At 34.9% G+C, this 67,057-nt stretch overlaps 1 protein-coding gene and 1 long non-coding RNA gene across 3 annotated transcripts; both read left to right on the top strand.

The window, feature by feature from the left end:
* Positions 1-13,226: 13,226 nt before the first annotated feature.
* On the top strand, positions 13,227-13,786 carry LOC149529543 (uncharacterized). Its single transcript, XR_016358495.1, has 2 exons — positions 13,227-13,398; positions 13,616-13,786. It is a non-coding gene; the product is annotated as an uncharacterized LOC149529543 (long non-coding RNA).
* Positions 13,509-51,921, top strand: LOC149529542 (uncharacterized protein At4g15545-like). 2 transcript variants are annotated; one of them, XM_089808901.1, is made up of 10 exons: positions 13,509-14,051; positions 27,012-27,080; positions 43,036-43,092; positions 43,301-43,370; positions 43,620-43,718; positions 43,837-44,085; positions 44,252-44,297; positions 44,446-44,524; positions 51,249-51,378; positions 51,534-51,921. In XM_089808901.1, exons 1-9 carry the CDS (start codon positions 13,785-13,787, stop codon positions 51,339-51,341), a joined length of 1,029 nt encoding a protein of 342 aa, XP_089665027.1. In that variant the 5' UTR covers positions 13,509-13,784; the 3' UTR covers positions 51,342-51,378; positions 51,534-51,921. The 2 variants fall into 2 exon arrangements, with proteins under 2 accessions (XP_089665027.1, XP_089665028.1); XM_089808902.1 differs by having other exon boundaries at positions 13,592-14,051; positions 43,304-43,370.
* Positions 51,922-67,057: the final 15,136 nt, after the last annotated feature.

Here is a 67,057-nt window from a genome sequence, read left to right as displayed (position 1 = left end):
GATAAACAGTGGATGGGAATGGGCAAGTTGTATTGCGCAGGTTGAAATAGAGGATGTACAAAGAAAAATAAAAGAGTCAAGCTTTATTGCATTGTCCTTAGACAAAGTTACGACAATAGATAATACGTCATGGGTATGCATGCATGTTTATATTGTACAGAATAATGTCCGCCAACCACATCTACTATCTATTGCTAAATTGAGAGACAATGCGACAACAGAAACTTTATTTCAGTTAGTAAAGAGCAATTTAATTGAATATGGAGCTATGGATGAATTGACAATAGCGAAGAAGTTGGTTTGTGTTGGAGCAGATGGAGCTTTAGTAATGCAAGGTCAAAGGAATGGTCTTTGCACAAAGATGCAAGCTTCTTGTTCACCATATGTTGTTGCCATTCACTGTATGGCCCATAGGATGAAACTTGCTTTTAGATTTGTGAAGAAGTTTCCTTCAGTAAACAAGGTTGAAGATTTAGTAAGAGAGTTGTATGCATATTTTTGTCGAAGTCCCAAGCATTTTAGGGAATTTCAACACTTTGCTGATGGAATTACCGATGGAAACAAGCTTCTAAAAGATGTTGATACCAGATGGATCTCTTTGGATGGACCAACGCATCGAGTATTTTTTGAATATCAATCTTTGATTGGACTGATTTACGAAAATCAGGACAATGCAGAAAATCAGAGATGCGGCGACCTGCTTCGGAGGTTAAGCAATATAGAGACACTTTTGACTTTGGCATCTCTTCTTCCCATGCTAGAAGAAATGAGGTTAATTATGAAAAAAGCCCAGCAAAGAGCCATGTATATTGCAGAATATGCTCAGTTGCGTAAAATATCATGCCGAGCCCTTGATAGTCTCAATTGTACTGACCTAAATTTATCCGATGATAGATTTAATCACTGGCAAAAACTAACAGATTTGGACGATCTTGATAATTATTTAAAGATCGTTGAAAATGGAGATTTATGTGTTTGTGTAAGGGGATTTCAGATACCAATGTACTACAATGCCCCAAAGAAGCGAGCTACAAGAGTTACAAGGGAAGAGTTTACCAAGATCGTCGAGTCTATAGCATCTACTACAAGGGACATAGCCTATAGAGTTTCCTCTGAAATAATATCACGATTCCCATATGATCAACTGCTTGAGGCCATGGCAATTGTGTTTCCTCAATAGTGGTCTTTCAATAATAAGGAAGATTATTGTAGAAGGTTGTTGATTTTGATAAAGAAATTTTGCAAATCTATAGAATTCAATGGAGTGACTATTAACGAAATATTAGATGAGGGTCTTCTTAGACAGCAATTAGGCACCTTTGCAAGGACCATGAAGCATCAATATCAATTAATGTGTCACCCACATGAAGAGGGCTCGGCAACAAAGCTTTGGACAGAACTAAAATAGAGCACATTGTTGCGTGAATAAATTTCAGAGTACTTCAAGCTTGCTGATCTATGTTAAACCATGATATTGGGTTCAGTGGAGGATGAGAGAGTTTTCAGTGCTTTGGGCTTCCTAAAATCAAAGCTAAGAAACAAACTAGACAAGAATTTGGAATCATGTTTGAGGGTATACACATCTAGGTATAATGTCAATACTTTTCCTTTCCAAAAAGCAATGGAAATCTGGAAGAAAAGATGCAAAAGAAGAAGGGTGGGATTGGGAAACACCATTAACCAATCTCCTACAGTGACTCCAAGTGGGACAAGTACAGTTGGCAGTGGCACTGGCCATGGGATTGGGAGTCCGAGTCATAGAAGCGGAGGTCGGAGTGAACTTGAAGTTGAAGAAGACACAAATGAAAATGAAGAGAACAATGAAGCAACTGGACTACCAGAATTGGATGATGATGATGACATAGAGATGAATTGGAAAATTTAGGAAATTTCTACTAAATTAGCAGTGGCAATCAATAGGTATTTTTTGAACTTATTAACTACTATATGATATCCTATCATTCAATGTTCATTTTAGAAAAGCAAGAAATTAGAATGTATTATGTTTCATCATTAAAATTTGAGAACAAAGAGTATTATTACTGTAGAGTGTAGTTTATATCATATCATCAATGATCATTCATATTTGAATTTGAAATTCCTAAATGAAATTTTGTTTTCTATTTTATTCATTTATTCAACATACATTGAATTGGAAAATATGAAAATTAGATAGAATCATAGATTCAATTCCACAATTAATAATTATCAATGGTTTTCATTTGCAATATTCAACTAATATGGTACAATTCTTGTAAGCCAATGACCCTGAATTCCCTTTTATAGAAAAAAGGGAGCAACAACAGCTTCAGGTCGATTTGCCTAATGTGAAGTCTCAAAATCTAAATCAGTAAGACATCTACAAGTCTAAAACATCTCTAAAACTTTAGTTGTACATTTCTGCATTTGACAGGCTGATTTAGTAAATTAGCAATTTTAGCATAGGCAATAGCATCTGCAAGACTGCAACATTGATCCTGTTCAAAAAACAAAGTTCAAACTTGTTACTTTGAGCTCAATTCTAGAGTCTAGACTGTAGTATGTAGGATAATATGAAAGATATTAATATATAGTAAAGATATAGAGATGATTGAAACTGAAAGTACTTTCACATACAAACTATAAGTTTATGTAGTATGCTCCATTCTTCTTCGGTTGGAAGGGCAAAAATTTTGATGTTATGGTAAATGACCTGCATTCTCGTCAGCATTCCATACTTGGAAGAGCGAGTTTCAAGCAATGTTCGTTCCACTAGTGCATGCAAATTTGTGAATGTTTTGATGCACTTTGCAATGCCTTCATGAGTTTTGTCCTGAGGAAGGTTGCCTAAATCAGAGGTTATTTGGTCCTCCAACTTTTGTTTGTAAACTTCTCTTCCAACGAAACTCGTTGTTGAGAAATCAGGTCCAAGACTCGGTAAACCAAGAGATATCAATTTTGTTGTTTTATTGTTCATCTTGGCGAGCTTTGGCCCAAATAAAGCAAGAACTTCTTCTGCTTTTGTTAGTTTTTGACATTTATGAAATATAGAGGTTGCCTTTATTATTGAACCAATGCAGTCCTGAATTCCCTTGCTTGCCAAATGCCTATCAGCAATGCTGTTGATTTCTTCCATAATCCACTTTGTAGTTTTCTGTCTCTGACCAAAACTTTTGTTCTCCTCAAGTTGCTCTTTCAGCTTCCCAAAAACATCTGTAAGAGCTTCGTAGAGTTCGAACCAATCACACAACCTATCAGCAGAAGTCTTTATTTGCCCCCAGAAGTAATTTTTTATTTGCTTTACTGTATTATTTACATGGTCATTCAAGTTGTTTTCATATTTTTTAATAGTATCATTTGCCTTCTTTAGGTCTTCTTTCATTTCTGAGTACTGGTGTTCACTATGTTTTCTTATTTGCTCTGCTTTATTTTCCCACCCTTTTGCTTTCTCTTCCCACTCTTTTGTTTTTACCCTCTCATTTTCCAATTCTTTATTTAACTTATTGTTTACATTTGCAGCATTCTCCAAGTTTCTGTATAACTTTGTTGAAGATTCTTTTTCATCCTAGAGTTTTTTCCCCATTTTTTCCAAATTTTCCCTCAGAGTTATCAGTTCTGCGTCCATTTGTTCTTGCTGTTCAGTTGCTTCTTTAGAGCCAGAGGATGATTTTTTTATCCTTTTCTCTAATTCTTTGTATCTTTTTATTGCTGCTTTCTCACTTGCCTTTACATTTGCAAGGTCTACCTTTAACTTATCTATTGTGCCCTGAAGCTTTCCTTTCTCTCTCTCCAACTTCATCACTGAACTGTAGACCACTTGGTTGGTCATTTTGGACACATTTATCTTGTCCACATTTTTAATTTTGGATAAATCCATTTGGAGGGTGCTAACTTGAAATTCAGATGGATCTAACTGACTCTCTGGTGGATTGTTATCTCTAGTTGGGGGCATAACAACCATGAATTCCATCATATCTTTATCTGGGTCATATGTGGGAAATAGCCTGTTGGTTGTAGGTTTTGCATCACGAGTTGTAACAATTGCTTCCATCTTCATTGTCTTACTATTTTGTCTATTCTTGTTTTTTGATTTTTCATAGTTAGTTACAAATTCATTGTAACAAAAATCAGGATTTTGTGAGATAATTGAATGTTTGAATGGTGAAATAGCAGTAACACTTGCTCTGATGTACGAGCTTCCACCAATACCATGAGGATAACCAACACCTAGACCCATTAGTGGGGTTTGTGGACTGTTCTGAGGGTTTTGTCTTGAAGGATGGGCAATTGTTGGACTCACAGTCACCATTGGCGTTGTTGTACTAGTAGTACTACTAATACTTGTCATAACCTTCTGCTTCTTTACACTTTCTTGATCTTTGAGACCAAATTTTTTTGCATCTATATACAATGTCCTTTTCGGACCACTAGTTGTAGTTGTACCCATGATATCTACAGTTGTGGGAGTGACAGTTGATTCAGATTGAATCTGAGTGCTTGTAAGTGGAACTGTAAACGAAGCAAGAACAAATTTAATTAACTAAGATGAATCTAATGTGGATGGAATTGATTGAGTTGATGATTAATCTCCATGCCCAAGGCCTAGTTTCTGACCATGTTTTGGTGCTACAGCTAGTGGTTGAGGTGGTAACCAAACCCCTTCTCCACTGGGACCCAGACCACCAAAACCTTGGTAGCCCATTTTTTCTACAATTTCTGCCCCTTTGCTATATAGAAGTTTGGTGGATGCATCAACTCCTCTCTGAATTTGTGTACTAGATGAGGGATTCAAAGAATCCTGGTCATCGTAATCATCATCAGTATCACTGTGATGTGCTTCAGTTGGATGCTCCTTATTCCATAATTCGTCAAATATTCTATCCTCTTCAGCCTCATCACGATCTAAAGAGGTCTTTGGCTCACCGAGATTCTTCCTCATTTCCCAAAATTGAGAAATTTTATTTCGACTCCATCCAACATCTATACAATCATTCATTAGCTCTTTTGGAATAGGTTTTGTAGATGGTTTATCAGCTTTCTTGTAGAAATTGGACGATGTCATGCCCTCCACTTTTCCTTTCTGTTTGTGCAATGCCATTATTTGTGATGACAATTCCTATATTGACATATTATTTTTAGCAGCATATTTCTCCATTTGTTTTTTGACCTCCTCCCACGAGTCCATGTTTTTAAAATTTTCAATCAAAGGCATACTTTCATGTTGATATTTGCTTGCAGAAGTCCCAATGCCCTTAAGCCTTGCTCCAATTATGTTCAGTGGATCATATTGCCAGTGACTGTCAACATCAAATCAAAAAATTGAAAAAAAGGCTTCTACCACTTTGAATCCTCTTCTCTCAAATGCGAACCCTCCAAAGGAGAATGGCAAGGAGGGAAATATCATTTTCTTTTGCTGACCATGAAAGAGTACATCTGTGCTCTCCATTTGTCGTACATATTCCAATGCAAATACCCTCTTTGTGTCAGTCAATTGTAGTTCACTTTCGAGTTGAATGCAATTTCTACAAGTAACAGGCAATCTAGGCATTGGAGTGCTTGTAATTTTATGGTACATTGGTGCCAAAAAGAAGTCTACAAAATTGTTGTAGTTCCTTCTGTTATCAATCATCCTTATCTGAGGTGTCCACTCATCTATTGGATTTTGGCCTTGAGTCTGACTGCAAAGCTTGTTTGCCTCAAATAATGCATGATGCTTTGCTAGGAGAAGATAGCACAAGTAGGTTGTGAATCTAAATGTCTTCTCTGAACCTCTTTGAATCATTAGTAATTGATCTTGCATGCAACGAACAATGTGCTCACTAAAACGATATCTTACTGGTTCTTTTTAAAAATGAATATGATAAAGCATTTCAAGAATGTTGGCATCCACTTGTTTGTTACCATTTGATCCCAAAAAAAATGCTAGCAAGAAAATACTGTCCTGTGCCTATGGCACAAAAAATTCAAAATCATAAGGAGGCATGTGATTTGGACTCAGCCTACAACCGCTTGTTATTCCTCTGATATAAGAATCTCTCTGTGTTGCATCTAATTTTTCATAATCATCTACCAGCTTTCCCAAGTCAATATGTATGCTTGACTATTGTTGTTGAAACCCTAGGTTCAACAGACTAGCAAATTCACTCTCAGTTATGGACAAAATTTCCTCCTGAGTAATTTTATTCACAATTGCTTTTCTATTTTCATCATAATTTTTGATGCAGAGCATAACAATTTCTGGGCAAGGGAATACTTGAGGTAACGCCATGTGTGTTGACCCAGCTAGCCACGGTGCAATTTTATTTGCAGTTGCATTTACACTAGGGTTAAATGAACAAAATTTTGAAGCCTTATTTGGATCGTTCCACTTGTTTTCAAGTACAAATCTTATCTCCATTATACCCTTATTTCCATGAATAACATGATCATGTATATCATGGAATAAATCACTAAAACCTGGTGTTTTAAGCATATTGTGGAATTCTGTTATTTTGCCCATGTTATTCTTGGTATTTGTTTTGCCCATCGTGGTAAATATTTAAACACAACTACAAGCCTACAAGGGTGATTCAAAATTAAAACCTTACAGACTAAATTTTTTTATATAATATAAACAGTAAAGTTGTAAAATTTAAAATGTGGGACGTAAATTTTCAAGATTTTAGTAGTTACACTTACTCGTTCACATTCACGTTGCCCTTAGTTTCAATTTTTGCAGAGAGCTGAGAGTCTAGAGACTATAGTTTGTTGCTTTCCTCGGACCACAATCCTCAACCCAAAAATTAAGAATCCATAACTTTGTTGTGCTGTAACTTTGTAAATTGTAATTTGTAACCCCTTTCTAATTTCTAAATTTGTAGACAATGTATAACTGCAAAATTAAAGAAATTTAATGTGCCAAAATTGTACAATTTGTACTCTATAGTCTATAGTCGTCACAATTGTCACACAGTACACTTTCAATATAAATGTGAGTGGAATCATGGACCACTATTGTTACCTAACCCATCATAATGTATTAATGTCATTCATAATGTCACTGTTAACTGCAAGTGGAATGTGATTATGTCAATGTGTTAACTGAGCAGTGACATGTGTCATGTTTTAGGGACGCATTTGAAATGACAGGGTTTCTTTTTCCTTTCATCCTGAAACTCAACTTCGGTCGTTGATCTATAAACATCCAACAGCACCGGTGAATGGTGTGGTGGCTCCGTGGGTCGTGGGTCGTGGGTCCCACTCCCATTAACTAAGGTACTCAGGTATCAGGATGACTCACATCACGAATCAGACGTGTCAGTGTCACGTCATCACCAAATTGAAACTACATTGTTATTTGTTGGTTGACCGAGGAGTTTAGTGACACGTGCCATGTTTTCGGGATGCATTTGAAATGACAGGGTTTCTTTTTCCTTTCATCTCGAAACTCAACTTCGGTCATTGATCTATAAACATCCAATGGCACCGATGAATGGTGTGGTGGCCCCGTGGGTCGTGGGTCCCACTCCCATTAACTAAGGTAGTCAGGTATCAGGATGACTCACATCACGAGTTAGACGTGTCAGTGTCATGTCATCACCAAATTGAAATTACATTGTTATTTGTTGGTCGACCGAGGAGTTTAGTGACACGTGTCATGTTTTCGGGACGCATTTGAAATGACAGGGTTTCTTTTTCCTTTCATCCCTAAACTCAACTTCGGTCGTTGATCTATAAACATCCAACGACACTGGTGAATGGTGTGGGTCCCACTCCCATTAAATTATGAGTATAGTTAGTATATTATTGTACTTGCCGATAGGCTAGTACTATTGCATTTAGTTTGCACAATAAGTGAATTAGTTTAGAATCAACCAACCAATGAAAATGAACTATTTTTCTTTTTATCAAATATTTCTAAAGTTTTTATATAAATTTATTATTCTCATATATTATCTATACTATTTATCTGAATGATAATTGGTTCTTTTTATTTAGTGTTATAAGACCCCTTTTCTCGGAGGCTACCTCCATGTTCATTTATTTTCGGCTAGATTCTCGTATACTTCTTGACATAAATTTTCTTTTACATAGATTTCAATATCACAATTTGTAAATTGAATAAGAAATAATTATATTATTAAAAAAAATTAATAATTCAAGAAAAAAGAGTTTATTGGGTTAATCCTAAGCTAGGTGATTTTGATAACATTTTGATATGCAATAATCTATAAATTATACAATTTTAAATCTAGAGAAGGATTGGTTAGAACCTTCTTCACTAACTTCATTTAAAAAAATTAAAATTAAATAATTTAGTAAACTATTTTAAATGTATATTTGTATAATTATATATATATTTTAAGAAAATATTTAAATTATTTTGTACCTAATTAGGATTTATTTTAATTGAAGTTAAAATTAGTAAATTCTTGTCTTTATTTTAACCAATATTAGAATTTTTGTATACCCTTCATAAATGTAATGCAAATTTAGAATTTTTTTCAATTTACTATAAAGACATAATATTTTAGTAAAAGTGTTAAATTTATTATTTAAATTATAATTTTTAATTAGTATAAAAACTATAACTTAACTCCATACTAATTCTATTTTTCTAATTTTTGTATAATAACTTTAAAAAAAAATTTAAATCCTAATTTCTAATTAGTCTAATAACTATTAGGCAAGTACATGCCATGACGTGGCACTTGTTAAATTATATAACTGCAATGATGTATATTAATTAAAATAGTAAAAGAATATATAAATAAACATTATATTATCATGCTAAATTAAAATTAGATGACATCCTAAAGAACATTTATCATACCAAAGATATTTATCAACTAATTATACTATACATGAGATATAGATAAAATTGTATAATTTTTTTTAAAAAGAGTTAAATTGATTAATTTCAATTATTAAATTGTTTGATATATCTTGTTCAAGTGATAAATTTATCCAATTGTAGAAGCTGGACAATATTCTTAAGGTTAAATATAATGCATTAAAAAAACATAAATTAATTTTAAAATAACATTTATGCTTTAAAAAAACCAAACACACTTATAATAAATAAAGTTGATAATATACCAAGCTAAATAATTTGAACTTTATTAAAATTGATACAAAATTAATATTATGTATTTTAAAGTATAAAATAAAAATATCAATATAGTAAAAATTATATATGTTAAATAAATGTATAATCTAATAAAATTATATATATAAATAAAAAATAAAAGAAAATTTATTAAAAGCATTGGTTTAGATATGTAAAATTAAAAATAATTAAATTCTAATTTAAACTAATCCACTTGTCACAAGAAAATATAAGGTTGCAATTAATGCTTGCATTAATAGAGGTGCTGAAAAAAATAGTTGCATTTTTTATGAAGAAAATTGAATTTTTTCATTGCCTTTTTCATCATGAACCAATAAAGTTTAAAAAAAAATGTATTTTTCAATTTCAAAAAAAATGCAAATTAATAAACCTTTTGCAAACATTGGTATATCAATGAAATTTTTAGATTATAGAACTAATATGGAACTAGGTGATTCCATTAGTTTCCTGCCAAAGGCAGGAACTAATAATATTTTATATTCACATAGGCTTTTATAAATAATTCAATAGAAAATTAAAAAATGCAAAATATTGCAATGTTGCATAAGTAAGCATAAGAAGTTAAAACAATGAAATACAATTTTATATAGAACTGAAACTCGAGAAATTTCATTGATATTTCTTGAAATTTACAAAATCGGGGAAAAACCCTAGACTCTAGAACTATTGTACTATTCGTTGTAGAAACCACTAGAATTGACCATGGTTGCGAATTCTTGTAGCCATTTGTTGCCATCTTCCACTTCATCCAGGAAAAACCATTTTCGAAGAAAATTCAACCCAATTCTTGCGCATTTCCTATGGTGCTGCAACTGCCCAGTAGTCAAGCCTAGTAAAAATGGTTGCAGGACCACATTCTGGCCAAGTTCTAGAAGCTTGTGGACTTCACCCGCCCAAGGGATCCCCACTCCTAAAACTGCATGAGCGACAATTTCAATGTCATCGCCCAAATATACTACTTTAAAAATCTTCCTCAGGAGCAGCAAAATTTCGGCCCTTGCTTCTCCGAGGCCAAGCAGGGAAGCTAAAAATTGTGACGTAATGTCACTATTGACACGATACCGATTCTCATTCTTCAAAAACTCATGCCCCAGAACCATTTTGACAGCATCAATAACAAACTTCACACCAGAGCATGGAACAACCTCATTGCAAATTGACAAGAGGTTTTCCTCAGGAACGCGACCTAGAAAGGCCTTCTGCTCCTCTTCCAAAATGCATCTTAGGCGAATAGGGTTGTCCATCTTTACTGCAAAGTTCAAACTAGCACCAAACAATTAACAAACAATTAACAAACTAGACCTATCGACTACCAAAAATGAGATGAGCAATGATGAAAGAAGTAGCTCAATCGCCTATAAATAAGCTTGGCGGGTAGGGTGCCAGGGATTATTTGTTTGTTTCTGTCCGACTGCCAATTCAATTACATTAGATTAGCAAATATTCTCAAATCTTGAACATAATTGCAAGTACGTGCCGAAAAGGCCAATTGTAACTAAACACTAATACCGTCCATTGTCCTATAATGCGTGTGAAGCCACTTAACCGATGGAAAAGGCCAATTGCAATTAAGACTAATAGTAATAGTACTACTGCTAGTGGACCGTGGCATGTCTTGTAATGTGTGTGAAGCCACTTCGTCGATGGAAAAGGCCAATTGTAAATTGTAATTAACAGTGACAAGACATCAATATACTATCTCCTGCAACTTAAGTGATACGCGTTGAACAGAAACGTGTCACCATTCCGGACACTTGAACAAGGTCGAGGCTTCATTCCAGACATGGCATGGCATTTAATTCTTTCCGGGTGCACTGTACTCCGCATACAACTTACCTTGATACGTGTCAACATTCCGGTGACTACCTCGACAATTCTTCTTCCTTCAAGAAATGTTGGCCGAAATTAAACCTCAGCCATTGATCTTCGATCATCAGACGGTCTGAGTTCTCAAATAATACATTTAACATAATTACAGTGGTAGTGGCCAATAATTAATGTAAGTTGGTATGTTAGGTTAGGCTACTTATTTCCCATCTTTTGAAAATAGCCATACCAACTATAACTTTCTGAAAACCATTTGGCATAACAAATAAATTAATTCAATTATTTGGAAAATAATTTCGCCACCTTTTTATAAAAAAGGTATCGGTTATTAAAATATTCGCCAACCAATATCCATATTTCAAAACATAATTCGCCATCAATATTAATAATTTTATTAAAAACAAAAATTATAATCGCCATTATTTTATAAAAATTGTCTAAACTACTAAAAAAATTGCCACCAAATATCCATCCATTGACGCATAATTCGCTAACACTATTAATTTTTTTTCCACCCAAATGACATGTGATTCACCACAATTTTATAAATTTTGGGAGGGGGGGGGGGGGGGGTTCCTTAAAGTTATCCTTGCTAATAGCCGGGTAGAAGACCCAAGTACCTAATTGTATCTATGACTTAGATGGATGAGTAAGTGTGATAGAATGTGAATTGCACTAGTAATATTAGGAGATCTCACAAATGATTGAATTAATAGGTTTTGTTAATATGCAAACATTAGAAGTATGTCAACTTCAATGTATAAATAAATTTGTCTATAGGTTAGTTACAATCTCTACCTCCTAAATTCAGTCCTAAAATTGAACTTCTTAGTTAACAATCCATTTGTGCATACAAAAAACCACATTGTCTCTCCATCTAGCTCTAGATCTAGCATTTCTCAATTTTAATTGCATATTTATCTTCCATAACAATGAATAATCATTACATCCATCTAGTGCTTGAGCCTTTATAATCCTAGTGGATTATCTTCCTTAGGTAATAGACTTAAGCTTCCTAGTTTACATATGCATTCGAGAGAACCATAGTTCCCACCCCACACTTAGCATAATCTCCATGGATTGAAGAAGATTACAATTTAAATTAATCTCTACACAAATACAAGTAGCTATCTTTTGTTGAGCATCTAGGGCAATAAGCCCAGAGGCTTACTAATGATCATCACTATGGAAAACGAATCCAAACAAGAATTTTGGATAATAGCTCATTCATTAGATCAAACCCCACATGATATGGTGTGATTAATAATTCTAGTTGTCTAGAATACATGAACCTCCTTCAAAAACCACATTTCAATCTACGATGTGAGAGAATACCACAAATAAGTAAATATTTGCTGCAAAGTTATATACATGCCATTTTTTGGATTCCAATTCTTTCCCAACCACATCTCCAAAATAAACAAGGAGACCTAAATACTTATGAACTTGCATATTAAAACATGCTCAACACATCTTTTGCAATGACTTTTGGATTTATCATTACAATTGGACGCTCATTATTTTTCTTTAAGCATCTTTAAATGTAAACATTGGGGGTCTAGTAGACCTCCACAAGCTTCCACAAAGGTAAGTAGCTCCTAACAACAAAAAACTAATGACAAAAAAATGCATCAAACAAAAAAGAAAGAAAAACAATTATCAAAACTTAAACCCTTCTACCCATACCACAAGAAAGCAAAAGGAAAACATATTTTGCAAGAAACAAATTGAGGCTCCCAACTCAATAGTATCAACAAAGACCACTTAGATACTTGCCTCTCAAAGCCCTTGCTCACCCTCCACCACTCCTCAACACTAGTTGTATTTTCAATACAATAAATGAACCTAAATTACTTATCAAAAAACTTTGTAGAATTTTATTAAGATACCTTTGAAAACCTTTTCTTGATATATAATTGTTATACATTGATTTACTAATTTTTTCATTTCCCATTATTATATTAAAGTCATGTTTCTAATTTTTTCACCACTTAAATCACTTAAAGTCTAGTTACTTATACACTAATCATCACATAGAAAATATTAAACGAAAATAAACCAAAAACAAAACTCAAAAACTTTAGTTTTATAAAACTATGTAAATTGTCCCTCTTACAAGCCTCATAACCAAGTCCTCTCTTGACCCACTTCCGCACCATAACACTTAGTCATTGGCTACTTAACAGATAACATCATATTCAGATCAATTCTCTACCAAAACACAGATACCTTTCAAGAGGGGAAAAATCCAAATGTCAATCTCCCGCTCCAGGTAACATATGTTTTATTCTTCATTAAAATGTGGAGGTGATGGTTCTTTTGCTACCGCCTAGTGCTTTCAAAAGTTGACGTGACAAACGCACACAAGTCTACCATTTTAGCTCCCCTATAGAGTAGGATCGTATGAATCTCAATTCCCGCTACGAAGATTTGAATGCAGGATTGTTTCAAAGTTTTTCTGTTACCAGTCTCCTCCATTAGAGGTATTCTTTCACATTCAATAATGACGGGGCTCCACTTGTTTAGTTTTTGTATCCTTTGGAGGGAAGATGGTTTTAAACGGATAATAGTATTAACTAAAATTAAGAATATTGGACTTGTTTACCTTTGGAAGAATATTTGTTTGTCGGGACGATGGGTAGGTAATCAAAAGCATTCACAAGCAACAGAGAATATAACATTTGATGCTTATGTTTGCAGGCTCATCAATTTCATCACCAGTGAAACTCTCCAGATATTCAGCTGGAGTGCTGGAAATCTATGCGATTCTCTTGAGCCCAATTGGCTATTCGTTTGATACCCAATTACACAGCTGAGTTGAAGCAAAAAGGAAAGTGTGGCAAACAAAGGGGGTTTGGGGTCAACCACCATGGGCAATGGTTCGGATTTTGAGCTGCCGGAAGAGATTCTCACAGTTCTGCCGACAGATCCATATGATCAACTGGATTTGGCCCGGAAGATTACCTCTATTGCCATTTCTTCCCGGGTGTCCAAGCTGGAGGCTGAGAATAGCAGGCTCAGGCTTAAACTCTCCGAGAAGGACCACATCATACGAGACCTCGAGGGTAAAATTAACCAACTTGATTACGCCCTCCAGGAATCCAATGACCGGTTATCCCAATCCATCGATCAACAGGTAAGCTGTCTGTTAGAGTACTTTGGTTGTTTAATTAATTCAGAAAATGAACAATCTCTTTTCCCAGTGTTCAACATATCCACATTCCAATGCTACACAACCTTCAGCATAACCCTAACGTACACTTTTTCATCTGTCCACATGTAAGTACTCTATAAAGTTCCTTACCGATTGCCCACGCACACCGTTATTAACAGCTTACAGATTTTTAAGCATATTGCGATTTATCCATATTTCACTGCTTGAAAATATTCACATACCCATGCCACAGTACCCCAAAACCCCTTTTACATGTGTTCTTATTGCAGTGTATGATTGGAATGAATGATACCCAGTTTACGAATGCGCCATTTTGTTATTGTACAAGTTCATCTTCCACTTTTAGATATTGCCCATATTTTAATATTCCATCACCTCTATATTAAACTACTCTACAATATCTATAACATGGTGATTTGTCTTGGCTTGGGAGATTGAATTTGGCCAGTCCCTTAAGATGCCCCTCATGTTGGCACCGCAATTCTTTTGACAAGAAAAGTAAATTACATCAAACACCTATGTTAGGGTTATAAGTAATTTGTTTACAATTTCTTTTAGTCTGTTTGTTTGGTTTGCCCTCAATTGTTTTTCTTCGGGACTTGGCAAGGTTGTTCTTTTTCGCCATATACCCGGCATTCAGTACACTTCCTTCACATTGTTAACAATAACAAACATACCCATGTTCTAACCGTAAAAATTCCTCATATGCCTATATTTTAACATTAATAATTACTTAACACCAACCCATATGCCCATAATATGATATTGCAGAATCTCTAATACTTGTTTTCTTTATTGTAGTCTGGAAACTTGAACGCAGCCATTCTTTTTACAAATACATTCCTTTATCCTTTGAAAAGAAAATGAGCAGTTGTTAATGATTGCTTTTGGTTGAAATGCATTGATTTGAATTACCTTACCAGTTCTTTTTTTCAAGTTCAATGCACTTGCTCATTATTGGGGTAAGGGAGTGGGCTTTGATATGTTCCCATAATTTTTAGACATGTCATGAATGTTTCATATCAAGCCAAATGTGCATTATCACTCGATTGTAATTCACTTGGATTATTCTCTTACAACTTCTGTACTCTTAATTGCTCTTTTGAAATTCATGTCTCACGGCTCTTGTAATGGGTAAAGGTAATTATCATTTTTAAAGGTCAGTGCTAAGTGAGATACCAAATTGGTGTATTATTTTTCCTTACGAAAGCCCTCAAAGGGACTGGTGACCATCTACCTTATATAGTAGTCCTTGGTTTTGATCTTTTGAATAAGGTGAGTTGTAAACTTAAACTTGCCAATCTACCTACACCAGTAGTTCATATGTTAGGAAAAACTAGCTACATTACTTATTGTATAGACTTGGTGTTAATATGCTACAGTCTCTGGACAAACCCAAAATTTATTTGCTAGAAAGGGTACTTTACTTTGAGTGTTTGATGTGGTACAAGTAATTCTTTATTACAACATTGTTTAGGCTTTGGACCTGGGCCATCATGGTCGTAAGCAAACCAAGTTCTTGGTAGATTACAGTTGAATGGGACATCACCTCAATAATAGACCTCTAGGAATACATTAGCCACGCTTGAAATGTATCATGTTGAAGGTGAAAGTTTCACGCCATTCCATGGTACTTTTCTGTGATTGTTTAATTTTTTTTACAAGCAACACTTAATCCCAGCATTGTACTGGGAATGAGCCTAGCTGGATTTGGAACCAGGCCATCACTTTGGTTTATGAACCAACTAATTGCTAGATCACAGCTTAATGCAATATCACCTCAACAAAACATGGTACCTATTGGAATATAATTAGCCAGGCTTGGAATGCACCATGTTGAAGGAGAAAGGTTCACACCATTCCATTGGGTGCTAAGGTGTCCTTGAACAGTTAATTCAGAAATTTATGTTCTAATTTGATCACATTGTACTTTGTCATCTTAAAATGCCTTCCTTTTCAATATTTATTAGGATTGCTTATATTTTTTATTGAAGTAGATTCTGACCTCAGTGCTGGCAGCTTTCACTTTATGCTGGTCTCATCTTTCGAGCTTCTTAGAATATTTTTTTAAATATCAAGCATGAGGTTTCTGACAATCTTGTATGACATCAAAACTGGTCATAATACAATTTCTGAGTTGCTAAGTATTTGCTACTTTAACCACAGACACTAAACCTTTGGCCAAATTTATTAAAATTGAAATAAATTTTAACAATAACATTTTTAATTTTCATGTTTGATTGCTTAGAGCTGACACTTTGTGACTGGTAAGTTATCAACTATTCATACTTTTAGTTGTGCCCTATTAATTAAAATTTAATGGGTAACCGTAACACAGTGTTATGTTTACATACAGTTTGGCTTAGAAGCCACTATTAAAGGGTATACATTAATGTGGGATTTGGATCCTGCTTCATCTGGAGTAGATGACATTATTATCATGCCTGTATTAACAATGAGAGCATACTGAACTGGGCTTGAAGATTCCTTGCCCAGATATTGATGAACATATGATAAAGACAGCTCAGAATTCCTTCTGGAAAGAAAGAACAAAAAACAGCTAACAATCAAGACCACAAAAGATATATGCCTTCAAAACTTCTAGCTTTATAATCTTAGTATGGATTAAATAGATGCACAATGATGAGGTTGTGTCTTGGCTGCAAGCACAACATGCAAAAGTGATCACAGAAATATTTGCAATAGTGAATCTTATCATTCACAATTTGCAGCAGATTCTAATGTGATTGTAAATCTTGCCCCAAAATCACAAGCTCATTTAAAAGAATTAGAATTATAATCACAAGCTCATTGATTAGAATTATATTGATACCAATAAAATGTCTTTGTCAAGGTTGATCTTGGTTTAGATCATGCAATCATGTTGGACAATATTTGAAATATAATTCTTATCATTAGGGGTAGAGATTTAAAAAACAAATTTAAATACACATATATATCAATTATTATCTTAACCTATTTCATGCAATAGCTTTTGAACTTTAGGAACCAAGGCATCAATACTCCCATTTTACATAATCAATTATAGTAGGGTTTGGAGAGGAAAAACGACAAAGAGTGTTTGGAGACTCTTCAGCTCAATTAAGCCAAAGAGCGTGAAGCGTTCAACTAAGACAGCTTGCCTCTTGGCCCACAAATGACAGGAATTTCCAACTAAAACAATATCATCACTTGGGTTGTCCTATTTAATTTGAGGGAACCCAAGTTATTGAGGAGGACCCTTGAACACAATTAAGCCCAAGAGTGTGGAACATCCAAATAAGAGCCTGCCCCTTGGCCCATAAATGGCAGGAATATCCAACTAAAACAATTCCATCACTTGGGGTGGCCTACTTAATTGGAGTGACCCAGGTTATTGAGGAAGGCTGTTCAGCCCAATTAAGCCCAAGACCGTGGAGCTTCCAACTAAGACAACTCACCCCCTTGGCCCACAAATGGCAAAAGCATCCAAGACAATTCAATCCAGTTGGGGTGGCCTACTTCATTCGAGGGAACTGATCTACTGCCTCTCCCTAACATATTTCCTCCCATTCTTGCAAGATTGTTTGTCGGAATAAAGAATATATAAACTTATTTATTAATTGAAGATTCATAATAAATTTACATATTTTATTAACATCTCGTTGTAAGTTATATTAAGATAGATGCATTATAACATTATCCCATACTTGTTAATGCACAGGTCTGTTGTCTTTTCCTATAACGATCTGATCTGCTGAATACACGTGTATGAGAATCTTCTCTTTTTCCATCTTCCTTGATTAATGCGACTTGAGGTATTGGTGAGTGATGATGAAGTGATTGTTGATTAGATCATTGATGAGTGACAATGTAATAAATTTTGGTTCGATACATTGGTGAATGATGATTGAATGAGTGCTGATTTGCTAGAGTGATGCTTGATTGCTGAATTGTTTGTTTTCTTGATCTCAAGATGAGGTGATAATTGATGATTGTTTTCTTGATCTTGGTGATTGATTGTTTGCTTGATTTCTTGAGTTTGGATGGATTCATGAGTGATGATTGATAAGCCCTCCTTCAATGCTTGGAATGAAGTCTCCTTTATTCTTTATTGGTGAAAGGTTCACCACCTTTCATAAGAATTGAGTCAGCACTTTTTGTTGTTGCCTTTGAGAGTAATTTATTATTCCCTAAATTGATCTCCCGATGCAGTGGAGAGTCACACCTCTTCATCATGTCTGTCCTTTGCGATGGTCACAACCTTTTGCAATCACCATGTTTTGGAAGAGTAACAACCTTTCCTCATTTCTGCCATTTGAAACAGTCACAACGTTTTATAATTGTTACTCTTTGAAAGAGTCATAACCCTTAAATCATTTATGTCCTTTGAGAGAGTCATTACCTTTCAAAATTACTACTTTTTCAAAGAGTCACAACCATTCGTACCTTTTGTTCTTTGAAGGAGTCACTTCTTTATTTTTCTTCTCATTCCTCGTTTGTCTTCCATTAATTCTTTCAATTCTTTCTTGGTTCATACCTTACCTTTTCTCTTGCTTCCTCCGCTTTGAAATGAAGTCTTTTTCCTTGTATATCTAATGTTGAGGGAGTCACAACTCTTCATTGCATGCCTCTTGACCTCTCTTTAAACTTAATTAATTTTTAATTCTATTGTATCATATTTTTTTTTTCTTTTTAATTTTACTAGTATCATTATTTCTTATGTAATTTTATTTCAGAAATAGGGCATGGCACAAATTTGTTGATGTTTGGTAGCTTCAGTCAGATAAACCTATTATATATGAGATATAATTTATATATGTGTTATTTATATTTGAGATATAAGGGTATTATTATATAAGGAAAAAAAAAAATAAAAATAAAATAAAAATAAAAATAAATAAATAAATAAATAAATATATATATATATATATATTATGATTAAAATTGTTATTATATTAATTATTTGATTAATTAATAGACATGCTCCATGAAGGCACATGTCTATTCATTGCTTATTCTCTATAAAAAAATCTAAAAGGATGTTGCATTTGGAAGACATATCAATTTGGCAGTGCTTAGTACATTTGCAGCAAATCCGAAAACCCAACATGGTATTAGAGCTAGAATGCAAATGTAAGAAAGGCTAGAAAACACTAGATTACTGATTTGAGAAAAACATAGGCATATCCAAGGGAAGCACATGTGGATCAGTCTGAAAGGATTAAAGGTATTGCAGAGCATACAGATTTCTCGAGTGTTTATAGAATGATTGTCTAAGCATGTGAAAAATCTTAGTGTGGTTGATTTATTCATATTGAGTTTATCATCTCTAGTTGAGTGGATTTAAATTTATATCTTTTACAAACTACTATTTGGGGGTTATCGTGGATCATTCATAACTTGAGAAATGATTATCCTTAGTGAAAGTTGAAACATAAAGCTTCATTGCTGTGTTTTTTCTCTCTTCATTGGGACATAGGAAGTGAAGAAGTTAATAAGGATAAGGGACGAAGTCAAACGCAATTTAATACTACCTGCAAAAGAGTGATAGTCAGAGACCAAGGATGACTCGTGTGTTCCTTGAAGATGGAACGGTCGTGAGCATTGACAATAAAGTTTTAGAAATTATGAATTTGTTAGAAAATTCATCGTATCAATTATTACCGCAATCTAAATGGACGGGTTAGGCAAGATGTACCTCATCCACCATGTCTACAATCGTGTTAAATTGATGGATTAAGATAGTATTATAAAGCATGTGCAAGGCTCGTCAACCATTTGTAGATGAATATAGAAGCATTGACAAAATACAAACTAGGCTATTTGAAAGAGTAAAATTTCATGCGGTGCCTCGTGTACAAATATGCACAAAATGAATTTGTAGAATATGAAAATGCGCTTGTGGGCAATAGAAAAATAGTGCATCTAGATCTTAATCAGACCCACACACAAATCAAGAGAAAAAAGATGATGCACTTGTTTCTACTAAATAAAAGTATCAATTGAATACTGCTAGTGAGGACGAATTGGTTAAAAATAAGGCATGACGACCATGATCGTCTCAAATGGTATGCCGCATAGGCAAGGGACCCACCACAAATCGAGCAAAAAACACCTTTAAAGAAAGGTGAATAGCTGCAGATAAGGATGTGGAAAAGAGGTATAGAGTTATGAGCAATAAAGTGGAAAATTTATGAGATAAGTATTTTTTGATTTCTTTAGTATTATTTTTATTTATTTTTGTGGTCACCTTAGATTACTATATGCGGCATTAATAGGGAAATAATATGTTCAAAATATAGATTAAAGTATATATATAGAAGATTGAATATATGCAAATATGTTCAAAGTATATATTTATCTATATTTTATTAAAATGATCTTATATTATTATGTAGAATTATTTGTAATCCTCGGGTATTATAGTAGTCTCTTTCTTATCTATATGAGCTATATACCTTGATCTTTACCTCCAAGAATGTTCTTGCAGGAAAAAGAGGAAGATTGAGATTCAGTGGGAGGTTGACATTTTAGGCAAGCTTGAAAGAGAGAGAGTAGATAGAGGATATGATTCAAGCAACCTTCAATGATCTTGATCATATTGATTTAGAGGGAGTAAACCATGTTGAGATGGATTCTTCAGTGATTAATAAATTGTAGTAGTCAAGAGGACTGTGATTCATGAATGTACCTCATGACTCTATGATTTTAATGGACCTACCCCTACATCATGAGGAAGTGACGACTTCCAAATGATGTCACTTGTATTTGCAGAAGTTATTGTAAGGTGATGATCATACAATAACTTGTATTATGAGATCAAACAAATTGAGTATATCGTGAATGTCTTGCATCTCAACATTCTGGAAGGCCATTACTCAAAGAGTATTTGGTGAATATCATTGATATTCTGGAGGCCAATACTCTTTATATTAGATGTGATATCAACCCTTAATTTGAGTACTTGATGAATATCATTGATATTCTGGGAGGCCAATATTCTTGATATCAGATGTGATATCAAACCTTATTTTGAGTACTTGGTGAATATCATTGATATTATGGGAGACCAATACTCTTGATATCATATATGATAATAAAACCTTTTGAGTAATTGGTGAATACCATTGATATTCTGGGAGACCAATACTCTTGATATCATATGTGATATTAAACCTTATTTGGGCACTTGGTGAATATAATGTGTAGATATTCAGTAAGACCAATACTCATGATATCAAATGCGATATCAAATGGTGGAAATCTTCTGAGATATTCTTAAAATTGTTATTTGTAATGTTACGTTGAAGTAATATTTATTCTTATGTTTTTATCCTTCTAAGCTAAGAGGGAGTGTTGATGTTTGGTAGCTTCAGGCAGATAAACCTATTATATATGAGATATAATTTATATATTGCTCTTTATATTTGAGATATAAGGTTATTTTAATATGAGAAATACACACACACACACACACATGCACTTTGTCACAAGGTTTGCCGAATTCTAGCCATGAGGGTCGAAATTCGGTGAACTCCAAAACAACATAAAACATTTGTTGAAATTCGTCTAAGATTCGTGCAAGAACAAAAGGGAAGCAATCGTTTGTTGTCCTCGTTTGACTCAGATGCCTCTTTGAGCATTGCGAATGATCTTGAGATGAAATTAAATGTTCCTATTGAAATGATTGATGTTGCACGGGATTTTGAGAAGGTTGTTGTGGTCAAATCCAAAGGCTTCTTTTGTCGTTGTCAACATCTCTGAGAAGATCATAAGGTGCAATAGTAGATTGTGTACACCAAACATAGAGTGCTTCTGCACATTCAGGAACACACAACCCTTTTGAGAAATTCACCAACTTGAGTAGGCTTGACCGACGGCCAAATTTTGAAGAGTATAGTGTCTATATGCCCCAATTAGTGCACTTCAAACTAGGGTTAATCCGTTCGTTGATTAATATTTTTAGTGCTAAATATTATTTATTTATACTGTATTTTTATATGTTTAGATAATATTAATTTATATGTTAATAATATTTGTTTAATTCATATGGTGATATTTGTTGTGTTGCTTTGTTTTTTCTAATTTTTAATGTTATCAACGTTATTATTATTAATATAGTGTTTTTATATTTAGATAATATTATGTTATAAGATAAATAGTAGTAGATATAATTTATCTATTTAAATTACAATATTGTTCTATATAATATTTATTTATTTTGTAATTTATTACTTATATTTTAAAAAAATAATAATTTATATAGGTGAATTTCTGATGGGGACCCAACCCAAGAACAGAATGGACACAACAGAAAAGGGAAATTGTATTAACTGAGAAAATAAGCTAGTACAAACAGTACAGAGAAAATAAACTTCAAAACATGCCCTAAGGGCTTACAATAGCATAAATCTGGAGATAATTTTTCCTTTCAGTACCTCCTCTCAAACTCCACTCCGAATTGCCTTTTACAATGCCAGAAATCTCCTTAAATAGACCTCGGAGGGTTAAGGACTAGGAGTACATTCTAGAAAGTGCTAGTAGGCTTCCACCGACCAAATAGAAGGTTCCGGAAGCTGTGGTAGAAGTTGGCGCAAATCTAGAAGAATCTGGAAACGGTAACCGAACTTCCGGGAAGCATAACTTTTGAACCGTAGCTCCGATTGACGAACCGTTTACATTTTCGGAAAGCTCTCGAAGCGCTCTATAGCCCTATGGACCAGCTTCGCTCGTCCCCCATTTTTCGGCCCTTTTCGAGGTCATTTAATGCCCCTAACCTGACTTTGAAGCATTCTTAAGAGGTCTCCAAAACCCGAAAAACTGCAATAACTTTCAAACCGTGGGGCCTTTTGACCTGATTCTTTTTCTGGAATGCTCTAAATCACAATTACATTCATCTGGCCAATTCACACCTTCTAGGTCACCAAAATGATGGCCAAATTGCATGCTCTTATTTTTTCGGGATTTTCTAGCACACTGATAGTTGAACTGTGAGAGTTGGAACCTTTACTTGACCCAAATGGGTATCCAAAAATGTAAAGACATGAAACAAAAACTAAGTCTAAGTACATTTTTTTGGGTTACACAGGATTGCCGTTATACCTCTGGATGCTCCTGCATCAATTTCATTTTGGAATTTTTCCGATTTTTTTGCATTGTCAAATTTTATCTGAATTTCATAGTTGCCAAACACGAACTCAAACTCGAACCTTGTGACTATATATATATGATTAAAATTGTTATTATATTAATTATTTGATTAATGAATAGACATGTCCCATGAAGGGACATGTCTATTCATGGCTTATTCTCTATATATAAATCTAAGAGAATGTTGCATTTGGAAGACATACCAATCTGGCAGTGCTTAGTACATTTACAGCAAATCTGAAAATCCAACAAGATTAAGAAGGAATATATACAAACAACCAAAAACGCAAGTTTCAAGAGAGATATACCACCTGAACTCAACGGTGTAGATAAATTAGACATATTGTGATAAGGGTATATGCAAGCTGTATATGGCTTTGCACATGCAAACTAGATGGCTAAAAGCTGAAATTTGAATATGTAAGATATTTCTAAACATGAAGCTTATAATTTTCTCCTGCAGTGCAATTTATCCCCATTTTCCACAGATGAATCATAATTACCTGATTGCTTACAAGATGACCTAGGAGAAAATTGAATCTGATAGAATTGGAGCCTGTACAGTAAATGAACAACAATTTTGAAATTCCACTATGGATAAAATTGAAATGTTGAATGAGAAAACTTGGAAGTCATGGGAATGAAATATCGTGTAGATTGACATGCATTGTGAAGATTTGTGCTGTCAAAATGGATGATCCGGCTGAATCAGCATGTAAGAAGACCTAAAATACTATAAAACTTTTAGTGGCATTAGATTTGGATCCAAGTCATAGAATTCTGTTGTGCATCGAGTTTCTGAAGGTGATTGATTTCCTAGCTTTTGACTAAAATTTGTGCTAGGCATTGGAGCAGGAAGAAAAGATGCCAATATTGGAAATTTGAAAAGCATAGTAGCACTCTGTTTACATGACATTGAGACGGTGTAAAAAATAAATAAATTGTAGATGGAATTGAATCACCTGGGTTTAATGGAAGAACTTGGCAAGCATAAAAAGATATATATATATATATTATATTCTGTGCCATGCTTCTGATTTGCAAGTTATTCTTGATTTTTTTGAAAAATTGCAGAATTTTCATTGTCAAAAATTGTATTCTACAAAAAACTGTTACAGTTCTTTGAATTGGTATCAGAAACTTGGGTGGACCTGATTCTTCAAGTTGTTAACAGCTTTTGGTACTTTGGTAAAAGTTCTATTATAGAGGTCCTGCCAAATTTCTGATACCAGTTCAAAGGGATTACGAACAAGATATGCATGGAGGAAAGAGATTACCGACGAGATATACATGGAGTTTGTTGTTGGTCTTCTTGATTTTGATTTTCATAGGAAGATGATTGCACAGAAGCTGGAGAGATTGGATCATTTTTGAGACATTGCACCGATGATCCTTTCCTGTGGATGTAATTAGTGGATCAGGGAGGACTGTAAGGCATATGTCAAAAAAATAAAGAAGTTGTGTGATGCCTTTGGCAAAACATGACCTGTAAAGAAGTTGCAGGATGGATTTTATGTGCATAAGAATTGTCATGTTCACTGATCTTAAGCTGGCTTGTTGATAAATCATTTTAGAGAGACCAACATAGATGTGTGTTGCTTGTTTTTTCAATTTTTGGAACATTTTTTTTTTAACAGAAGTTAATGTTGAAAATTAATTTTTTTTCCATTGTCATTCTTGTAGCTCTTGTGCAATGTGATGGACCAAGTTAATGTTTGATTTTGTATCACATGTGAGGAACTTCCAAAAAAATGGACTCTTTTTTTGTTTGTTGCTTTTCTTTTCCCGCTTGCCTTTTTTCTCCTTTGTTTTGATTCCTTGAGTAGTAAAATAATTATAGTGGATCTGTCACAGTCACAAATCCAAAGATTTGTGACATTGTCTGCTTGGTCAGGAAAATAAACTTGAATTCTGGTTTGAAAAACAGGTAAAAGCTTTTTGTGTCTTCTGGCTGCTGGTTTAGTGTCAGCTTGCAGCATTGTGTCAGTTTAGAATTTTGTCCTGCCTAGCAGTAATCTGGGCTGTTGCCATGATTTGTTAATTGCTATATATGTTTGTAATATGATGCAAAAGGGTTTGGACCCTTTCTTAAACCATACTTGCCTATTAATCAAACAGAAAAAGATAGGAAAAAGCAAGAAACTACCATCTTTTTCCATCACAAAAATGAGCACTTTGTGAAACTACAAAACCTTGGGGCTGTTGCTGTAAAAATATGATAATGAAATAGATAGCTGCAGATGATCAACAATTGTAAAATTTGTGTAGCAGGAAAATGCATAGCAGTAGGCAATTCTCATAAAATTTCTGTCTGAATCAGCAGATTCTGTAGGTAATATACATGTAATAAGTACAAGTAAGGATTGGTGAAGGAGGTAAAAAATATAGAAATCTTGAAACAGGAATCTACAATTTTAAAAACACAGTATAATTTTTCCTTGTTATTGTGCTCTTAAAAAATATATTGACTGTCAGGAAGATGGAGAGTAGAGTTTGAAGACACGAGAGTTTGGATAGAACCAACAATTTTTCAGTGGGAAACAAATCATACTTACAGAAACAGGAAGTCCCCATCGTTGGCAGCTAAAAATTCTGTAATCGAGAGAGGGGTCTAATTGTGGGAGCACTATTTGAGGAATGTGTGGAAAAAAAACCCAAAGATAAATTTCAGTCTTGTAGACCTCAAGAGAGGAACTCAAGAAATGTATGGCTGTGAGTTATTGATTGTGGGCCTCAACATGGATATTATACCATTTTAAATACCCAGTTAGACTTCACCACAGTTGTTACATGAACAGCCAAGAACATAAACAGAATATGTTATAAAAACTTATATGTTTATATAAATATTTTCAAGAGTGAATCTTGTCACTATAAGTTTGTGTTGATCATGGAGTTGAGGTCTGGTTGTCAACTTACCGTGTCATGTTCATGAGGACAAATTCTTTCCTTGTTTAACTTGGAACACGAGCAAGTGGTGGGATTTGCATGTAGATGCAATTTGAACTCTTGCTTTTCAACGTTATTAAAGTAGGTACACATTTTCACCCATTTATAGTAACTTTATATAGCTAGGTACAGGTCCTCACCCATTTGAAACTTTGAAGCACCTAGTATATTTTGCAGGATGTTACAGTACTCTAGACTGATTTTAGCTGCTATTAAAGTTCTTTTCGATAACTTTTTTTCTTCTGTTTGAGCAATACGTTTCTGGATTATTTTTTGGTCACAACAGCTATATAGGATTTTGATTTTTGCTATTAGTGCTTTTATGGGTCTTGTTTTGTCCTTTTTGTCTGGGTTTTCCAGATGTAGCTTATATCAAGCCAATGAAGGCCCATTGATAATCTATCATCATCTCTTCTAATTTCCTGCAGCAAAGGTATGAAATCCATAGTGAATAATCTTTGCAAAGTACCTGCAAATCACAAACCATAGAAACCAATTGTGCCTGAGGACTGCCCAGCAGATACAATTATAGACAGTTTTGACACTGGGAAATTCTTAGTAGGACAGAATCAGATGTTACAGGCCCAGACTTATTTTTAGAAACATTGTGAACAATATTCTATCTTGTTGGGTGTTATTGAACTTTGAAGTGTTGAATATTTTGTTAAGAACAGCTTCACTTTATTTTCAATACTATGTGTGTTTTGTTGTAGGTTTGAATAAATTTGTAATGATTTATGTTTTGCTATTTAAATTTATGGCCAAATTTTATTTAGGCTCAAAGTTATATGATTTGTTTTAATGTAGTACTGCACAGTCTAATGTTTTAATGGTTTGCAGAGCAAACTTGCAAATGAGAAAAATACATTGATGTACACTGTCAAAAAGCTTAATCGAGATGTGGCAAAGGTAAAATGGCTTCTTAGCGATGTCAGAGTGGGACAATTCATTTCTTATTACCTTAAAGTTTAAACCTTTTTGATGGAATAAATGTTTCTAATCTATGTAATTTCTCATCCAATGGATAATTTTTTTTGAGGGTAGCACATTTGCAGGCTTTTGTTAAAAGATTAAAAAACTACAATTATTTGTATCCCTAGATGATTAGTTGAGATTTACAGATAAGAAAAGAAAAAAAGGTTTCTAAAATATCTTTTGTGGCTCCAACATTTGCTTAAATGCAAAAAGTAAAAGCTTCTTGGGTATTTTGATACTACTGTAAACCTTGGTATCTTTTTCTCCCTGTAGCAGGAAGTTTTCCTATGTAATTTGCCTTTTCTTGTAGATGCATGTGTATGAACTTAGATTTTCACTTATTAAAAGCAAAGTTCATCTTTAACTTTCCATCATTGTGTTGTGGTATATTAGATATCTCATCTCTTATGTCAATCAAACATTAGAATTCTGTTTGTATTACCATACGCAACAAGTAATCAGTTTATTATGAGCTCGACTATGAAATCTGCTATAATTGTTATAAACTCTAGAATTGAAATCCTAGGTATGGAACGAGGTTGTCTATAACCAACAAATAGAATTCCAAATTCTGAATGCTTGTTGAATCTGTTAAATTTTATTTTTAATATTATGTGTTGTTAAACCACTAAAAGCAGAAATTAGTGAAAGATCTGACTATTTAGGATGGCATGGAAAACATTACTCACATTTTATTGTCACTGATATACCAATTTAGGCATGCGTAGGCAACGTGGAACTTTTCATTCAATAGTGTAGGTGGCACTTTCAGTTTGGGCCAAAATTTCTACAGAGTATCACCACTCCACTTGCCAAATGTCTTTTAAAACCTTTGCTTTAAACCACATCTTTTCCTCACTTTACTGTTAAAAGGCCTGTTTACAGCTAATATTATCACTTTAGCTCTGTTGTTTTTATATGGGGGTTAAAAAGAGTAGATGGAAGTTTTGACGACACCTACAAACATGTTTGCTGCAGCTAGTCTGTTTTGTAAATCAATACAATTTTTTTTTTGATAGGTAATGGGTCGAAGCTTAGATTATTTCTTATTATTTGTTGCAGTTAATTATTATTGTGTGTTAAGCTTGAGTAGACTCCACATGAGAGGCTCATAAGTTACCGTTGTGTTGTAGGCTCTTGCCTATCAATACTACTAGGTTTGCTTTGGAGTGAGTCTTCAATTTTAATCAAACTTCTTCAAACATTCTACCATTTTTGGTTCAATAAGAGCTTTTTTCTTTCCAAAAACAATCAAATGTTTAATCCACCATCCAACCAAATCCTTCCAAAATTCTAAGGCAGGGTTAGAAAGGAAGATGCTTTCTTTATATATCTAATTTTTTGAATGCCATTAGGACAAATATTTTCAGACAAAAGATTAAAATTTGACTCGTAGAAGTCCCCTTTATTACTACTACCGACATTGTTATCATTTTTGACATCCACTTAGATTTTAGTGGACGGGGATCAGATAAAGTGAAAGGGATGGCCAATATCAACAAACCTACAAGACTGAAATAAAATATTTTTGAAAGTAGAACCTATCCAGCTTTGAGTATAATCTTTTGACATCTTTGTTGGCAAAATGGTCAGCGCCCCCTCGGGATTTGTGACAAGGGACTAACTGCCTCCTATGGATTCTATAAGTCTAGTGGTTGTGTTAGACATTGATAGGTTGATCTTTTGGTGCAATGACAACCACATTTATAACAAGTGATATTAGAGCTTGGTCATAGGTTGAAACCCCCTCGAATAACGTCGAGGGGGAGATTGTTGGCAAAATGGTCAGCGCTCCCCTTGGGATTCGTGACAAGGGACTAACCATCTCTTGTGGATTCTATAAGTCCAGTGGTTGTATTGGTCATTGATACGTCAATCCTTTGGTGCAATGGCAACCACACTTATAACAATCTTTCTGATCGTGATGCTTACACCATGTGTACCATATCCTTTTACTTTCCTACTTGTCTTTTCTATATTAAGCCATATTGAAGTCTTCCTCAACAGTTAGGGAATCTTAGAAAGATTTATGGTCAACTAGTATTGTGATTCACTTTTCTCTCTATAATCATTAGAAGCATACACAAAACAAAAGTCATTTTTTTAATGAGTTTAATGACCATGCTAATTGCTCTGTTATGATTAGTGTAAGCGCACTCTAAATTAAGCTTTTAATAAACACAATCCTAAGTTTGATGCTAGTTGTGCATCTCCTATACTTAGCTATTTTATGGAATAAAAGGAGACGATTATGTGAGCCCTTTGTCACCCAAGTCCCTATTTGTAGTCATTGTTGGGGCCATTTGATGAGATCATCAATTTGATATTTTCCCTCTTCAAACTCAACTTTTCCATCCTGTTCGCAAAGAATCAATAGGGAGCACATTTTTGGAAGTTTTTAAGTTGTATTAACCAAGATAGCAACCTCTGAAAATTTTTCTTTTGGGAACGTTGGGCTTCAACCTTAAAGAGTTAGACTTCAGACTTATCATTTATTTTGAAGCTTTGTTTATTTTTATTATCTTTGATTTTGTCTCTAGGACGCAAACCTTGCAGATTTCTTTCTAGACGACAAACTGGAAGGTAGTTTGTAATGTAATTCAAGGTGAAGGATTTGGTCTGACAATGACATCATAATGTTGACTAAATTTTTTGTAAGTCACTAGCCACAACTTATAAAATTGTGACTTAAGGTAACATTTCATAAGATTTCTCTCTCCTCTCAACAATAGGGGAGGCTCCCTTCTTACAGTAGGTGGCTCCAATTGAAACTTAACTGAAAATTACATAAAGGGTGGTTCTGTTAATCAATTCCTCTATTTTTAGGAATGATTTGCAAGCATCTACGACTTTCAAACTTAACAAAAAGGTCCAATTGTTACGATAATATTGCTGATCTTGGAATTGACGTAAGAGCAATACCAGGAGCAACAATTTACTTCTTATATTTTGTGAAACAAAAACAAGAACCCAAAGTCTATTGCACTTGTCTCGAATGAGTATTCAAGCAGAATAATCACTAAGGCACAAAGCCTCTTATTGGAGACTTCCAAATTTAATAAAAATACTTACAAATGAAGCCCAAAGTAGTCAACTCTAAGTGATTACATTCACTACTATCTCATAGTTTGTCCTCCTACAACACAAAGTCTTCAAAAGTTCAAATTGGCTCTAAATACAATAGGCAACGCAAAATCTGCACAATTGAATTCCAATCCCTCTTGAGCAAAGTTCCAAAACTCACAATCAATATCCAGAAAATGTCATGACGAATCAACACATAGTTCGAAAGCAAGTTGCCTTTTTTATTGAAAGCAATTCAGATTTACATCTAAGCATAAAGTCTTGGAATGCATATTCAAATTGGTAGATTTTTCTTGCATTGCCAAAAGATGATTATTTACAACGAGCTCCGTCCTTTATATAGGAAAAGAGTGGAGAGAAAGGTGGAGAAAGAAGGGGAAAACCCTTGACCACCTTGACTTATTTTCTAACAAAATCCTAACTAAATTTGACTTATTCAAAGTTGCATGCCTAATGCATTTGCAACTTGATTACATGTTACAACTTTGTGCGTGATACTATCACATGCAATTACATGTTTTTCCATTACATGCAATATGTCAATTTACAAATTACAAACTCATGATGAAAATATTCAAAGTGCTTGACAAGGGACAACTTTCTATTACATCATCCTTTTTGGTCTTCATGTTGCCAAATGAATGCTTCATGAATGATGTACTTAGGTTTGATGAAAGCATCTTGAACCGGAATATGAATATGCACCCTTGATTGTTTTGTTGATTGGTTGTTGACCATTTTTGTCTTGAAAGCATTCTATGCTTGTAATCATTCTTTCACCTCCTTGTAGGCTCCATTACGTGATCTTGCTTGCCTAGTGTCCCTTTTTCTTCTTTACATGCATGATTGAAGGATTTTAAGCAATGAAGGATGAAGGAATTAAGGTTAAACCAACTCTTTAAATAGGGGAAAATCTTTATAACAGGGTTTTCTAGGAGCATTGCATATGAATAGGCAACAAGTTTTAGGTGAGGAAATGAAGCATGGATGAGTCCGTTGCATGCTTGTTGATGTACAAGTATCGATTTTGGGTTGTTGGCATGGAGATGGCTGAAAACTAGAAGGACATCGAATGGATGCAAATGTTTGAGCTAAAAAACATACATTTTTATGGTGTAGAACTCCAAAATCAGGTTTTTGGAGTATGAAGGCATATGCAGATATTGATGATGTTATGTGGAAAATGCATGGAAATGAATGGAAAAGGTATTTACTTATAATGAGCTTTTGTGTTTTCATTATAAGTAAACATGCAAACACATGCAAGCAACCATTATCAAGAGTTTTTTAGGTCATGTGGTAGTGACAAGTAAAGTATGAATGGAGTGCGCGTCATCATGGAAGTGGGGTTTTTGGATGGAAAAGTATGTGATAAATGAGCTCACTTCTTATGATAGTTTCTTTCGAGAATGGGGTTTTTAATCCTGACTGCACATACAAGTAAGGTGAAGTACTTGCACATGTAACTTGGAGAATTTAGATGGAAGATAGAAGGAACACATCATATACAAAACAAATGCAAATCTGAAGATGAAATGAAGAGATTTGCAAACAAAAAGAAAAGAACACATATGTACATCTTTGCCTTACGAAATTCACAAGAAATTTTACCTCTTTCCACCAAAAATAAGAGAAGTTGTCTCATCAAATCTTTGTGCAAAATCTGAAGCAAATACAATAGATTTTTGGATTTAGAATGATTGCATGAATGAGAGTTAAATAGAATTTGAATCTTGACTCAATTTCTGCAAAATGAATGCATTCTAGAGTCAAAATTCATAGGTAGGAAGTTGGAGATTGAAAATGCATCAAAATAGCAATCTTTTTGACCAAACAATATACAATATGTAGTGCATATTAAAAATAACATCTAGGGCATCAAATGCAACTTAAAAAGAATGATAGACAAGCTGCAAATGATAAACAATACCCAAGAACTCACCTTGGAAGCAAAACGTGTGGATTTGATGAAGAAAAATGGCCAAAAATGGGCCTCTTTGGGTTAAAAAAAAAGTGTCATAAATGGGCTGTTTTGTGACCAAATCCTTTCAAGTCTGCACTTTTGATGAGCCAAAACTAATCTTTGAGAGATTTCATGTAAAAACAACCCAATTGGAGGGAAAAGTCAAAGCAATCAAATGCAAACTCCTTTAGGGCTTGCTGCATCCCCTATATTAAATGGGCCATCCTCTCTCCTGAAGCTTGCCAGAAGGTTGGATCTTGATTACCTTGGGATTCCACCATATCTCCTTGGGGATGGAGAGATGTTGAAGGCGCTCTCGATCTCTATCTAGAACTAGAACTGAAAGGGATGCCGTAGCCTTTGCCTTTTGCTATGGATCTCCATCTCGACCTGCCCTAAATAGAATGGTGTGGGGTCAAAGTTTTGGTGATGAATGTTGTGATTCTTTGCTCCAAAATCCCATTGTTGCTGAAAATGCCCAAAATAAGTGGGCTTTTGAAAGTAAAAAACACATGCTTTTTGAAAAATTGCAACCCAAGCTTGTTTGATTGAATGCACATGTAAAGTGAGTAAAGATGGTTTTTTTTAATGCCAAAACACATGCTTTTGATCTCTAAATCCCCACTTTATGAGTTTCTAGTGCAAATGAAAGTAAAGATGAACACAAAAGCACATGCTTTTTCCTTTAAATTCCCTACCATTATGAGTTTCTAGTGTTAATGAAAGCACCTCTTTTGGAGAAGTATAGGCGGGTTTATAAGATGCAAAAACACATGCTATTTAAAGTACATGTGCTTTTGGGTTCAAATTGCCCACCATTATGCATTTAAGGTATAGCTCAAGTCAAAAAACACATTAATGGACTTTTAAAGTGTAATAACATGTGCTTTTGGGTTCAAATTCCCCACTTATAAGCACTTAAGTGATATAAAAATGTGTTATTGCTTATAAGAAGTCCACCTATACGTATTTAGGACTTATGTATTATTGGAAGTGGGTTTTTGATAGGTGTTTTGCATGTTGATATATGTTATGAATGATAAAAGCCACACTTTTATGCATTTTAAATGTCTCGATTAATTAAATTTAATAAATAAATATAGTTTTCAATAAAGTAACATGAAAATAGACTTAAAAATGCCAATTTTCATAAAACATTAAAAACTATGGTCACATGATCACATCAACTTAGAATGAGCTGAATTTTTAAAATGGATGTCAAAATCCACTTTAAATATTTATGATAATTTTATTTTGTGCAATTGCCAATAAAAAGCCGACCTTTGTAGGATTTTTTAACAAGATGCATTGTTGCCCTAGAAAGCCCCGCCTTTTCCTTTATAACTTGAGCTAGACAACTCCGTTGAGACCTAAGTTAGCTCGAAACATGCGAATTTCCAAGGGCTATTATCAAGATTTAAAACTACTAACAAGAATGGTGAAATTGAACAAAGGATGCAAGTCACCAAAATTCAAGCGCTTGTAGTGAGAGAAGAAAAAATCTTACTAACAAGCATTTAGAGATTTGATTTGATGGAAACCTTCCAAAAGATCGCACAAATAAAGTTATATAAAGCACTATTCAGGGATGATGAATTGCCTTTATGACATCTTATCAATGTGTTGAAACATAGAGGATACACCTTCAAATCCATGAGAAAATTGTGTAAGGTTGCCACAATTTTGTGATGTGAATTGAGAACAACACATAACAATTTGGGATCCTTTGTAGTGCATATCAAATTCATTGTGAATGAAAACTAGTGCCCAGGTTTGCATGCAACCATAACTATCAATTGGATGCAACAACTAAGGACTCAAAGATAACTATTGAAACTTCTAATACAAAATTTTTTCATCGTTTGATAGTAATCAACCATTTCAGCTACAGGACAATAGTTATGATCAAAATATCTGCAGTAATAAATTAATTTTGTAATTGTGAGATTATAATAAATGATAAATATCTTGCTTTCATTGATTTGTTTGAAGAGATATTAGCATTCTTTGAAGGCAAGACTGTTTTAGGATATTTTAGTGGTACCAAAGCCATAAACCCTTGCCAATCAATGAGGTTTTGTCTACTTTTGCTTGATTTTTTGTTGCATGTGTGCACTCCAAAGGGTTTGAATCACACAAATTTAATGCAAGTAGTAGGTTTGGACAACAACAAGAAGAGGAAATAAATCCAGATGAAGCATAAATTGTAGAGAAGGAATGAAGACTGTCCTTGTGAATTGAGTAGTTAGTTGAGTGACTTTTTGACGATGTTTGTAGAACAACAACAATAGGTGATGCAACAATTTCAAGATAAATGATCAGGACAATGGGACAATTGAGATTTGGACATTCAAGGTTAGGAAGGTCCAGTAGTCGCCACAACATAAGTGAAGCAAGGCAGGATAACTAAGACAAAAAAGCCTCTAACATAATGAGAACAAAATACAAGGTTTGATAGACCCTTGCGTCCCACCTTTTTACCTCGACCCAGTGAGAGAACCAAATGGTTTAGGTAGAAGAGACACACATCGTAGATGATATCTTGGTAACTTGTGATGAATACCTGGAGCTTTAGCTAATGTAAGGCAACTGGTAAATTCAAATCAATTAATGGACTAATGTAAAGACAAAGTTAGGACTTGTTTGGAAGGGCAAGAGTAGAAGCCCAGAGGGAAAGCTGGACAAGGCTTCTAGCTAGTGGAGTACAAGAATGTGTTGAACAAAATTACAATTCCTATTTTCAATGGGACTGGAGAATTATTAGCTAGATCTCGAGTTCATAAATTGGCCACCTTTTTGACACTCGAACCCACAAAAGAAGTAAAGGCGGTTTAGTTTGCTACCATGCACTTGAAAGGAGTAGCATATCATTGGTGGCATCATGGACTTGTTTCCCAGGATCATGCCATGGTTCAATCTTATGAAAAAATGTAAATAGGTTGATTACACCTTTTGACAGAAAAGACAAATGTCTACTAAAGGGAATTAGCCTAGTTGAAACAAATAGGACAACTAGAATCATATATCAATGAATTCCAATTTTTTTGTTATGGTTCTTGATATGTCTTAGAATAGAGTCCAATGTTATTTGTGGAAGGACTAAGTGACAGGTTAAAAGGATTGGTTAAAGCCCATAGGTCCACTTTTTTAGATGCTACTATTGGACTAGAAATGGATTTAGAAATTACAACACCCTACTAGCCTCAACAAGAAGATTTCAACCCTTGGAAATCTAACATGGGGCCAAATCAGCAAAGAAACACATGTTTTAACCAACCAAGAAATATAAATTTCAAAAGCTGATCAAGAAATACCAATGAACTTGGGAAGAAATTGTGCTTTTCTTGTAAAGTACCATGGGATCAAGGACATCACTGCCTTGGAAAAGGCAAGCTACACTTGATTGAAGTAAATTTGGAAGAGGACTAAGTTGAGCCAGAGAGTAGCTGTGAGGAAGAACATCAAGAAAATTAGTCTTAAGAGATAGAACTCGAATGCACCACTATTAAAGAGAAGTTGTACATTGCCACTTTATTTGGAATTCCTCGAGGTAGACCTTTCTAGTTGAAAGGTGTTTTAAAATGGCAACAAATGGTATGTTTGGTAGATAGCGGGGCTATGTATAATTTTGGTCAACAGATAGGGTCTTTAGATTGTAAAGTTTCTAGGATTTATTGTTTTTGTGGTAGATGGTTTTCCTTTGACATTGAATCGTATTATACCTCAACTGAATATTTGAATGAGGGATTACACTTTGTCAAGTGATTTTTTTGTTCTTGGTCTCAACAATGTTGTTTCTACTGTGTTCCTTGAGTGGCTTGAATCATTAGATAAGATAAGATAAGATAATAATATTAATGTCCACGAAAAATCATTTGAAAGCTTTGCAATCAGTATCAAACCATTTATTCATAGGGCAAGTATTCCGATGCTTAGCTCTTAGAGAGGGAGGGGAACAGTGAGGAATAGAAAGGAGAGCAGAATCCCAGATGGCAAAGGCAAGTGAATCAAACATGTCAGATGCAGCAAGCGTCTCACTAAAACTAGCAGGTGTTAGAAATCTCTTAAGGTGATAAATGAAAAGTTCACCATCGCTCTCGGGGTAATGAAAGCAAGTAGGAAAGGAGACAGGATCAGCCGGGCAATGAGAAGACAGAAGGGAGTGCGACGAGTGGGGTGAAATGCACAAAGAAATGCTAAGAAGAGCATGATTAGCCAAGGGGAGACGCGAGATGGTGAAATTGCAAATGGAAGAAATGAAGGAATGAGAGGAAATGAAATTGTCCACAATACTTGCACCACCACAATGCGGTCAACAAGTAAAGAGGTCCGATTCGGGAAAGAAGGATAAACCATTCAGAATCAACAATCCATAAGACTCACAGAGCTGGAGGAGGTGACGAACATAAATCGAGAGCAGTCCAAGGACATCCTTCGAGGTGTGTTGAAGTCCCATAGTAGTCGGGTCTAACTCGGAAGTGTAGTTCGAATCAGAACCACGATCATGCAAAGGAGTTTGAAGATCTTTGGTTCTAGCGTTGAGGACCCCAAGAATAATAATGTCGCCCAAAGCCTCAAATTGTGAAATGCTCTCTTGAAAGTCGCAAAAAGGATCTTCATTCTCTGGGTCATGAATGGCATAAGGAGAGGTGGTCAGTGGAAAATAACAAACCGCAATAAAAATCTCTCTGTCGGAGTTTCCACTGACCAATCCGAACCCACATAAATCTGGCAAAGGCGTTAGAGTGAACAACTGACGTGAAATTGTAGATATCATCACGAACCAAGCAAGCAACACCCCTTGATCCACAGACCCCACCAGAATTCTGGACCTCCTCTCTGCAAACTGATAGCCACTAATAACTAGGATAACATGGAAGAAGGCGCATGGGGCTCTCATGAGTCTCAATAATGGCCAAAATATTTGAGGACCCTACCGCATCCTGAAAAAGACCAAGTAATGACCATAAAGAGCCATTACCATTCCAGTAGTTGACAAGAAGAGAAGGGGACTTCATCTTGTTAGACTGCTATCGAAACCGTCATGTCGATTTGGAGGTTGTCCTCTCTACCCAACTAGTAGGAGGAGAATCACGAACCACTGCTCTAAGATTCCTAATAACAACCCATTTCTCAACATGCCTGGCGTCTGCCACAATTCCCCGAGCATGTTTGAGTTCTGTAACCTGTGACTTAGTAAGATCTTCTTTGTCTGGATAAATTTTAGAGGGGCGAGAACAACTTTCTCTTTGCCCTAAGGGCACAAAGCCTATCTGCAAAAGAGAATCTGCTGAAAAGGATGTTTCCCGTACCAAACCAGCATCTAATCAAGGTAATATCTACGATACCAAGGTGAGCAGAGAGAAAGGAATGTCTAGTAGCAACAGGGTCGGAAGTAGGTGTAAGATCACGAACACGCAAGTTGAGCTCATGTGCATGCCGCACCCGCTCGTCGTCAATCTTACCTTAAACAATCTTGTCTATACTCAGCCTAGGGGTAGTAGTATCTGTATTGGTGCAAATAGATGTAATTGGAGTTTATGGTTGAAAGTAAGAAAACAATGCTGAAAGCTATGGCAGACAATGGTCCAAGAGTAGTATTAGCTAAAGGATGAAAGCTTTTTTCAAACACAAGGATGTGGAATAAGCATTCCATTGCTTTGTTTCTAATAATTATATATAGATTATGAATCCTCTCTCCATATTGATTTATGCATCCCCCCATTTTTGCCCCTCTGTCCCCCCATCCTAGAAACTTGTCCCCCCCCGTTCCGCTGTTCCCTTGTCTCCTAGGGTGGTGTAACTAAAGTGTTAGATAAACATGGTGCAGTGTTTGGGGATATTCCTCCTGGGTATCCTCATGATAGGACATGTGATTGAATTGGAAGAAGGCTCAAAACCAATTACAACCACTCCTTATAGGAATCCTCATCACTTCAAAGAGGAGATTGAAAAGACAATTAAGGAGTTGCTGAAAATGGGACACATACTTCCGAGTTCAAGCCCTTTTGCATCTTTAGTACTGCTGGTCAAGAAAAAAAATGGTACATTTTGTATTGTATTGATTATAGGAAATTGAACAAAATAATTGTTAAAAATAGGTTTTGGATGAGTTGCATGGTTCAATTTTCTTTTCCAAAATTGACTTATGTTTTGGTTATCATCAGATAAGTGTGAGAGAAGAAGACATTCAAAAAACAACATTTCATGGTCATTATGGGCACTATGAATGCCTTGTTATGCCCTTTGATCTCACAAATACACTAACAACTTTTCAATCTTGTATGAATCACATTTTTTGTGAGCAGTTGAGGAAGTTTGTATTAGTATTTTTTGACAATATACTAATATATAGCAAAACTTGGGAAGAACATTTAGAAACTATTTTGAATATCATGGAACAACAGTCATGTTTTGCTAAAGCTTCCAAGTGTGAATTTAAAATGTCAAAGATTCTCCATTGGGGATATGTGATTAGGGTTGAAGGGGTAAGAGTTCATTAGCAAAAGATTCAAGCAATCTTGCATTGGCTACCTCCTAAGAACATTTAATATTTGAGAGGTTTCTTGGGTTTATGTTGTTATTCTAGAAGATTTGTATGAGGCTTTTCCCAATTAGCTTCTCCCTTGGCCGACCTTACAAAGAAGGGTGCTTTCCAGTGGTTCACAAAGTCTCAGGTTATATTTGAAAAGCTCAAGGATATTATGAGCACATGTCCAGTCTTATCACTACCTGATTTCACAAATCCGTCCATTGTGGAATGTGATGTTTGAGGACAGGGAATAAGAGCCACACTAATGCAAAGTAGACATCCTATTGTGTTTGAGAGCAAGAAGATCAAAGTTCGATAAAGAGATGTTGGCTATCATGCATGCATTAGCCAAATTTAGGCAGTATTTGGTGGGTACAAATTTTATTGTTAGGACTGATCATAATCGTTTGAAAGATTTTTTGGAACAAAAGGATCCCAATTAATGTGAAATAGAAGTGTGTGAGAAAGATTCTAGCATATGACTTTGATGTAGAATTTATCAAAGGGACGAAGAATGTGCTTGCTGGTGCACTTTCTAGAAGACTTACTATTTGTTCACTTACAAAATTTTCTGTTGATTGGAGATTGCAACTGCTGTCTGAATACAATAAAGATTTCTTTGCTTGTGATATAGTGGATGGGAAGGTACATGATGATAGATATATTGTAATCGTGGAAGTGATGTATTACAAAAATAGGATCTACCTTGTACCTAGGTCTAAATTAAAGTAAAGAGTATTATGAAGGTGTTACATGATACACCTCTAGCTAGACATCAGTGTTTTATCAAAAATTGTAAGCAGGTAAGAGAGATATTCTCTTGAAAGGGGCTAAAAAACAACCTACTACAACATGTCTGTGAATGTTTGATATGCCAACAGATTAAGGCATAACACATTTTTCTGGCAAGTCTCTTGCAACCATTACCTATTCCAAAACAGAAGTTGTAAGGTATATCTATGGACTTCATCATGGAACTACGATGAGTACAAGGAAAGGATTGCATATTTGTAGTGGTGGATAGGCTAACTAAATATTCCCATTCTTTCGCCAGTGCTACAGATTACTCAGTTTAACAAGTTGGTGCTTTATTTTTTTGAGAAGTGTTTAGATTGCACAGTCTCCCTAAGACCATTGTCAGGGTGCAATAATAGGGACAACAAGTTTATCAACATATTTCAGCAAGAGTTATTCCATTTGGCAGAGACAAAATTGACTGCCAGTACTAGTATTTTTCCTTAGACGGATGGGCAAACTGAAATTGCGAATAAGTCGGTTGAGGGCTATCTTAGAAACTACATTTCAGGACAGCAACGTGCTTGGGTTAGATGGTTGCATTTGGGTGAGTATTGTTAGAATACTACCTATCACATGACTATTGGAATGTCTTGGTTTATGTTGTTATCCGCATATGAAGATTTGTCATTTATAGACTTAGCCTTTGGTGATAGTAAAGTTCCCTGAGCTAAAGAAACTATACAAAGTTACCAAGATATTCTAAAAGCTTTGAAAGACAATATTTAACAGGCACAAAACCAGCAAAAAATGTATGCAGACAGATTAGAGTGGAGAGGATATTTCAAGTAGGAGACTTGGCTTTCCTATGCTTGCAGCTGTATAGGCAATCTTAATTAAAAAGCAAAGGGCCCTACAAGAAACTTAGGAAAATTGGAGAAGTTGCATATGAACTTGAACTATTGACAGGTAGTAGGATCCATAATATTTTCCATGTGTTTTGCTTAAAGAAAGCACTGGGACAGCAGATAGTTGCCTTTCCTAAATTGCCACCATTGGATGATAAGGGAAAATTGATTCTAGAACCTCAAGGTATTGCTCATTGGAGGGAAAAGGATATGAGAAATTAGATTATGTGTGAGTATCTAATAAAATGAAAGAGATTGCAAATTGATGATGCTACATCGGAAACTGATGAGATCTACAATACCCCAACTTCCGATTGCTAGCAGACCAACAATCTTGGGAAGGGAGGACTGTAATGTCCCCCCATAATTAAGCTTTTAATAAACACTTTGCTAAGTTTGATGCTTGTTGCCCATCTCTGAGACTTAGCCAATTTTATGAAATAAAAGGAGACAATTATGAGGGCCCTTTGTCACTCAAGTCCCTATTTTGTAGTCAATGTTGGGGCCATTTGTTAAGATTATCAATTTGATATTTTTCCTCTTTAAACTCCGCCTTTCCAGCCTGTTCACAGCTAATCAATGGGGAGCGCATTTTTGGAAGTTTTCAAGTTGTATTAACCAAGATAAAAACATCCGAAAATCTGCTTTTAAGAAATGCTAGGCTTCAGACATCAAAAGAGTTGGAGTGCAGACATTATTTATTCTGAATCTTTGTTTGTTTTTATTATCTTCGATTTTATCTCCAGGATGCAAACCCTGCTGATAGTCTTTCTGGATGACAAACCAGAAAGCAGTTCATAATTCAGGCAGTTAGAGGTGCAGGATTTGGTCTGGCAGAAACATCTTAACAAGCTGTGATCCTTTGTAGTGCATATCAAATTCATTGTGAACGAAAATCAGTACCTAGGTTCACATGCAGCCATGTCTATCAGTTGGACTTAACAGTTAAGGACTCAAAGACAGCAGTTGAAACTTCTACTGCATACAATCTTCATCATTTGGTATGTAATCAACCATTTCAGCCTACAGAACAATAGTTACAATCAGAATTTCTTCTGGAAAAAATAAATTTTGTAATTGTGAGAATGCAATAAATGATGAATATCTGGCTTTGATTAATTTGTTTGAAGAAATAATAACGTTCTTTGCAAGTAAGACCAGTTAGGATATTTCAGTCAGTCACAACTATGCATATAACTAAATCTTTGTAATCTTAAACATTTCACTCGCAAACAAGCAGGGATTATACATCTGGGGCTTTGTTTTAAAAACACACAATTGCAATGAAATAGTAAATACCCTCAACGAATTCTTGTTAAGCTTTCACTCGAACCATCACAACAGCCCTCAAATGCTATGTTACCAGGTACAGTTTTGAACTTTTGGCCTTGGGTATGTCCAGGGTACTGCCTGGGAACCCAGGTTTCCTTGGGTCCTTGACAGTCCTGGGCATATGCAAGGCGTACCCAGAAGGATCCAACTTTCAATTATGATGCTTTGACCTTCCTCAAACCAAGTATCTGAGACTTTGAAGTTAGACTAGAAATACTCAGGGAGTGTTGATACAAGTGCAAATGCATAAACCAACAAGCTTGGGTAGCATAGTCGCTATAAATTTATTTTGACAATTCTGAGTTGACTCAACTATATGCATTGAAATTTCTGCAAGTACTATAAATTTCTGCAAGTATCCAAATGATGAATTCAAAATTTTTGGAATATGTATTCCAGAATACGTATTCCTATTCCGCTCACCAAACGGGCCCTTAGGTACTGTATACTTCCTGTAATTGGAAGTGACTGCTTCAGATATCAAAAAATGATCTATTCTTGACAAATACGAATCAGGCAAGCATGTCTCTTAAAACTTTATATCTCCAATCTTAATCTATCTCTGTACCATTTCAGTTTATTATTGTAAACACACCACCACAAAACCTGACAGCAGTGACGAAGATTCTGACAAGTCACAAAACATATGTCTATATTTTTTCTCTAGTGGTAGATTGGAATGGTTTACTTACCTGAGAACATAACTTGATTTGTATGGTCATAGAATGCTCTTTGTGATGTTGGGCCTGTTTTACTTTTATTGTTTGTTTTGCAGGTATCAGCTTGTATTGCCTTGTCATCCTTTCATCTTTCTTATTGCAAAGTTGGTCTTATTTTTAGGTTATTTTGTAGGATTGCATGTGCTTTCTGGGAGAGTATTTTGTGATCCTGATCTTTATGTCATGCTGCAAAGCATGGAAAACTTGATTGGAAATGCCTTCGTGCTTCTGGTTTGATTAAATATTTCTTTTTTGAATTTTTATTACAATGACATGTTTTCATTGTGTAATATAATTTTTTAATAGCAGGTAACTATTGATGACATTGTTTATTTGCATGGACTGTTCATAGGCTACTTAGGGCTTGAGGTTGATCTAGTTACAAAGGTTTATGAAGGTTTTTACCTTTCTTTCTTTATAAGAATACTATTGTGTATGGATTCATTGCCGAAAATTATATATGTGATCTCAACTTTTAGTACCTTATTTTAATTTAGCATTCATGTTTTCATGAAGATGTTTCTAGACAATGATGTGCATTTTATATTCCCCTTCTTGTGCATTCTTCCGCTTGATCTTTTCACCTGTTGACTAGTATTATGTTCATCTTTTACAGTTGGAGGCATTCAAGAAGACACTTATGCAATCACTTCAGGAGGAGGATGAAACACATGTAAGTTTGAAGTCTTCTGTGATAATCTGAGTACAGTAGTTTAATGGCAAGTGCTATGCACTATGGGTGATCGGTTTTCTGTTTTCCAATTCAAAAGATTAGCAGCAGATGGGTGCATCCCCAATTGTAAAATGTGATTTAATTGTCCTGAGAATTAGAAAATGGAAGAATTGTTTTATTTGATTTTCCTGGTGGATTGTGTCTGCAGCAGTCAGAGACAACAGAAAGCACCACAGCTACACGAGCATCAAAATCATCTTTCAGTTCATCCGTAAGAGGTACATATTAGATTCTTAGAGTAAATTTTGCCCGAGCATTCTGAATTGTTTATTTTCCTATTGATATTAATCGGACAGTGTTTGCACATCTCACGGTGACTTTCTAAGCATAAGGCATGTTTAAGCATGCCACTTTATTGGGTTAAATAAATAAAATTGTTTATTCACAATTGACAGATGTTACATGTTGAATTCTTAAAATCTGGAAATTAAAACTTAACACTAGCAAACTAATTTATGATGGTGCAGAAGCGGCTATTAATGGTATGCTATCAAATCAGGTAGGGAGTGAAACAATGGAAACAAGTAGTTCGATTCCAGAAGAAGAGCATCATGCAGAGTACGATGGTGCGTGGATATTTTAAATCTATGGTGGTGTGAAGTTTGAGATAATTCATTTAAAACTTGTTTACTGTTCAAGTCCATCCTCATTCTATTAACAATCATTCTTTGTATGGGCTTGCAGGTTCTAGGCATAGTGAAAAGAAATTTTCTTTTACTCCCTATCTCACACCACGGAGAACTCCGACAGGAACACCAAATACAAACTCTGCTGCAGGTTCACCAAAAATGTCTCCTATAAGATCTCCAAGACGACATTCTACTTCTGGGTCTCCCACCAAGCGACAAAGCGAAGGCAGAAATTCATCATCGTTGCCACCAATTCACCATGCAACGGCACCGAATTCACCTCCTCACAAAAGATCAATTCCAGGTACTCAGAAGATATCAGATAATTTCACAAGCGAAGCACTGAACTGTTAGGCTGTTAGCTTGTAAAATAGTATTCACTTAACTACATGGTGATCCTTTCTTACTTTTTCTTCCACAAAATTTAGAAGTCGTTTGTATGTCTTCTTATGAAATTTTGATTAACTCAGCACGCACTCCACGAGTTGATGGAAAGGAGTTCTTCCGTCAGGCCAGGTCTGTAAATATGCATGTGCAACATGCTCAAGTTCTGAATTTTCGTTCATTTTGTTACAAAATTAAATTGAATTTCAAAAGATAATTTTGGACTGACACTTTTCTGATGCTTATGATGAAATAATGAATCTTTATTGCTGTTGTTCAGGAATCGGTTATCACTAGAACAATTCAGTGCATTCCTTGCAAATATCAAAGAGCTTAATGCTCATCAGCAAACTAGAGAGGTGTGTATTATATTTGTATTTGGCTAGCGATAGATTTTTAGAAATAGATTTTTTGTGTTTATTGGGAACACTTTACAACCAAACAACTCAGCTAGGAATAACTCAGATTGGCAGTCTATTGAATGTGTGATCAACACGCTACTGCAGGAGCACTTAGGGCATCTTATCCTATAATTGGGGCATCTAGCATATCTGCAATTTGCACTTCCAAGGTGTAAAGTTGGAAGCACCCTCTAGACAGTTGCTCTAGTCAAATTTGCAGCTTGTGGAACACACTGAAACCAAACAAATCAACTGGGAATACCTTAGATCAGCAGTCTTTTATAGTGTGGATCAACAACCATCACATGAGTGGTTAGGGCATCTCATTGTACAATCTTGCAGATGTCCTATTCTATGTTACATGGAAACGTGTTTCTTGTCACAAGGGAATGTGTTTCTGTCTCCAAAACGTTTTGGGGACAGTGTGACGAAAATAAATGTCCCCTAGCTGCCTCAATTTCAGAAAACAACAGGAAACTGCAGGAAACGTCCCTTGACATTTGGGGACGGCGATCCGTCCTCAAATGAAACCTTCTCCGCTTATATCCTCCAATGTGAGGGAGGGTCACTTTTCTTCATCATGTCTGCCTTTTTGCACTGGGCACAACCTTTAACAAATACCACTCTTCGGAAGAGTCACAACCTTTCATCCTTGTTGCCCGTTGGAGCAGTTACAACCTTTCAGAATTACCACCCTTTGAAGAGTCATAGACTCAAATTTTATCGTTGGCGCCCCTTTGGAAGTCAGTACCTTCAGTTGCCCTTACTCTCCTCTTCCTTTAATCCTTCCTTAATTCCTATGTTCTTCTTTTCCTTTCCCCCCTTTCAAATGCTCTTCTCCCTTTTTATATCTCATGTTTGACAGAGTCACAACTTTTCTTTTCATACCTTTTGACCTTCATTACATTAACTAAATTTAATTATGATATATTTTAATTATAATTATTTTATATTCATATTTTTATTCTTTTATATTTTAATTTTATTATTACTAATTTTTTAAAATTAAATTCTATTATAGAAAGGGACATCACAGTCCCACCTTCCCAAAATTGCTTGTCCTCAAGAAATGATTGTATGATTGTGGAATCCCATCCGTAATCAACCTTCCATCGCATAACTCTAATAATATACTATGTTACCGAGTTCAGGGGTTTTAGGTTGGAGTTAGGTCTAGTCTAAGCTGTTTTGGGTTCTATGTCGATCCAATTCATGGTTCGTTGATGACTTTTGACTTTGCAATATGATTTCCAAACTATATTTTACGAATTCCTGTGTCCGCTGTAGAACTATCAACCTGTTTATGCCACTGTGAATAATTATTGTTGGAGTCAACAATATTGACTGGAAGTTTGCCGCTCTTAGACGAGTTTAATATTGATCATCAACGATCATAGCCTATCCTTTATTGTTGTGAGTTTCATTATGATATAATATATATTGTTTTTATAAGTTTTGATATTATAATATTATATGGATTAATTACTTATAATAATTCTATTATTGGATTATGTATTATATTTGTTGATATTATAATATATATTAACTTTGTTATAATATTTATGAAATTATATTTTCTTTTATAATTTATTCTGATATTATATATTGTATCTATGAATGTTTATTATTCATACCATTATATTATTAATAATATAATATAATTTCAAATCTATTGGACTATATGTAATTAATTTTAATAAGAATGCATTTGATTATATTGTTTAATAATATAATTCAAAAATAAATCTATTGGAGGAATTATATATATAAATTTTACATGTTTTTGTACTAACAAACCCAAACCCCATTCCAAACGTTTTTCAAATTCTTCGATTCCGATCTTGAACCGGAACTAGAATTGGAAACGTAGATATTATAATATGTTCTCTCTCTTATTTTAAATGTAAATCATGATCGATAGTAGAAACTTGACAAAGCTTAAGTTTTCTCTCATTTCCAAAGAAAAGGATAAAGGGCATCTTAGAAAGGTGCTAATTGAATTTATAAAAGCCAACATTTACATGTTAGCATGCCTCAAATTATTATTTTTTGGTTCACTCTTAGTTATTCTCTTTAGCTAGATCACTAAAAATATAGAGCAAAGCACAAAGCATACACTTGAAAACACGAAGCATACACACAATTGCACAAAGATAGAGCATACACTGAAAATATTTGCTCTTAAAATCTGCAAATCATTTTATAAAGATTTCAAATTTATGTTGTAATGTTACACTATTTTGATAATTTATTGGATATACTATATCCATTTTAAAATATTATAAAAAATTATGTAAAGCAAATTTAATGTCAATTTTTTTTGAATTATTTGACCTTGTCGAACCTCATCCAAACTTTATAGTTGTTGAACTTGAACTCGAACTCGAACTCGAACCTTGTGACATGGCATATACATATACATATACATATAGACATATGTAAGCATATGTTTTTGTATGGATGAATCCAAAATGAATTCTAACACACTCCCAAAATATTGAGTCCAAATCTCAAACTCGAATCCAACTTGGCAACTTAGCTTCCCCTACCCCTCCCCACCATTCAAATACTCTTCCTTTTTATATCTCATGTTTGACAGAGGCACAACTTTCCTTTCATGCCTTTTGACCCGTGATTAACCTAATCAAAACTAATTATGATATATTTTAATTTTATTATAAAATATTTTAAAATAAATTTTATTTTTATTTTTTCATATTCTTATTATTTTATTTTTTGTTATAAATTCTATTTTGGGAAGGGATATCATATCTATGCCCTTGCCGAATAAAAGCTTTTGTTTATCTAAGAGGATTTTCTGTGGACCAGGGAAGCAACGGATTCCTACCAAGATATTGAGGAGGCAAAAACATTTTTGGTGAATAGAGGAGGCAACTACCTTCTGGTCAGTAGCTTCGCCATCCTGAGTTTGTGCTTCTGGAAACACAGTAGCTGCTGGGAGTTTTGAAACAACACCCTCTGTATGCCAACTAGCTCTGAGTAATAGGGATCCCCAAGTTTTAGGGCACACCCTCAGCTGTCCTACCCTCCCCCATGTTTGCAAAACAATATATTCTTACTAAAATTTTCAGTACCAAATTCACTGGGTCTGATTTGGAAGAAATTATTAAAGGATCTTTTAGACCTGTTGTTGATCTCAGACATCTGAGCAATGATATAATCGTGCTTTGAAAAATTATCACATACTTACATTGTGAGACGGCATGATGAAATGGAATGGAACATGAGGGTCTTTCCTAGTTGAGCTTTAAAGTTGATCCCTGCTTTCTAGGAATCATTAGCCTGCATGAGTCTTAGTGTCAATCTTGATTCCTTTGATTATTCTTCTAGCCCCTATTGCCGAGCTGTTAAAACTATAGCTTTTGCAGTTCTTATGAAGTGTTACAGAGATATAGAATCTTCTTGCACGATTCCCTATGACCTAGAAAAGATTCCTATTGAGAAACCCTTAACTAGAAGAGAACATGTCTGTAAAACAATTTCAAATTCAGCTAGGCTAATCTTCTGTAAAGCTAAGAACTGTAATACTAGTCTCTAAGAAAATTCCTGTCAATCCAGCAATATGCATTGCTGATGTGTACCTTGATGATTATGCTTTGTCCATCATGGATCTTGCAAAATGCACAATCTCACGGAGAGTCATTATACCTTCCAAAGTTTCATTTCTTTGGATAAAGCTATCTTATTTGAAAAGTTTTGATTGATAGGGTAGTCAGAAATTTGTTTGCCGTAGCTTTTGTAATGATCTTATAAATTGTGTTACAAAAGGCTATGGTTGGGAACTGTTGGAGGATTTTGTCACATTTCTTTGAGTTGGAGTGAAAAATCAAAAATGTGTAGCTTGACTTTCAGCTTCATTTTGATTTTCTAAATCTGCAACAATATTGGTTACCTCTGTGTCAATGATATTCCAAAAACCTGGTGGAATCAATAGGGAAGCTTTAAGGACCCAGTGCTTTGTCTTTTTACATATTGAAGATTATTACCCTCTTGAACTCCTCAGAAGAATGACTCATGGGCATGCTATTTATAGTTTTGTGCATTTCCTAGTGTTTGGGAATTTTTCATCTCGATTGTCTGTTGACAGCTAGCCAGGAAAAATTCCATGGCTAGCTGCCAAGTTCTTCATCTTGGTCTCTTGAATAAGAATGTTGCCAGGTTTCATAAGAGTAATTGGTGCTTGTCCAGCATATATTATAACCATTTAGATCCCTTGCATTCCAAGAGATCCATTTCATATTTTTCTGCTCCTTCCACTGTAGAAAATAGACAGTAATTTAGAATTGCTTACCTGTGCTACTTCAGTAGTTTTCTTTTTTTAATTTGTTCATCTGTGATCTGCTTCGTTTCCTCTTTTCAAATTTGGGATATTGCAATTATTTGTGTTTGGTCAATTCCCAAATTCAATCCCTTTCAAGGTTCCTTTTCATTTGGCTTAGAAGAGACATTGAGAGGAAGTTTGATAATCACCTTTAAAATCAATTAATTGTTGAATTGTGATGGTCTCAGCATTGAACCCACTTTGGTTTCCCCTTTCCACAGATAGTTCCACGACCTCTAGGGGGGTGGAATGGATGGAGGAGTTGAAACCTGCAAGACAGCTTATGATTCTTTATGACAGCCTCTGAAATAGGGGTGTACCCTTTATGATTAAGGGATGATGGTGTTGGGGCAACCAAATCTACCCCAACCTTGGGTGAGGAGGTCAGAATGGTATTTATGGAGAACATTATGAGTGGGTGGTCATGGGGAGGCTTTGAGCTAATGTTACTTGGGCAGCATTTGCCGATGTGACCCACTTCATTATTCTTATAGGCTATAGCAACAAAATGTCAGAGCTTTGAATTTAGGCAAAGAGATGTTGACAATGGACTTGAAATATCAAGTTTGACATAGATAATAAGGGCATAGGTGGAAAGATTGAGTGACATTTGTCAATTTGAATAAATTTTTCAGTTTAGAGTTGACTATTTAGAGGATTTCAAAATTCTAGTATTTAAAATTTTACTAGGCAGGTCATAAAGTTCCACCCAAATTAGTGTCGGAGGATTTTGAGAGAGATTTATGTGACTATCTGGGATCTGAAAGTGGAAAACTTCTTTGTTTTGAGAAGTATTAAACAATGACAAGAAAACATACCTCAATAATTGAATGGTGCCCATTTGTCCTTGTCCGACTTTGAAGAGTGAATAACAGTCTGGGTGGACAGGGCCATTTCATCGTAGTTAGGGAATATAGCATATGTCTAGGGATCAGAGATGTTTGTCAGCAATCAGATGGAACCCAGAGTTGAAAGACTTTCTCATTTCTAACTTCTAAGATTCTCATTTCAAACTTGTTTGATCTTCTATATCAAGGCTGTCATGATTGCTGTGATTTGAGGCAACCCTAGATGATAGGAAGAAAGTACCTCTCCGAAAGGCAGATGCTGCTGCTGTTTGAGCCCAGGGACATTCTCTTGACATATATTAATACTTGCTTTGGTCCATAATTGGTCCTGAAGTATTCATAGTCGTCATTGCTAAGCAGTTTCTTAATCAAGTGATCTAGTTTTCCCTTCTGCCCAATAAACACTTACGCTTCTGCTCTTGCTGATGCTCATGTTCTGTGCTTCTGTGCCTCCTTAACATTCTTTCCTTGGGTACAATTCATGCCAATGATCTTAATGCATTATTTTGGCTAACATTAAAATAGGAAGCACCTGTAGCAAGACTCTGAATGGCTGGGGCAATTGCTTTGCCTTACTGCTAGACCATAGCGTCCTGTACTACTGTTGGATTCTGAATATAATATTAAATCTGTATTCTGGGTTGCTTTTTCTTTTCATTGTTATATATCATAACTTATTTTTCTTCTCAAATTCTTATTTTTTTAGTGAACTGTAAATTTATTGTAAATTTTGTTTTTGGATTTGATTGTGTATGTTTTTTTTTAGTAATAAAATTTTGGATCACATTCCGTGATCCATCATCAGGATGAGAGAATGCGAGAATAGAATAAGAAAATAAGAAAATATTGGAACACACTTCATGATTCTTCATCAGGATGAGAAAATGCAAGAATATATATATATTCCATTCTCTCATCCTGATGATGGAGCATGGAGTGTGATTCAAAATGTTGATGTTAAAAAAACATACACAATCAAATCCAGAAACAAAATCTACATTTCAAATGGATTGTGGAAATATGATAATGTAAATTTATTTATTCTGTTTTATTTTGTTGGACAATGTTATCATGCTTTTAATAACATGCTGTAAAATTCTTGTGGTTCTAAGCATGTGTACATTCAGTACATAGCTGGAAATATTTTTGTTCTTTTGCAATTTGTGGTTTTGGTCACGCTATGATTTGTTAATAAAGCGTTTAAGCGAGAAAAATTATAAACATTTCTCAAGTATGGGCACTACAAACAGTACCTTTTGGAGTCGACTATATCTTTTAGTTCTTTTGCAATTTGTGGTTTGGGTCACGCTATGATTTGTTAATAAAGCGTTTGAGCCAGAAAAATTATAAACATTTCTCGAGTATGGGCACTAGAAACAGTACATCTTGGAGTCAAGAATACGCATGATACACTAGGTTTTTTGAGTTGCTGTCTATAGACATTGTAGAAGATTGTGTTCTGTGTATTAACTGATGTTTTTGTTGCCTCTAGGAAACCTTGCGCAAGGCTCATGAAATTTTTGGCGCAGACAATAAAGATTTATATCTGGCATTCGATGGCTTGCTTAGCCGTCACCTGAATTAATTAGACTGTCAATTTTTTTTTATTTCACATTTGCAATGTAAGTGGTTGTTTGTTGCGTTGCTCCGTTGAAAAATTCTCTTGTAAGATTTGTTACTGATTCAATTTATAAAAACGTGTTGTTTTGGAATATATAAGGCGAGAAAATGTTTGGTGTTCTTTTCTAATGAAAACATTTTTAATGTTTGGCTGCAGTATTTAAATGCATACGAGATTGGGTTTATGTGAGCAACTTTATACCTTGACAACGCTAGTCAAGTTTGAACCTTGTGTCTTTCCTTTTGTCGCTTGTTTCTTGTGTAGAAGTCACTAATAAGAATATGGATGCACAATATTACGGGATATTGTTTTTTCCTGAATATTGTATAATTGGTGTGTGAAGTTCATGAGGTATAAATGGCGATAATTGTTTACAGTTGGCTGAAAATAATAGGTGTTGTTTGGGGCTGCAACTTTATGCAGATGACAGTGTATACATGCTGAAGTTAGTGCAGATGACTGGACAATGAGTACACGTGCATATTGATTGTTTATCATAATTTGCTACCTATTAAAGGCAATTAAATATCCAGTTCTTAATGCATGAATGATTCAATTCCTATCTTCAATTGTTTACACAGTAAATTATACAGGTACTGTGGTGTTTAAACTCGTCTTTGAAATATCTTATCTTGTAAGCGCGTGCAGATAACATGTATGATACGCTGGGTTACATTTCATCCCAGCATCATTTTGATGGAGCCTATTCAGAAAGCTTAGAATCAAGATTATTTATAGGGTTGTATCAAGTAGCAATAACCCAGATGTTCTTCATTTTGGTAACAGATTTGTCACTTCTAAAATTTTGTATATTAGGCCCAATGGAAAACTGTGACAAATTATTTCTCAACAGTTAGATAGGTCACTAGAATATGACATCCTCTGCATGTAGAGGGGCTCCCTCAATTGATTTGATTTTGATTTTTTGAATAATAACTTATAAAAAAATAAGATTAATTTAAAAACTTTCTTACAACGAATATAGAAACACTTTTAAGGGGCTCTCTGAAATATGACATTCATCTGCATGTAGAGTGGGGCTCCCTCAATTGATTTGATTTTGATTTTTTGAATAATAACTTAGAAAAATATAAGATTTATTAAAAAAAACTTTATTACAACAAATATAGAAACACTTTTTAGGGCCATTTTAAAATTAACTTGTTAAATCTCACCAGTGGAAACTAAAGAGTGTACATGTAAGTAATCACTATGTAAATCTGATTTTTTATCATCTACACATCCTTAAGATACCAAAAAGAAGATTTGTCATAACATAAATCAGAGATAAGAGATCTTGACAATTTGTCTTTATGAACATAGCAAAATTTGCACATGTTCTCATACCAAGAATACATAATGCTAATATGAATACATTGTAAAATTGTTGATCAGAGATCTTGACAATTTGTCTTTTCGAACATAGCAAAATTTGCACATGTTGTCAAACCAAGAATACATAAAGCTAATATGAACACATTGTAAAATTGGAATTAGTTTTACAAAATTGCTTTGTGTTTGTTTATGAAGCTATATTATTGCTGCTCACCTATTCATCAAGTGTCCAAAAAGTCCTTAATACAATGTCCTTACTTATATAGACATACGATTATACGAACTCACGCACTTGAGGTTAATAACCAACTATTATTTAAGTATTTTGAATGAGGTTAATAACCAACTATTATTTAAGTATTTTGAATGAGGTTAATTAACTCAAGGTTTTATGTGAAAAGAGTAAGATAATTAACCTTCTAAAGATTAACCAAAGATTGAGAGAAATGAACGATAGGGAGGTTCCCACACTGAGTGCCTTTGAACTCCTTATAAGGCCATGTCTTAGATCGTTAAGGTTTCCTCTCTATTCAACTCTAAACCCTTGGGAAATCCAATCCACTTTCCCCTTGCACACCAGTCTACCAATTTCACCCTATTGTTACCTCGAACTGGCTAAGGTAAGTTCACTCAACTTTCTTGACCACACAATCATCTTGTAGGAGTGTGACTTCTAGGTCTAGTGTACTTATCACATTTGGTTTCATTTGGAAGTTCTTGGCATACTTCTCTAATTGATCTCCTTATTTCCTAGTTTTACGACTTTTAGGCCTATTAGGCCTAATTAGGTCTCCTAATTGAGTTTTTGGTTAATAAGTCTCAAACTTCCCAAACGAGACTATGAGCTAATCACCAATATAGATACCCTTTTTGCAGTTCTTAAAGATTTTTAAGGTTTGAAGTCCTCACCTTGTTCATATAGTTCCATGCCTAGATAAGGCCAAAATATAAAGGAAATGAGCTAGGTTCAATCTTTAAGTAGAAAATCTTCCCAAATGACTTCAACTAAGTTTGATATTAGATCTAGGCTTTCTCTAGACTCCATGTAACACTTCTATGCCCTTAGATTGCATTTTCCATTCCACTCTTGCAAGAATCATCAAACTGTCACCTTTTACACCTAGCTGGGCTACCATTGTGCTCTCTTAGGGCATGCGAGCAAAAATAGAAAACTTCATTTTTTGGACTTGTGCAAAAGGGATCATTATGTATACTGAGTCCACTTTCAATCCTCCAAGGGCCATATAAATCCCATGGTTAGATTCCAAGTGAGAGGCATTTATTCATCACAAACCTTAAAACTAGCGGTGGACAGTCTAGTAGGTTTTGAATTTATCTAACCAAGGAAAACTATTCACAATGTCACACCAAAGCTTGAAATAAAGGAAAACTATCTATTCCAACTGTACATGACAAAAAGAAGGCAATTTCAATCCATGGAAGTGGATTTGCCAAAGCAAAGTCTTGAAAGTGATGGAATTACTAGAGGACTATCTTCAATTCAACTTGCTCAATAAACAAAATGCCTTCCAACTTGGAAAAATTGGTTTGAAAGGTCTTATATTGACCTTCGTCAATTGTTCCAACCGATATTTATGATGCCTCTAACCAGTTTGGCATGGAGTTGCACATTCTTACAAAAAATATTATGCAACTTTAAAAAGTTGCAAAAGTTGTCATGACAACTTTTGCAACATTTTCACATCATTGTTTTTCATATGATCTACCTTCATACCAATTGTGCAGAATGGTGTCTTTGACCATCCTAGGTCTATCCAACATCCAAACACCGCTTGGTGGACATTATAACCCCAATTTGCATATCAATCCCTAATTTGGCATTTTGACAAGTTTTGCCCAAAATGAGCAACTTTTTGCATACTTCATACAACATCATCTAAATCTTACCAATCCAAACGAAAACAACTAGTAGGCTTTGTCAAATTCCCTTTGTTCATACTACGACCATTTTGAGGTCAAGCAATTAAGGGTGTTGTTATTCAACCCTAAGGTATTCCTACACCATTCTCCCCTTGTGAAAAAGAGGCTAAGTCACATAAGTTGACAATAATGCAACATCAATCCCAAACTTCTTAAAATCACTTTCAACAACCTAGGTAGCCTCTGCTTTAGGTAGATGTTTCCATTTGATCAGATACTCCATACAGGTGCCATGCATCTTAGGGACCTTGGTTTGCATCATCTTGAATTTTGTAGTCTCATATGTGTCGAATGGCTCAATATTCTTAACAATCTCTTCAGATAACAAAGCTATGATGGTGGCTAAAAATTTATCAACGCTTCATGATGCATAGGTCTTAGCCATGCCACCCTAGATATAACAACTTGCACATATGTGTAATCCATATCAACAAGAAAACATACGTGATCATAGTATTGATCAACTACCAACTTAGGCATTCTGAACCTATTCTTCATCTTCCTCTTGATGTCTTCAAAATATTAACGATCCATTATGGTCTCAAAATCCTCACGTATCTGAGTAATGAATTCATTCATCTACCTAATCATTGACCTAGCCTTATCCCAAACAACATCTCCAACAATGGGAAAATAATTATGTACATAGAAAAATATAAATAAGATGAGAGAACGAAACTTACATGATGTATTCTTTGCCTTCCTTATCGGTCCAAGCTTTTATGAAAGTTGCATCAATTTCAACTTGGCCAAATCATAGTTTTTGTCCTTCTTGATCAATTTTTAACCCATGCTAACAGCTACACATGACACACTATCCAATCAACTCGACTGATAAAACTTGTGAGCAATCACTCAAGTTGCAAACCTGATCACTGGATCCTCAATAGTTTTGATAACATACCTTGGCCATTCCACTTTGTATTTATGAGGTTTTCAATCACATCACTCGCTTGGCAACAGACAGTCTTCACTTAGTTGGAAACATGGTAACTAGTTACGTGATGAATGATGAACTTTGTGATCTTTATTAGCTCATTCTCCAACCATAACTTCATTTTGTGTATCCTTTTCAACATGATATTTATCCATTCGACCTTGAATTCTTTTGGAAATTCTAGGACATGAGTTAACCCTTTTTTTGGCCATGATCTTGTTTTCATCTTTCAACATCTCATTTTTATAGAACTTATCATAGGCATTCCTTAGCTCAAAATTGTCTATCTCTCCAATCTTACATTGATAGCATGATCTGACATCATGAACCATAATCAATTAGAATGGACTCACAAATAAATCTCTTGAAAAACCTCCTATCAACCTAATGTTAGGGTATGCACTCAACTTAGGTGGAGGGAATGCATCATTACAAACAATTTGTGCTTTGCTATCCTTCAATTCTTCCCTCCTCTCACTTGCAAATGCAGATGATGCCATTCTTGCAATATAAGGAATCAAACTCAAACAACTTCAAATCTACAACTTAGCTCAAACAACTTTACACAACTTACACATTAAGCCAAAATAACACATTGGAATCTCTTCACACTTCACATAAATTACTGTGCAAATCACCTTAATTGTTTTCTCTGAAAACTCAATAACCTAGTGAGTCGAACTTGAAAATTAACTATAAATCTATAAATGGTCAAATTGAGATTCCATTAAATACTCCATATGATATTAGATATACATCGGGTGTATTATAATTGTCTTAGCTTACTTAACAAAACTCAGTGTGTACACATCCTTTAGCATTGCTTAGTCAATATTGAAACTTAGTTCATACTGACATTCAAAACCGATACTTGGTCTCTACCAAATTTTCAACTTGGTACCACAATTGAAATTCAATTCAAACATTAGCATATGTCCTTATGCATCCTTAATCATGTTGATTTGGACTTTCATGCATGTAGTATTAGAAACTAATGTATGATATAGAAATTTGAAACATAGTTCCATCCATACCTTCTTATTAAGTTTGAGGTGGGGGAATCACCTAATCCATTGGATTCAATGATCACAACTTCTCCATTTGAACTATTGTCTTCATTTTACTTCTTTCTCTATGTTTGATTCATTTCACTCCTTAATTCTTCAGTATTGACTTTTGCCTTTCCATTGTTTACCTCAATATTTGGTGCTGACAATCCTTTCTTAGATGACCAACGTTTTGAAAATTGAAACATACTCGTCCAAAATTCCTCTAGTTACCAAATCTTCTACTAAGATGTATTCTAGCATAATTTTCTGCAATGTATCCATACTTCCCACAATATTTACAATTTCCTAAGTGTTGTAATCCCAATTTACGACATTATTGCTTAGGTGCTTTGCCTTGACCTTTAGGTATCCAATCAATCTTTGTGGTAGATTTGAAATCTTGTGATTTATGACCATACTTATGACATGTATAATGGTAACTTTCAAATCTAGAAGTAATTAGTCCTTATTGACCTTTGATCCATAAATCATGAGCTTGATGACCTTGTTTGTTGCAAACAAAGAAATAACCATTGAATTTAGGTTTGAAGGGTTTGACTTACCAATCTTGCTTCTGCAAATGTTTTCTATGTGGCCTGGTTTTCCAGAGTGATAACATGTAGGCTTCTTATTCTTTGGCTTTGTATTCCCATTCCTTTGTTCTCCTTGATTTGATTATTCTCCTTGTTCAACACCTGATAGGAACTTGATATAGCCTAGTCCATAGGTTTCATGAGGGCATTCTTCTATTCATTTAGAAATCTCATAGCCTCTTTAGGTTTGTTCAACATCTCAACAAATTCCTTTTCATCTTAGAACTCATTTTTAGATCTTAGTTTTGTAATCTCCAATTCTTTTCTTGCAATCTAATGATTTGCATTTGGCAATTGATTGAGCATATCAAACTAATTATGGGCTAGCTTATATACTTCTTTGATCCTTTTGTGAAATTTTGTAACCAATTGCTTCTTCATGCAGTGCAGGGTAGGAGAATCCCCAAAGGAGATGTCCTAGCCCCTAGCAATACAACCAAACGACGAAAACACAAGAGCAAGAAATAGTAATGCAAGATCTGATACCAAATTACAGTACTTGATTTATGAAATATAAATGATTATATGCAATATGCCTGGTTGTAAGGCCTTTTGGGTTAGGGCCAAATACAAAAAAAAATTGTAATATCAGTTTTGCAAGATCCCTCAAGATCCAACTTAAAAAAACCAATCCTAGCTAGCCTAGATATGTAACATTACAACACTATGGAAGAAACCACCAAGGAAATCTAAACTTGTGCTCGCAAGCCCACTAAGAAACCTACTTTTTTTCTAGCCACAACCCTAGCTCTTCTCCAAGATCTAAGTGTAAATCGCCTCACATTCGACACTCTATCCACACACTCGCAACTTCATCACAATCCTATTGTAAATTGCCTCACATTTGACACTTTGTCAACAAACTTAGGAAAACTCACCCTTTAGCTGCTCCCACATTCACTCCTCCGAATGAATGAATAAAAGACTCTACAAGAACTCCTACTTATACCAAAATAAGCCACAAGTCAGCCTATAACACAAATTAAATGCCTATACATAAATTAAATGCCAAAAGTTGGCCTCCAATAGAAATTAAATGCCCAAAATTGATATCCGAGTAAAATCGTGATATCTCCTAACTCAGATTGAATTAGAACTCACACTTTGAATTTTAGGGAGTAATTTAGGCCCTCTACAACCCATTAATTGTGTAAAGGTTGATTAACCAAGGAAAAGTGTGTATCCATCCCGAAAGTCACACACAAAAACCCGTCATGCAGTTTGTCAAAAATTGATACTCTAGGAGAATTGCCATATCTACCCACATATAAGGAATTAGAACTTCCATCTTGGACCATAGATAGTACCCTAGGCCATATTCAATCCTTGAAAATTTCAACCTCTAATACATTGTGGAAAATTAGGTACATGCCTTGCAATAGGCACCCAAAAACCAGAAAATATAGTTCCAACAACAAGGTACAAACAACTCAAACTTCAACTCAATGCATCCAATCCCTATGAAATCATGAGGAAAGGTTTCCCAATGTATATGGAACACATCCCTAACCATGAAAATCATAACTCCACCAAAATCCAATCTTGATGCTCCTGCATCACTTCTTGTCTTCATCATCTATTGTCTTGTCATCTTCATCCTTTATTTTGTCTTCCTCAACCTTTTTCTTTTGTTCAGTCACTTCACATAGCCTTACTACTTGGATTTAATGATCTATTTCCAATGATCCGACTTCTTCATTTAGGGTATTTTTAGTCTCCAACATATCTTCTATTGTTGCATTAGATTTACTAGAACTTCCTTCATCAAATAGTTTTAAACCAATTTCTTCTTGGTATTGGGTGTCATTTTGTTGTACGTCCATCTCCTTCCTTCTCTTCAAATATTGCCTTAATATTTCCTTTAAGAACTTCAATTATTCATATGCAAGCTGAATATTAATCTTCTAGTTCTCAATGATCTTTCCCTATTTATAGGCTTCCATCTTCAAGATCTTTTACTCCCAAGTGGTTAAACTTCTGCCAAAAGTACACTACTCTGATACCAATTGTTAGAAATCTAATAAGGAAAGTGTGATATGAGGTGGGGGCTGAATTAGAATCTATAAAACTTCTTTCACTTCAATATGAAACATATTTGATATCACCACATAAAACTCTCAATGAAATATTCATCTCATATCACTGAAACCAACCAAATCAATGTAATATTAGATCTACCTTCTAATTGTATAAATATAAACTCATAAACACACAACACATCAACACATAAATTTGGTTACACAAGAACCCTCCAAGGTGAAGGTAAAATTGTGGTGGGGTTGACACCCAAAAACTTCACTATTGCAGCAATAAAGTTTTACCTATTAAGGCTACAATGATTTGATCACTTCTGGTAATCTACCTTGTGAGGGGTCTTCCTCGTTAAAGGCTAAAAGAAGTGCTAGGTTCTACCTTGGTTAAAGGATCTTTACATCAAAATTAAGTGAGTACTTTGTTAGGATATTTACGTAATCCTATTAAAGGTATTTTATTAAGAGATTTAAACTCTAAAACACCTGTTAGAATGTTCAATACCTGATCCTTCAGTGAGCACTTTAATGCTTGATAAAAAATCTCCTCTATGCAATAAAATATCACTTGACTGTGATAGATCTCCTCTATCTCTACTCAAAACTCTTACTATACTATTTGGCCCCTACACTTTGATTCACTTTCAAAGCTTTTCTCTTCACCTTATCACACACATACATCTCATCCATCTTGAATTAGGTCATAAAACCTTCTTAAATAGATAATTGGGTGAACCTTCTATATCCAAATCAATAATCTAGAATCAATCCTTTTGTCATTTGGTCCTTGCATTTTTTTGATTGGTGGATTTCCTTGCCTAGGGATTAATGATATCCCTTTGAATGTGTAATCACCTCCTTGATCTTCAAAATATGCTTTCAAAATGATAAAAATGGATAACATAGAATTAAGTGCCATTCCAAAAAAATAATGTTAAACTATGTTACTTGACACTTACATCATACTAGTACTCGACATAAACTGTTTCTTCATGTTGTCCCTTGGTTTTATCCTTACCAAGAGGGTGAATTAGATGCCTAATAGATGCATTCTTCATAAAAACTATAGTGAGGGTGTGGATCATATCATTATACACTGTCACTTCACCATAGTTATATGATCCTATTTCTTGTCTTTCTTCAAGATGATCTGGTGTTTTCCTAATAACACTTCAGATCTCTTTGAACAATGACACCTTGGGGTTTATGGGGACATGGATAAGGGCTTGTGGGAATGGACTCTGCCTCATTTTTTTTGGGGAGTGTGGAAGGAGTGAACAACATAAATTTTACGGAGAAAGAAACTCATGCTAAATTTTTCTTCCACAAAATCTTTAATGCTTTGTTAGAAAACTACACTACCATTAAAGGTCATAACCCTCTTCAAAACAAAAAGGAAATTGATAGAAATAAGAGGGAGGATTTTAGATGGACTCTCCCATCTGAGGGTTGGTGTAAAGCTAACTTTGATGGTGCTGCCAAAGGCAACCCTGACAAGGCTAGGGCAGGTGGAATCATCTGAAACACCCATGGAAAAGGTATTGCTGCTATCTTGGATCCTCTGGGTATGAAAACTAATGATTATGCAGATGTGTCTATGGCTCATCAAACTCTCAAACTAGCTCAGGATATGGGAGTCAAAAAACTATGGCTTGAAGGAGACTCCATGAATATTATAGACTGTCTTATTGAGAAGAATGAGCCTACATGGATGATTGTGACTATTATTGAAGAGTGCATTCAAATCCTTAAGTCTTTTGATAATATATATGTAGCTTATGAGTATAGGGAAGCCAATCAAGTGGGTGACAGTTTGGCCAACTAGGCAGTCAAGAATGATGAATTCAAAATGTGGAAGAATGGGTAGAATATTCCACCAAAAATTTGTGAGTTGATAGAAAGGGAGAGGATCCCAGGTAGACCAGGAGGCATTACAGGTTATATATGAAAGGTTACATGTTATGGAAAATGTGCCAAAATATGATTTGTAAGTACAATAGCCAAAGCATGAAACACATTTTTTTTCTTTCTATCATTGCACTTTGAGGCTCGATTTTGGGTATCAAGTACACAAAGCAAAAAGGTGTTTTGTGAAAACAAATCATATTGACAAGAAACAACCTTCGAAGCACATCACTACTAGAAGAAAATATTGTGGAGAGAATGAAAGCATGGTGGGGGAAAGACATAGGAGGGAACCTGAGGATGAAGAAGAGAAGTGGTGTTGACACTCTAAGGTGTGAAGCATTTTGAAAAAAAGTGATGTTACCACTTTCATTGAGTGGTTTCATTGGTGGAAACCCTCTGTTATGCATAGTATGGTCAAGAGTTGGAATGAGGGGAGTGTTAAGATTGGAGTGGATTTCATAGTGATGGAGGATGTTATATCTACGGTGACTAGAATACCCATTATTGGGAAGAAATTCTATAGAGAAAGATGGATTTTTGGGTAGGTGATGATTGAATTTACCAAGGATGTAGAGGAAAATAAGGTTTTAGTAAAGAGAAGCTCCTACTATTTGTCGAGCTCTATCAAGCCACTATACAGGTTTGTGCTGAGGGTCATCATCAAGTGCATTTCCCTCGACATGAGATTCGACCACCTCTACACTCACCATTTCGTGCTTCTTAACCAATTTAGGTATGGGGCAAAGATTTCTATTCCTTTTTTCCTATATTCCTCTATTAATGAGAATATTAATGACTATAGGGAAAAGCACATTGGTAATCCTAGCTTCGATGAGGGGTTTTTGCTGTTAATTTATGAATTTTTTAAGGCTAGGACAATAGGGAAATAAATTATGAATAGGCAGACGGGGAAGCAGGGTAAAGCTAACTCGAATGAGTTGGGAGAGGATTATACCCCATCTGATACTGAGGACAGCCAAGACATGCATTTGGATACAGAGGAGGATGCAACCCCACAACACAAAAAGGGGAAGAAAGTGGAGAAAAAAGGGAAAATGGATAATAATGAACCTAAACAAGGCTTTGAGGTTTTGACTGATAGAGATTACAATGAGAGGGAAGAAGGCATGGACACAAAGGGAGACACCACTGATGGAGAGGAAGATAATCTCAGAGGGGAGGAATGTAAGGAGAGGGCGGGTGGAAAGAGAAACATCACTATTAAGATGCCTGCCAACAGAGATGAGGATTTTGAGGGAAAGCCTAACAAGAGGTCAAAAAGAGGGAGATATATCAACTCTAAGGAGGATAGATAGGAGGAGGGGAAGGATAGTGAGAAGGAAGATGAGAAGCAAGGGAGTGGGTAAAAGAAACAAGAATTTGAGGAATTTGGGTCTAACCAATACATGTATGTATGATTTCGGGCAAAGATAGGAAAGTGGTTTGGAGAAATTTTGATAATATTTTTGCAAGGATGGGGCTCAAGAGAGAAATGATCAAAACTATGGTTAAGGAGAATGAGGAGGGAAAAATTCAAATGGAGGAGCTAATTGACCTTGCCCTTGTTATTTTAAGTGACACCACAAAGGAAAAACCTCAGATGGATGTGCTTAATAATGCTAAAAACAATGCTATTGATAGTTATCAAACCACTAAATGGAGTTTCCATGAAATCTAGGAGCTCAATTACAGACTGGGTAGATTAGAAAGGGATAATTGTAGCATGCAAAACAAGAAAATAGAGGAGGAAAAGGGAATGGATAATAGAGTGGAGGAAGTGAAGAGTAGAGTTTAGACTATGGAGGGTACTCTATAGAGAATTGTTAAGAAAAGCTATAACATTCTAAAAGAATCAAATGACATCATAAAGGTTCTCATAAACAAACTTGAAGAACATAGGGATAGTAAGGAGGATGACCAATCTCCCAACAGTGGGAAGGATAAGACTTTGGAAGAGGGTTCAAGAAAGAGAACCGGATCTAGCACAAAGATAAAGGACATCTAGGAACCTAAGAAAGATCTTTCAAACTTGAGAGAGGCAGCTGGAAGAACAACTGAGATGGAGATTCGGGCTGCAGATATCATCAATGAAATTGCCCGACCTGGCTTTTTGGGCCTATCCTAGTTTTTTTGCTTTGCTTCCATGTTTATTTATGTTTTTTCTTGTTTTGATGTGGGAGGCTATTGTTTCTGTTAGTGGCTTTTATGCTGATGATACTTTAAGTGCTTTATCTATGTTTTTCTTTTACTATTTTAGGGTTTTAGGGCCCCATTAAAACTTATTTTCCTTAATCAAAAACTATGCTCGACATGAAGTGAATAGCTCAGGCTCTATATCACTCAACTTCCACTAAACTCTGACTTGAATACCATTAACTCACTTGATGGTAACTATTGCTTGACATATCACTTGAAATGTGTACAAGACTTCATTCCTTGGCTCGACCTGTATAGGGTGACTTAGTTACAGTGATGATCGAATAATCCTTCCTTGTGAATGACTAAGAGTTTGACACTAATAGACAACATGGCTTATGGATCAACACATTTTTATCATTTTCTTCATCAGTTAAAGTGACCCCACTTATAAAAGTGAAAAAATATGCAGTGGGAGGTGCTTCCAACTTTTGTTTTGTGATCAATGATCTTCCATATGATCTAAGAGATAGGGGTAATTTTATGATACACATATGTTTCCTCAAGGTATATTCTCCCTACTTATTCTTTGACATCAACCTTTAGGTTAGATGACTTGGAAGTAGATGCTACATTTCTAGGATCATGACAGGTAGATGTTGATATAGCTCAATTGTGCGATACTAGAGATTTTGTTGATGGTTTCATTGTTTTGCAATATTGAAAAGGATTTGGATCTCCTTTGATTGTTATCTCATGTCCATTATGAGGAAACTTAAAAAATTGATTAAATGTTGAAGGTACTACTTGCATAGAGTGAATCCAAGGACATCCCAAGAGAATGTTATATATCAAGAACTTAACAAGTTACATGTTTGACTACAGGACCAATTTTGATAGGTAAAATATTTGATCGTATGGATGACCTTTCTTTCTCATCATAGATTTAATTGTGATTTTATTTATAGGATCTACAACATTTTCAAAAAATCCTAGTGCAAGGATTAGGTTTAAAGTACAAATATTTAAGTCATCTCCTCTATCTATAAGAACTCTTTTGATTTTGTGATTTTTTACAAGGACTTCAATATGGAGTTGGGCATAATGAGGTTGGTAAATTGTAAGATCATCATGTTTTGTAAAAGATATGAAATATGGTGTGGTCAAATCTCCCACCATCACTTGGAATTGATCATGATCTAGATTCGTGGGGACTACGGTTTCTAGAAGAGATTTTTCAAGAATTTATGTATGGGATGTTGACAATTGTAAAAGCTCTAATATGGATATTTGGGCTGGTGTTTTATTCAATTGATCCAAAAGGTTATATTTCTCTGACACCTTGGATGTAGACTTTGGTACATAGATAACTTTTTTTGAGACATGGATGGTTTGGATGAGACACCTTGCAGTGTGACCGTAGCTTGATTTCTAGTGGTAACATTAACATGTTTGGATTCATCCATCTCATGAAACTTAATGACATTGGAATAATACGTAGAAAGATCACATTCAATTATGTTTCATTGTAACTAACTTGATTGTCACTCTTATTATTGGAGGGATTTCCTTTTTTCATGATCTAGAAGTGGATCTTTGAACACAATATGTGTCTTATTTAAGGTATGTCCATCAATCTTTACTTCACCACTCTCTACCAAATATTGTATCACATTTTTAACCTTTGACAATCATTTGTTTTATGTCCCTTGCCTCCATGGAATTTACAATATTCATCATCATTCTATCATGATGGTTTCATGTTTGGTTCATAATCTCCCACTTTAGGAAGTGTGATGAGCTTCTTAGTGATTAACTTCCTCAAAGCTGATTGAAGAGACTCACGTAAAGGAGTGAATGTTCTCTTTTTGGGTATAAAATATTTTCTTGTAAAAGATTTATTATTTGGGATATTTGGGGTATTTTGACTTGCTTGAAGAGTAGTGGATTTGTTTCCCAGATTTAGAATTGGTTGTGATGTCTTGAAATTTTGGTTATCCATTACTATGTCATTCACAATGTTCTTGTTTTTATTCCAATACTTGGATTTTTTATTGTTGGAATTGGAATTATTGTTACTAAAATTAGAGGAGATAGCATTGTATTTTGTGTAAAGTTTTAGTTCTCCTTTTTGTACCATAGCTTCCTCAATCTTCACGCCATTTTCTATGAGCCTTTTAAAATTAGGTGGACATTGCAATTTTACTTTATAGCTCATGTATGGTGTAATATTTTGTATAAGGATCTCCATCTTTTCATGTTCTAGAATGGTTCTCAGATATTTTGACAAAAGGTGAAACCAACTTTGTAAGAAGGTGAGAAATGACTCTCCATTCTTTTGTTTCATATTGTAAAGATCCATCATTGTCACTTGATGTCTAATATTGTAGAAATAATGTGTCACAAACATATCAAGTAGTTCATTGAAGGACTTGATACTTGGCGGTAACTTAGAAAACCATTCCATAGCTTGGCCTCCCAAACTTCGTGGAACTAGTCTCATAAGATAAGTCTCATCATGAGCCACTTCAATGCAAGATGCACAAAATTCTCTAACATTGTCTTGCAAATCCATATTTCCTTTGTATTTGTCCAATTTAGGTACCTCAAAATGAGGAGGAAACATAACCATTACCAAGTTCTTGTCCAAAGTATATGGACATATGTCTCCTAAAGTGTACCTCTTGGTTGAAGATCCAATTTAAATATCTTGGATTTTTTTGTTAAAGCATTTGGATCTATTGTACAAGAGGATCTAGTGGTAATGTATGTCCATATGAAATGTTTCCTTGGATATTTGAACTTTGGAGTCTTGTCATATTAAACCTTTGGGGGTTTATTCCTTGGGTATTAGGGCCATAGGTGTTTGTAACATGAAGATTGTATACTTTTTGATGAGGTCCTTGTGATGTTGAACTTTGTTGTTGGAAAGGATCTTGTTGAAAACCTCATGTTGTTATTTTTTGGACATAACCTTGAGTAGGGACATGTTGGGGATAACCTTTTTGTGTAAATCCTTTTTGGGTTACCCCTTGTTGATAAGGTCCTTGAGATGTCAAACTTTTTAGTTGAGAAGGACCTGGTAAGGTTACATTTTGTGGACTAGGACCTTGCTAGGTTACACCTTGTGGAAAAGAACCTTGTTGGATATAAACTTGTTGAGGAGGTCCCTGTGAAGTTAAAATTGTTGGCACATGACCTTGTTTGGTTGCACCTTGTTGAATTTTGTTGTTGTTGGGTGTAACATTGTTGAAGTAGATTTTGTACCAAAGGTCCCATAGAATTTTCACTTTGTGATAGAGGACCTTGAGATAATGATATTTTTTGTGAAGAAGGACCTTGTAAGGGAAAACCTTGTTGAATAATATCTTGTTTAGTTAACCCTTGTTGAGGAGGTCCTTGTGATGAACTTCATGAAAAAACTTGTGATGTTGAACCTAGTATAGGACCTTGAAAAGATGGACTTTCTTGAATGGGTCCTTGTGAAGGTATTATTTTTTGTAAAGGATCACTTGATGGTAAAGGACCTTGTGAGTTTGAACCATATTGAAAAAGATCTTGTGAGCTTAACCCTTGTTGAGGAGGCCCTTGATCACTAGAAGTGTTCTGAAGTTGATTGAGATCAAAATATGTAGGTTGCTTTACACCTTGTTGTGAAAGTATAAGGAAGTATCACTCTTTATCTAGGTCTAAGATTTTTTTCATTGTCTTTTGAAACCTAGGGTCTTTCATGGCTTCTTTGATCTCATCT

This window comes from Cupressus sempervirens, chromosome 11 (genome assembly GCF_028749045.1).
Source record: "Cupressus sempervirens isolate cs-2001-9-10 chromosome 11, ASM2874904v1, whole genome shotgun sequence".
NCBI lineage: Eukaryota > Viridiplantae > Streptophyta > Pinopsida > Cupressales > Cupressaceae > Cupressus > Cupressus sempervirens.
This window is presented reverse-complemented; position numbering and strand designations above follow the sequence as displayed.

Bases quoted from the DNA above. Each gene is read 5' to 3' on its own strand.
- LOC149529542 (XM_089808901.1), top strand. From the start codon at position 13,785: ATGGGCAATGGTTCGGATTTTGAGCTGCCGGAAGAGATTCTCACAGTT. The intron at 43,093-43,300 runs GTAAGTTTGAAG...TTGTGTCTGCAG, and splicing joins AGGAGGAGGATGAAACACAT to CAGTCAGAGACAACAGAAAG. The intron at 43,371-43,619 runs GTACATATTAGA...ATGATGGTGCAG, and splicing joins TTTCAGTTCATCCGTAAGAG to AAGCGGCTATTAATGGTATG.